The 62,735-nt window shown below is 35.4% G+C and overlaps 1 protein-coding gene and 2 pseudogenes across 2 annotated transcripts; all 3 read right to left on the bottom strand.

Annotated features, from left to right (window-relative positions):
• Positions 1–20,660: 20,660 nt before the first annotated feature.
• On the bottom strand, positions 20,661–22,328 carry LOC113305437 (annotated as a pseudogene).
• A 527-nt stretch (positions 22,329–22,855) lies between these two features.
• Positions 22,856–25,625, bottom strand: LOC113306626 (annotated as a pseudogene).
• A 113-nt stretch (positions 25,626–25,738) lies between these two features.
• Positions 25,739–32,861, bottom strand: LOC113306625 (zinc finger CCCH domain-containing protein 13-like). Of its 2 annotated transcripts, none has more exons than XM_026555545.1 (13): positions 32,758–32,861; positions 32,605–32,655; positions 30,218–31,907; positions 30,097–30,104; positions 29,723–29,898; positions 28,909–28,969; positions 28,701–28,799; positions 28,385–28,479; positions 28,093–28,206; positions 27,142–27,209; positions 26,771–26,881; positions 26,353–26,587; positions 25,739–26,031 (listed from the first exon to the last, which is right to left on the bottom strand). In XM_026555545.1, the coding sequence occupies exons 3-13, from the start codon at positions 31,825–31,827 to the stop codon at positions 25,924–25,926; spliced, it is 2,685 nt and encodes an 894-aa protein (XP_026411330.1). In that variant the 5' UTR covers positions 31,828–31,907; positions 32,605–32,655; positions 32,758–32,861; the 3' UTR covers positions 25,739–25,923. The 2 variants fall into 2 exon arrangements, with proteins under 2 accessions (XP_026411330.1, XP_026411331.1); XM_026555546.1 differs by having other exon boundaries at positions 32,750–32,844.
• Positions 32,862–62,735: the final 29,874 nt, after the last annotated feature.

Below are 62,735 nucleotides of genomic sequence, written 5' to 3'. Positions count from 1 at the left end.
AAAAAAGGATGTGGATAAAGTGAAGGGGGAGACAAAGAGAGAAGGAGAATATCAACGATATATGATTCCAATATGTATGGTCTATGAATAATCTCATACAAAGGCAGTGTAATAAAGCATCAATATGGATTCGGCCATAATCATAATTAATCATTAAATGAATCCGGTTCATAGGAAAAATAAATACAAATAAAAGAGAGCTTCGAGTCAATAAAGACTGAGTAGATTGACTCAGAAACAACAAATTGAATTTGGAGCTCCGTTGCAGAGTTCAGGCCTAGCCATTAACCAAGAAGTGATGGGAACGACGGAACCTATGTCTGCAGAAGATTCCATTGAAAACGAATCCTAATGATTCATTAGGTGGGATGGCAGAAAGAACCAAGAACCTATTCATTTTTTTCTGAGAGGTCAAGGACTGACCCTACGAATTAAACAAATATTCAAAGAGTCAATATTCGCCCGCGAAGGCCTTATTGAATTGCTAATTTTTTTGGATTCAAAAAAGGTCAAAATAAAGATTCGTAAAAAAATTCTATATTCTAGAGGTATATTTCCAGTTGTAGATAAAACCCAAGATATATAAATTTTTACGTGACAGATTAGATCTCAAAAAATCCTATGATTCAGTCTATTATAAAATCAATACATATTCGTAATATTATGGAATCATTTCATTCGCGAGGAGCTAGATGAGAAGAAACTCTCATGTCCGGTTCTGCAGTAGAGATGGAATTGAGAATAACAAACAACCATCAACTATAACCCCAAAAGAACCAAATTCCATAAACAACATAGAGGAAGAATGAAGGGAATATCCTACCGATGCAATCATATTAGTTTCGGTAGATATGCTCTTCAGGCACTTGAACCCGCCTGGATCACATCTAAACAAATAGAAGCAGGGCGACGAGCAATGACACGATATGCGCTTCGTGGTGGAAAAATATGGGTACGTATATTTCCAGACAAACCTGTTACATTGAGACCTACGGAAACGCGTATGGGCTCGGGGAAGGGATCTCCCGAATATTGGGTATCTGTCGTTAAACCGGGTCGAATACTTTATGAAATGGGTGGAGTATCAGAAATTGTAGCCAGAGAAGCTATTTCAATCGTTGCGTCCAAAATGCCTATACGAACTCAATTCCTTATTGCATAATAGGGATGTGCAACCAAAGGAAAGGAGTCTTTGTGATAAAAAAACAAAAAACCGCAGGCCTTTTTTTCTGGACAAAAAATATTTCTTTCTTCTTTTTCCCTTTCTTTTCATTGAAATAAACGATAAAAAATAATGATATGATTCAACCTCAAACCCTTTTAAATGTAGCGGACAACAGTGGGGCTCGAAAATTGATGTGTATTCGAATCATAGGAGCGAGTAATCGTCGATATGCTCATATTGGTGACGTTATTGTTGCTGTAATCAAAGAAGCAGTGCCCAATATGCCTCTAGAAAGATCAGAGGTGATCAGAGCTGTAATTGTACGTACATGTAAAGAACTTAAACGTGACAACGGTATGATAATACGATATGATGACAATGCCGCAGTTGTCATTGATCAAGAAGGAAATCCAAAAGGAACTCGGGTTTTTGGTGCGATCGCTCGGGAATTGAGACAGTTGAATTTTACTAAAATAGTCTCATTAGCTCCTGAGGTATTATAAATACTATATAGAATAAAGACTAATAGACAAGCCCGTGATATGATAGAGTAGGGTCTTGGGAATGGATTAAATTAATTTAGTAGATTATGTATCACGTATATCCCTTAACTTTATAATTAATAAAAAAAACGAGCATGTTGATTATATTAAAACTCGGAGGCACCAATAATTATAGTTCATCATGGGTAGGGACACAATTGCTGACATAATAACTTCTATACGAAATGCTGACATGGATAAAAAAGGAACGGTTCGAATAGCATCTACTAATATTACCGAAAACATTGTGAAAATACTTCTACGAGAAGGCTTTATCGAAAACGTGAGAAAACATCGAGAAAGCAACAAAAATTTCTTGGTTTTAACCCTTCGACATAGAAGGAATAGGAAAGGGCCATATAGAACTATTTTAAAACGTATCAGCCGGCCTGGTCTACGAATCTATTCCAACTCTCAACGAATTCCTAGGATTTTAGGAGGAATGGGTATTGTTATTCTTTCTACTTCTCGAGGTATAATGACAGACCGAGAAGCTCGGCTAGAAGGAATCGGAGGAGAAATTTTGTGTTATATATGGTGATCTTTCTGATATCTGAATTGAATTGGTAACTTCCTATATTGTGAAAAAAAGAAAAAGAGGAAGGACTGGTTGCCTAATATCACTCCTCCTCCATTAGTTGATACTTCAAGGGGGTTACCTGAAATGAAAGAACAAAAATGGATTCATGAAGGTTTAATTACTGAATCACTTCCCAATGGCATGTTCCGGGTTCGCTTAGATAATGAAGATCTGATTCTAGGTTATGTTTCAGGAAGGATCCGACGTAGTTTTATACGGATACTACCAGGAGATAAAGTCAAAATCGAAGTAAGTCGTTATGATTCAACAAGGGGACGTATAATTTATAGACTCCGCAATAAAGATTCGAACGATTAGGTGTTTTTTTCGACATTATTTTTGTGGGGATACAACTCGAGGTTAAAAATTCCAAGAGACTTATTTTCTTCCAAGGAGTAGATTCGGAATTAAGATAAGGAATTACAAATATGAAAATAAGAGCCTCTGTTCGTAAAATTTGTGAAAAATGTCGACTGATTCGCCGACGGGGACGAATTATAGTAATTTGTTCCAACCCGAGACATAAACAGAGACAAGGATAATCCTTCGAAAAAAGGACCCAATGTACAAATAAAATGAAGGATCTGTTTTAACCTGAAATGGATATATCCGTATATCTCTGACTCATATTGATGAGATGATAAAAGATGGCAAAACCTATACCAAGAGTTGGTTCACGTAGGAATGGACGTATTAGTTCACGTAAGACTGGACGTAGAATACCAAAAGGAGTTATTCATGTTCAAGCAAGTTTCAACAATACCATTGTAACGGTTACAGATGTACGGGGTCGGGTGGTTTCTTGGTCCTCCGCCGGTACTTGTGGATTCAGGGGCACAAGAAGAGGGACACCGTTTGCTGCCCAAACCGCAGCAGGAAACGCTATTCGTACAGTAGTCGATCAGGGTATGCAACGAGCAGAAGTCATGATAAAAGGTCCTGGTCTCGGAAGAGATGCAGCATTACGAGCCATTCGTAGAAGTGGTATACTATTAAGTTTCGTACGGGATGTAACCCCTATGCCACATAATGGATGTAGACCTCCTAAAAAAAGACGTGTGTAGAAAAAAGAATGGAACTGATTTCAAGAGAAAAAAATGATTCAATAATCTGATCAAAAAAATTACTATGCTTCGAGAGGAAGTAGCAGTATCTACTCGGACACTACAATGGAAGTGTGTTGAATCTAGAGCAGACAGTAAGCGTCTTTATTATGGCCGTTTTATTTTGTCTCCGCTTCTGAAGGGTCAAGCCGATACAATAGGCATCGCGATGCGAAGGGCTTTGCTTGGAGAAATAGAAGGAACATGTATCACACGTGCAAAATCTGACAAAATACCACATGAGTATTCTACTATAGTAGGTATTGAAGAATCCGTACATGAAATTTTAATGAATTTGAAAGAAATTGTATTAAGAAGTAATCTATATGGAACTCGCGACGCATCCATTTGCGTCAGGGGTCCTGGATACGTAACTGCTCAAGACATCATCTCACCGCCTTCTGTGGAAATTGTTGATACTACACAGCATATAGCTAGCCTAACGGAACCCATGGATTTGTGTATTGGACTACAAATCGAGAGGAATCGTGGATATCGTAAAAACACCAAATAATGCACAAGATGGAAGTTTTACTATGGATGCAGTATTCATGCCTGTTCGAAATGCGAATCATAGTATTCATTCTTATGGGAATGGAAATGAAAAACAAGAAATACTTTTTCTAGAAATATGGACGAATGGAAGTTTAACTCCTAAAGAAGCACTTCACGAGGCTTCCCGTAATTTGATCGATTTATTTATACCCTTTCTACATGCGGAAGAACGTGACACAAATTTAGAGGACAATCAAAACATAGTTACTATACCCTTTTTTACCTTTCAGAATAAATTGGATAAACTAAGCAAAAGCAAAAAAGATATAGCATTGAAATGTATTTTTATTGACCAATCAGAATTGTCTCCCAGGATCTATAATTGTCTCAAAAGGTCCAATATATATACATTATTAGACCTCTTGAATAAGAGTCAAGAAGATCTTATGAAAATAGATCATTTTCGCATAGAAGATGTAAAACAGATATTAGATATTCTACAAAAGCGTTTCGCAATTGATTTACCAAAGAACAAGTTTTCTTTTTTGAATCCATTGGAATGATTTCATCCTTTTTAAAAAGAAAAAATAAAAAAGGTTTTGAATCCATTTCTGAGATTCATAGAGAACCAGAGAGTCTCCACGCCTTCGTAAGCACTTCGTTCAAGATGGACAAATTGTAATCTCTTCCTGAGTTGAACTTAAGTACTAGACTTTTGTTGTACCTATATATAGTTTATTTGACCCGTCTCCTGAACATCTGCATAGACAAGGGTTTGAGTTTCTTCTATTACGTTAGCAGCTTCATAGATCAACCCCCCTTTTTCATCGTTTACATTAGAACTTGGAGCCATGGAAGCAAAAATAAAAACATCAAAAGCTAAAACAACTGAAAGCACCAGGAAAAAGGGAAGGAAAGAGAAAAATAAAGAAGAGATTAAGAAACAACACACTATAGGATAGTGTTAGAAATAGCATCCAGAAATGGGAGATAATCACATCCAGATAGGAAGAGATAAACACAACCAGGGAGAAAGAGATAGAATCTCGACAAAAGCAAGAGAGCGACAGCCAAAATTGACCGCAAAGAGAGAAACTAAAAAGATTTGGTTATTGGACAACTCTTGATGCTTACTAATTTTTTTCCAATCTTTTTAATCAAATTGCACATTTACGTTTAGGTATATTTTACAAAAAGGTAGCCGTAAAGGGACTCCCTCCCTTCGGGCCCTCTGGACGATCGGTCCAATGATGGTACTACCATTTTGTTTATTATTTTCCAGTTGTTTTTAAATCAGCGAGAACTAAAAAACATACGGATTCTTTTATTTTAACTAAAATTAAATTTTACGTTTTATCATCAAAAATATTGGGATGTACATACAATTTACTTCTACAAAATCAAGTTTCTAGGTAATAAGATTGGATTTTGAGCAATCTACCATGAGCCGAGGGAATTCAACGAAAAGCGAAGCAATATTCAACAAATATTAGCATACTATGCTAGTGAAGAACATTTAATCAAACAATATAGTTGAACAAGAAATCCAATCAGGCCAAACATGTTAATCTAGTTGCAAGAATGGATTTTAGAAGTATCCAACAAGGTGATGGTGCACAATAATCTCTTCAAAGTAAATGGCCTTGGATGATTTTTGTTCATTTACATAATTGGTTAGGTTCAACCAGAACACCAAATTTCAGACAAGCAATGGTCATGCTTAAAATGAATAACACATATGGATCATTCGTTCAAAGCTGTGGTCCAAGACGATAAATGTAGGAAGTAAACATTTTGCCTGATCAATGTCTGTGTTTGGGCGATAAAGTAATCAACCTGAATATTGCAAATAAAATATGACAGAAACAAAAGGAAATAACTAGCCTAAAGATACTCAAACTCTTGAAACTTTTGAAAGATCCCAAATTTTTTGAAAGATTAATAAACTAAAATCAGTCCACAACTCAAATAATATAAAGATAGATTAATAATAAATTAATATAAATTAACCTCCTCTGACCTTGTTTCTCTGCATTAATAATAACTGATATACCTAATAGGAATGCTTGTAATGATTAAGATAGTGGTCATTGAATTTAGTTAGAAAGTCATTAAAGACAGACCGTATTCAATGTGTTTGAATTGAGTCTGTCTATATCAATTTTATCATCTCTGAAAATACTAAATTCCTCTTCTTTCATCTTTGTTTTACTTTCTTGCTTTCTTATTTATTATGAGATTATCAATTCTCATGGTATCAGATTAAGTAACGATCATGTTTTTGTTTCATCATCAAAGCGTAACAATTTGGTCAATAATTTTTAGCTTCTGGGTAATACAGATTCAACAATTTTTCCCAAACTGTTTTTAGGCTTCATTTTGATACTTTTATGGTCACTACAAGAAGAAGTACTTACAACAAAAATCGTTATAACAAGAACAGTCGAGGTAACAACATCAACAAAACAAATTCAACAAACACCAACAATCTTAGTCATGTTCATAATATTGATTCTCAAGCTATTTTGAATAATATTTCTTCATCAACAACAATGTCGTCTTCCGCTGGATCTCGTATTTCTTCTTCTCTCCCATTCACAAATATATCAAATTTTGTTTCTATGAAATTGGATGGGTCAAATTACTTACTATGGCGTGATCAATTTGAGGGTATTTTGATTTCTACTGATCTTTTTGGTTATGTAAATGGTGAATTGCAAGAACCATCACAGAAAATCATTGCTAATGGAATTGAAACAGTGAATCCAGAATGGGTTTCTTGGAGAAAGTTAAATCGATTTGTGTTTACATGTCTTAAGGCTACTTTCACTGAAACCGTAAGTGGTGATGTTCTTGGTCTCGCAACAGCTAAGGATATTTGGGATTACCTTGCTACTAGCTTTAGAACTCAATTTCTTGCTAGGAAAAATATGTTTAGAAATCAATTACATGGAATTAAGAAAGGAAATCAATCTATTGTGGTTTATCTTCAAAAGATCAAATCTATTGCTGATTCTTTGGCTGTAATTGGAGAAAAACTTAATGATGGAGATTTACTAATGTTTATTCTAAATGGGTTAAGTAGTGATTATGATGTGTTTGTCATATCTTTACAAAATAGAGAAACACCATATACTTTTGGTAAATTGAAGGCAAATTTGCTTTCTCATGAACAAATTCTTTCTGATAGACAACATCAAGCTACAAATGTTTATGATGAGCAGAATTCATCTGCTTTATATACAAGGAATGCTTCTAATGGATATAATCATAATAACAGAAGGAATGATGGTAATAATAAGAATGGTAATGGTGGAAATTGTAAGAACATTCAATATCGGTATGGGTCAAGTTCAAATACTTCTAATGGCTCAGGTACAAATGGTGGCTCAAGTGCAAATGGTGATAGGAGACCTTATATTGACTATTCCAAAAATGTACTGTCAAATTTGTAAGAACGAATGGTCATATTGCCACTAGGTGCTTTTTTAGATATCATCCACCTCCAACTGGTACTTCTAATAGTGGTAATTCATCTGGATATAGGGATCAAGCACATTTTTCTACTTCTGATAATCAAGTTCATGATCCAAGTACTTCTTCTGTGACTACTCAACATTCTTACACCAACTCGAATGTTAATGATGATCCATCTTCCTCAAATACAATATGGTTATCTGATAGTGGTGCTTCCACACATATGATTGGAGACAGATCTTTATTGCAGAATACTTCTAACTACAAAGGCAAAGATGTTGTTATTATTGGAAATGGTAAGACTCTGCCTATCTCTCTTGTCGGTAATGCTCAGATTTACACACCAAAAACAAGCTTTAGATTAGACAATGTTTTACATGTACCAGCCATGAAACATAATTTATTATCAGTTGCCAAGTCTACAAAGGACAATGCATGCTATATTACTTTTGATCCATTAAGTAATGAGATAAGAGATTTGCATAGTCATGCTTTGTTAGCACAGGGTAAAATGGTCAATAATTTGTTCCCATATCCACTCCTATGTTGCAATATGCTTTTTCATCTCTTCTTGCTTCTTCTACAGTTTGGCATAGCAGATTAGGTCATCCTTCTTCTAAGATACTTCAACTCATAAAAATATCATTGTCAAGTCTATTAATTCTCAGAGTATTTGTCATCCCTGTCAATTGGAAAAAAGTAAAAGACTTCCTTTTTCTTTATCTAACTCTCATGCTTCATCTCCACTTGCACTAATTCGTTATGATGAGTGGGGTCCTTCCCCTGTTACCTCATTAGCAAGTTATAGGTACTATATCCTTTTTGTTGATGATTTCAACAGATTTCACTGGATTTATCCAGTGCAATTTAAACCTGAGGCTTTAAATTGTTTTCAACATTTCAAGAGTTTAACTGAAAAAAAATTTAACACAAAAATTATAGCTTTTCAAACAGATGGTGCTAGTAAGCAGTCAAAGGTAGTTTTAAAGGTTTTCTAGATTTATCTGGTATTCAACTGAGAATTTCTTGTCCAAACACACTAGAACAGAATGGTCTTGCTGAGAGGAAGCATAGACACATTACTGAGATGGGAAATACTTTACTATTTAATGATTCTTGTCCCAAAGAATACTGGTATGATGCTTTTCTTGCTGCTACTTATCTTATAGATAGAACTCCAACTCATATTTTTCTTGATAAATCTTTATTTCAATTTTTATATAATGATGTACCAGATTACTCTTTTTTGAGAGTTTTTTGTTGTGTTTTCTATCCTTTCTTAGGACATTCTAGAGATGACAAATTGTTCCCAAAATCTGTAAAATGTATATTTATTGGCTATATGAAAAAGAGGGGTCTAAAAACACTACCCAATATTACGCTTAACAATCTGTATGGACTAACTCCGAAATACTTTCTAGAGAATCAACTAGACAGTCAAACTCAATCTAGGTAAAAGTATCTCAAGAAGTAAATATCTCTCTCTTGTTTTGATTTACTCGAGCCAATAGAAATCAACGAGTCTTTAATCAAACACAAGGAATAACTTGGATGGTACCAAATACCAATATCCAAGGATCAATCAATGACAATCAACAACCAAAGGTTGGATTACTCTAATTGATGATCTAACGCACGACCTGTATTATTTCAATTATAAAGATAAAACAATATAATGCGGAAATTGAAATAACACAGACACCAGAAATTTTTTTAACGAGGAAACCGCAAATGCAGAAAAACCCCGGGACCTAGTCCAGATTGAACACACATTGTATTAAACCACTATAGGCACTAGCCTACTCCAAGCTAACTTCGTAGTGGACTGTAGTTGAACCCCAATCAGTCTCCCACTGATCCAAGGTACAGTTGTACTCCCCACGCCTCTGATCCCAGCAGGATACTGCGTACTTGATTCCCTTAGATTATCTCACCCACAACTAAGAGTTTCTATGACCCAAAATCGCATGCTTTGACAATAAACAAATCTGTCTCCCACAGACAAGTCTATCAAAGGATCAATCTGTCTCCCACAGATAAACCCTAAAGGTTTTGTTTCGTCTTTTGATAATAATCAAGGTGAACAGGAACCAATTGATAATCCGGTCTTATATTCCCGAAGAAAAACCTAGATAAATCAATCACCTCACAACAATCTTAATCATATGGTAGCGAAACAAGATGTTGCAGAATCACAAACAATGAGACGAAGATGTTTGTGATTACTTTTTATATCTTGCCTATCGGAGATATCAATCTCAAGCCAATCAATATGATTGTACTCGTACGATAGAAGATGCAAGATCATATCACACAACTACGATAAAATTAGTATCGGTCTGGCTTCACAATCCCAATGAAGTCTTTAAGTCGTTAACCTGGTTTTAGAAGAAGAAAACCAAAGGTTAAAGGAGAACCGACTCTAGCACGCAAACTAGTATCACACATAAAGTGTGGGGATTAGTTTTGCAGAGTTGCTAGATGTCCCCTTATATAATCTTTTAAATCAGGGTTTCGCCTTGGTCACAAAGCAAACAATATCCACCGTTAGATGAAAACCTGATTTAGATTCAAGCTAATATTTCTCAACCGTTGGATCGAAAACATAGCTTGTTATAAACAAATGAAATGCACACTTCTAGGTTTGTTAACCGTACCCAAACGTGTACATTGTTGGTTCAGAAATAGTTAACCAAAAGGTTAGCCATATGAGCATTTCATACCAATCATATTCTTCTTCACCATAACTAGTTCAAATGACTCAAATGAACTAGTTAAAGAGTTGTTCAATTACAAGGAAATCTTATGTACTACACAAGACACAATTGAAGCAAGGATAATTTGATTCACTCGAATCGGTTCATGAACTTTATAGCCATGGTTTGCAAATTTTATTCCTTAGTCTTTATAAGTTTAAGTTCAGAAATCATCTTCAGATATATATAACCTTCTTAAGTTCGCACACTAGGTTCGCGGACTTAAGCAACCGGACAGCGTTTACAAACTCTAACAGAAAATCTCGGCAAAGACTTTCCGCCGGTTTGCAAACTGGGTTTGCGGACTGGTACTCACGCAACTAGTTTTTCAACTCCAGCAGAATTTCTCGGGATGAGAAGTTCGGTAGTTCGCGGACTTGGCAACAAGCCATTCTTCCGGTTTCTCTTGATCAACAAAGTTCGCAAACTTTGGTTCAAGGGATAGGACTTATGCACATATGTGTTTCCACAACAATACTTATGTCCATCATTGGTTATGTAATATAAACTCTCATTCCAATCATTGAAACATTCTTAGAGGACGTTATATAGTTGTTACACCATTTCTCGTCAAAGCAATTTTCAAAGTGATTGAAACATATCATGACTTTCGTCACTAGGTAAAGATAAACATGGTCGAAGCAAAAAGCTTACCAACATATATTTCGAGATATAGATAGGAGAGGTATACTCGGCTCGAAATACCAAATGTGTATAATCCAAGTCTATATATATAGCATACGACTTCTTGTCTCAAAGAGTAGGAGATAGAATATATAGACTTTTGAGTGACAGATAAGTTCAAGTCTTCACATACCTTTTTGTCGAGAAGTTCCACCGGTTCCTTGAGTAGTTCTTCTACTTGTATGATGAATCGCCATGAAGTCCTTGAGCTCAATTACACTTTCTATCCTAGTCCGAGACTTAGCTATAATAGACTAGAAATCAAGACTTATAGTTTTTATTACTAACATTGACAAACATGCTTGATATAGCAACGTGATAGGTGCCAGATATTGCATTATTTCTTATCATTTTATTGGCACTTATCCCATTTTGCATACCATTAATTAGCCTTTTACAATGAATTCTGTATTTTACTCTCCTCAAGGATAAATACTTAATATTGCTTAATTTTGCATTTTTAGGTACCAAATAAAGGCTAGATGAGTTGCGGAGCCAAAAGAGCAAAGACACGGGAAAAAGCCGGCAGAAACTCTAGCGGAAAAGAAGTGCAGAATGTGGTATGGAAGACTCAAGGATAGAAGTGGGCTTAAAAAGGAAGAAATTGTTCTTAAAGAAGAAGTGGGCTCAAGATTGTATAAGCCCAAACCCATTTCCTAAAGCCTAAAATCCAAACCCAAACCCGTTTTTCCCTTCAGCCGTCAGATTGGATCCCCTCCATCATCCAACGGTCGCTTCATCAGAGTGCATCGAGCTTTGATGTTACTGTCTAACATCATAGCACCTAACTCCATCTTGGACCGTCAGTTTTGATGTACCTCACATCCAACGGTCGCTCCACACCCATTTCTATCGCGCTGTTGGATCACTCCATCACCTTTTCATCCTACGGATTCCCCTCAGCAATCATCAAAACTTGATGTCTCGTCTAACACCTAAGCACCTAATACCTATACCCCCAAACAAACAACCCCTAGCCAAACCTAATCGAGTTCTTCTTCCACCTTTTCCCCTCTCCACTGCTACACCCATGTCCGCCACCAACTCCGTCGCTTCCACCACCATAACTCCCACCAAAAGCCATCATAGCTTCCAACAACCAAAACCCATCACCCATATCACGTTCTATATCTTTCTCAACGACTAATTTCGCCTATTTTCACAACGCATGCGAGTTTAACCGAGCAATGCTCTAACAATCTCCCCCTTTGTCAATTTTAGTGACAAGACTATCAATACATATGGAATACAAAAAAGATAAAGAAACTTTAGTATCTCATATTCCACATGTCTAATCTTCAACATTCCTCGAAATCTTCGTCACTTCCAAGTACTCTAATGATCCCAAAGGTTGTAAGTTTAGCATCACCACTGTTGAAGATCCGTAGCTAGAACAATGATAAAGCATCGGTCTCGATCATTGTTATACATTATCGTAGTAGTATTACACAGTGTCAAAGTCCAATTGTATCACAACTTCAATAATAATACTACGGTGATATGTATCACTCCCCCTTAGTCAATACTCCATCTCACATGGAAACCACTCCCCCTTACACAATGATCCGAAAACCATATGTATTTGTAGTGTGAACTACATATTAATTCTCCCCCTTTTTGTCAATTAAATTGGCAAAGGTACAAGAACGGGATCATAATAAAATTTCCATAAGAGACATTTCATGACTAAAATAAAAAAATACATACCATCTAATTTATATGCAATCATATAGACGAAGCTAATAGCATTCATCAATGAGTTTAAAGATACAAGATAACCCCTCTAAAATTCCACAGCCGCACACCCCTCAAGATATGACCATTAAGCACAATTTCAAAAGAACTCTCCCCCATTTGATGTCATTCCCAAGGGAACAACAAGAGCGACCTTAATTTCAAGAGAAAATAAGGATTTTTATTGGACACCAAAAACCATGAGAATGATATTCTGTATCCAAAAACTCAATCAAATTAGTCACAAGTAAACCCATGATTAATTTAATCGGAATACGCAACCAATTAAACACAAAAGTGATCAACTTAATTGATTATGCTCGACATAAGAGAACTTACGGAGCATACGACTAACATAACCATTAGAAAATGATTAGGATAGTCGTTCATATACTCAACATAAGAGGAATCTTATGGAGTATAAGAATACTCAACTAGATTAATTACAAGAGAACCCATAATTATTCTAATTGGAATACACGACCAAACTAATTACAAAAGTAATCAATTTAATTGTCATTTGTTTTGCTCGACATAAAAGGACTTATGGAGCAATAACTAAATAACCAAACAAGATGATTAATTTAGTTCAAAAATCCTCAACATAAATTACCTTACGGAACAACCAACAAAGCTAATCAAAAATTAATCAACTTTGTTGTATCGTGCTCAACATAAGACACATTACGGAGCCTCACAATATTACATAAAATATGGATCAGTGAAGATCAATACTGTGGAATACACAAGGATTCATTCTATCTTCCATCACTATTTACATAACGACAATAATAGACATAATCCTTGAAAACAAAAGATTTTAACCTCTCTTCCATCAAATAATTGACAATATAGGCTTAACTTTTGTATTTGTCAAAAGTCCATTCATTCTTTTACCAGTACGTGAATACCTAACACGAACGAATTTAATTTTGACAAAATATAGGACAACATAATTCACGGACGTAAACACCAATATCCCATAACAAGTTGCAATATAACAAATCATGAAGATTAAATACTGCAAAACATCATCCTCCAAATAGTTTTAGAATTTAAAACCAATAAACCTAAAAAAGAACAAGAGGATGAAAATAATAGTTATGTGTAGTCACAATCATTGCTATTCCAAGCACTAGTTATTCTTCCAACTGAACAAAAAAGAAGACATACTAGGCAACATGAAGCTTTCCCAAGGCCTCTTCAGAGAATTCATTCTCGTTATTGAAAAACCCATTGATAATGGGATCATTCAATTCCTCCAACTCTTTGCAAATAACTGACATCCGTTCATGGTGAATTAGTTTTCCAAAGACGAAGCGATTTGAGATTTTAAATCGTTTCTTTTGACGATGCATTCTTTTACCAGGTTCCTGAAGTTAACATCACTTTGATAAAAGAACAAGAACCAGTTTGAGGAAGGACCTTTACCATTAATTGTAGCCTTCACTTTCTTCACCCCTGTGGAGGAAATTCATGTACACCGACGTACGTTATCTGCTTCACCTGCATCCCTGCTTGTGCTGCCTCTAGTTACAGGAGCCATAAAACATGATTCTTTTTGAGAATAACACAACGTTTACGAACGACTAAAAACCCTAGACAACAAGACTTTTGTAGTTCATTATTTATATACTTTTAAACAAAACTTTTTAACCAAGAAAATACTACTTGAGCCGAAAATACGCAAAACCCCATTTTCTCAAGTTAAAGATGAGGATGCGAACGTCTATGGAGTTAGATAGAGACGTTGTGAGCCAAAAGCTCCCCTTGTTTATCACATCGTGAATTTTCAAGGTTTGTTGCGTGAGCATAAACCCTCCTCCTTTTGTTTCTGGAAATACTCGTCTCATAGGTCCTATGGCGATTATCCATTCGAAACAGCTTGTCCTTAGGAAAACAAGCACGAGCTAACAAAAGTATAGTGGACTCGGGGCATCCTACCGGAACAGGGTTTCATCAAACTCAAATTCTTCAATCCGTGAATATCCTTGAGTGACAAGTCTGGCTTTGTTTCTGACGATTATGCCTAATTTATCAGACTTATTCTTGAATACCCATTTAGAAACAATAATATTGGAAAGACATGGTACAAAATCCCACACGTCTTGTCTTTGAAATTGATTTAACTCTTCAAGCATTGCATTCACCCAAAGGGGATCGTTCCGAGTTTCATCAGAATTTTCTGGTTCTACTCGTGAAAGATAACAACCAAACTTGCACATATTTTGAAGTTGTCCTTTTGTATTGGCTGTAGAATCTCTTCCACCTTCATAGTCGATAGATGACACACACCATGGAGAATCACCTATCATATGTAATAAATAACTACATTTACTGTCAAGAAACCGTTGAAAGGGAGATGTAGGACTTAAAGCAAAGGAACTCATACTATCAGTACTTTTCTGTTTAGAATTTTCTGATAGTCTTGTATGTCTTTTTAAAGTAACAAAAAGTTGTTTAGCTTTCTTACAAGGATTACTCGCAACATTCAGACTCTTTTCAAAAGACATATGAACTTGTTGAATGTGATCGAAGGGGTCACAACACCAACACGGGCCAATACTTTGCAGTTTGTCTGAGCGGTTCCTAGTCATATCAGTTTTCACAACATTTGATCGTTGTTTACCATCTGATTTGCGACTATTCTTTAAATACGAACAACTGGAGTTTATCAGATTCACCAAGGGACTATTACCAGATATCAAATCCTTAAGAATTGCAATTTTTGCAACAAGACCAGAGTTGATCCGAATTTGTTCATCTAACCCTTTTTGAAGAGTAACCAGTTTATCAGACTTTTTCTTACGATTGGTTTTTAAACCTGGTGAGGCGTCAATTGAGAATTTTTGGTCCATATAGTCAGATCGCTACAAACACATACTTTTTAGGTCTTGAACGTATTTGCCTGCTCTGATACCAATTGAAAAAGCGGGGGTCTAACAACACCACCCAATATTTCGCTTAGCAATCTGTATGGACTAACTCCGAAATACTTTCTAGATAATCAACTAGAAGGTCTGACTCAATCTAGGTAAAAGTATCTCAAGAATTTAATATCTCTCTTGTTTTGATGTACTCGAGCTAATAGAAATCAGCGAGTCTTTAATCAAACACAAGGAATAACTTGGATAGTACCAAAGACCAATATCCAAGGATCAATCAATGACAATCAACAACCAAAGGTTGGATTACTCTAATTAATGATCTAACGCACAACCTGTATTATTTCAATTATAAAGATAAAAAAACATAATGCGGAATTTGAAATAACACAGCCACCACAAATTTTGTTAACGAGGAAACCGCAAATGCAGAAAAACCCCGGGACCTAGTCCAGATTGAACACACACTGTATTAAGCCGCTACAGACATTATCCTACTCCAAGCTAACTTCGGACTGGACTGTAGTTCAACCCCAATCAGTCTCCCACTGATCCAAGGTACAGTTGTACTCCCTACGCCTCTGATCCCAGCAAGATACTGCGCACTTGATTCCCTTAGCTGATCTCACCCACAACTAAGAGTTGTTACGACCCAAAATCACAGGCTTTGACAATAAACAAATCTGTCTCCCACAGACAAGTCTATCAAAGGATCAATCTGTCTCCCACAGATATACCCTAAAGGTTTTGTTCTGTCTTTTGATAATAATCAAGGTGAACATGAACCAATTGATAATCCAGTCTTATATTCCCGAAGAACAGCCTAGATAAATCAATCACCTCACAAAAATCTTCATCGTATGGTAGCGAAATAAGATTTTGCGGAATTACAAACAATGAGACGAAGATGTTTGTGATTAATTTTTATATTTTTCCTATCGGAGATATCAATATCAACCCAATCAATCTGATTGTACTCGTATGATAGAAGATGCAAGATCAGATCACACAACTACGGTAAAAGTATTATCGGTCTGGCTTCACAATCCCAATGAAGTCTTTAAGTCGTTAACCTGTTTTTAGAAGAAGAAAACCAAAGGTTAAAGGAGAACCGACTCTAGAACGCAAACTAGTATCACAGTAAGGTGTGGGGATTAGTTTTGCAGAGTTTTTAGATGTCCCCTTATATAGTCTTTCAAATCAGGGTTTTGCCTTGGTCACAGCAAACAATGTACACCGTTAGATGAAAACCTGATTTAGATTCAAGCTAATATTTCTCAACCGTTAGATCGAAAACATAGCTTGTTATACACAAATGAAATGCACGCTTCTAGGTTTGTTAACCGTACCCAAACACGTACATTGTTGGTTCAGCAATAGTTAACCAAAAGGTTAGCCATAACCAACCATATTCTTATTCACCATAACTAGTTCAAATGACTCAAATGAAATAGTTAGAGAATTGCAAGGAAATCTTATGTACTACACAAGACACAATTGAAACAAAGATGATTTGATTCACTCGAATCGGTTCATGAAATTTATAGCCACGGTTTCCAAATTTCATTCCTTAGTCTTTATAAGTTTAGGTTCAGAAATTATCTTCAGATATATAACCTTCTTAAGTTCGCACACTAGGTTCGCGGACTTAAGCAACCGGACAGAGTTTACAAACTCCAGCAGAAAATCTCGACAAAGACTTTCCGCCGATTCGCGGACTGGTACTCACGCAACTAGTTTGTCAACTCCAACATAATTTCTGGGGATGAGAAGTTCGACAGTTCACGGACTTGGTAACAACCCATTCTTCCGGTTTCTCTTGATCAACAAAGTTCACAAACTTTGGTTCAAGGGATAAGAATTATGCACATATGTGTTTCCACAACAATACTTATGTCCATCATTGGATATGTAATTTATACTCTCATTCCAATCATTGAAACATTCTTAGAGGACGTTATATAGTTGTTACACCATTTCTCGTCAAAGAAATTTTCAAAGTGATTGAAACATATCATGACTTTCGTCACTAGGTAAAGATAAACATGGTTGAAGCGAAAAGCTTACCAACACATATTTCGAGATATAGATAGGCGAGGTATACTCAGATCGAAATACCAAATGTGTATAATCCAAGTCTATATATATAGCATACGACTTCTTGTCTCAAAGATCAGGATATAGAATAGATAGATTTCTGAGTGACAGATAAGTTCAAGTCTTCACATACCTTTTTGTCGAGAAGTTTCACCGGTTCCTTGAGTAATTCTTCTACTTGTATGATGAATCTCCATGAAGTCCTTGAGCTCAACTACACTTTCTATCCTAGTTTGAGACTTAGCTATAATAGACTAGAAATCAAGACTTATAGTTTTGATTACTAACATTGACAAACATGCTTGATATAGCAACGCATGCGAGTTTGACCGAGCAATGCTCTAACACTATTGTATTTTGCATAAAGGATATAAGTGTTATAATCCTATTTCTAAAAGAACTTACATTCCAAGACATGTTATTTTCTCTGAAAATGAGTTATATTACTCTTCACCCACTGATTCTATTTTTCAGGCTTTAGTTGATTCAAATAATTTTTCTTCATCTTCTAATTCTCATGTTATAGAAGATAATTTCTCAGTTTCATTAGTTCCATCTCCTTCTTCAAAAATTGTCACAAGGTCTCAAAAAGGTATTACAAAATCAAAGCTTTTCCTGATCATGTTTCTTATGCTTATGTCAAATATCCACTTCTATCTGCTTTTGCTTCTTTTCTTAATATTCCATCTGAACCAAAAAGATTTAAAGAAGCAATTCAAATACTTGACTGGCAAGTTTCTATGAAAGATAAAAATGATGCTTTGCAAAGAAATGGTACATGGGACTTAGTGAATCCAGAACCGAGGTAAATAATTCACCAGAGATAAAAGATGAGGATCTCGAACAAGGTTTGTCTAATCCTTTACATAATTTAATATCTATTGATCCTTTCCATCCAATTGAAGTAACTTCTCAAAGAGTTGTTAACCCAGCTTTTAGGAAAATACCTCACTTAGGATTGGGGTTGTGTGCTTCCAAAGTTTTAACGGATTATTTTGCTTCTAAGTATCCACCACTTGATGTGTTTGATTCTAGTATTGTGCAGGTTCACCAAGCTGAAGAACCTTTTGAAGTTCCTGAATTCTATGTTCTCTATACACTTCCGAGTGTAGAAAGGACTAAGTGTGGGGGAAACTTCAATAAAGTGATAGCTTCTATATTTATATTTTGTGCTAATATTTTTGTGAAGTTGTTGTTAGAATTGCAGATTGTTTTCTGGGCAGACTACCAGATTTTCAGATTGTTGGTGTATGGACGATAACGAGAAGGTCAGGCTGAGGACGTTAAACTAAGCGATGCATGGGAGGAAACCCATAGGTTTTGTATTTTCTATCATTTTGTTTTTAGTTTTCTTCTTTTGCATATCATATTAGGATTTCCCACCTTGACTTTACTTAGGACGAGTCAATTACATTGAGGACAATGTAGAGTTTAAGTGTGGGGGAGTGTTTGGATATTTTGCACATAGAGTTTTTAGCCTTTTTGAGTCAATTTTTCAAAATTTGCATAAAAAAACCTCCAACTTGTAGAGATTTTAGAGTCACTACCATACTTCTAGGTATCTTTACATAGAGATCTGACCGACATAATTGAACTTGGAAGTGTTAGGGAACTACGTTGGATTTCTTGCTTGTTATAGTGTTAAATAATGGATTTAATCATGTCGGTGATGCAAATGAGGAGAAGGGATAAATGCATTATTAGAGTTGCTGATCAATCATTAGTGGAGACTACCTATTTTCATATCAACTGAGGCACCAGACCAGATTTCTCATATGAATGTTTTGGGATGTAAATGGGTTTATAGAGTAAAGTTGAAATCAGATGGTACCGTGGATAGATGTAAATCTGGATTGGTTGCTCAGGGATATAATCAACAAGACGGAATAAACTATGGTGAGACTTTTAGTCCTGTTGTTAAGTCTACCACAATTAGAGTTGTTTTGTGCATTGCTGTTTCTAGAGGATGGTCTATAGTTGGTGTGTTGCAGTATCTGTGTTTAACAAGACCATATGTATGTTTGTCAGTTAACTATGTAAGTCAATTTATGCATGTTCCCACATATGTTCATCTGTTATTGGTAAAGAGAATTCTTAGATATCTGAAGGGAACTATTGGTAATGGTATTACTTTAAGGAAAGGAGATATTCATGAGTTAACTGCTTACACCGACTCTGATTGGGGAAGTTGTCCAGAGACAGCTAGATCTACTTGTGGTTATGCAATATTTTTTGGGGGTTCTCTGATTTCATGGTCTAGCAAAAAGCAGTCTAATGTGTCATGATCTACTGCAGAGGCTGAGTATAAAAGTTTATCAGTTGCAACAACAGAATTAGAATGGATTTCTTCTTTATTATCTGAGCTTCACATTACTTTAAAATTACCTATTACACTTTACTGTGATAATACAAGTGCAATTTACTTGTCTGCTAACCCTGTACCTCATTCCAGGGCCAAACATATAAAGATACACTATCATGTGGTCAGAGAACTGGTAACTAGTGGTTTCTTGAATGTCCAGCATATTCCTTCAGATCAACAGTTAGCAGACTTGTTTACCAAAGGGTTGTATGCTCCAGCTTTTACTTCTCTTCTGCAACAATTACTTGGTTCTTCTGCTGCAAGTACTTCTGTTACTTCTTCTGCTTTATGTCAGTCTCCACACATTGATTCTACAGGCAATTGTCAGTTAACTGTGTCAGAGAATGCTTGTAATGATTGAGTTGCTTAGATTGCTTTTAATGATTGAGTTTCATCTTGTAATGATTGAGATATTGGTCATTGACCTTAGTCTTGTTAATTAGTTCTTTTCAAACTGATTCTTGTACCAATTATCAGTTTGAGGGGGCTAATAGGAATGCTTGTAATGATTGAGATATTGGTCTTTGACTTTAGTAAGAAAGTCATTGAAAAGGGATAGTATTTAATGTGTTTGAATTGAGTCTGTCTGTATCAATTTTATCATCCCTGAAAATAATAAACTTCTCTTCTTTCATCTTTGTTATACTTTCTTGCTTTCTTGTTTATCATGAGATTATCAATTCTCAATACCTATATTTATAGACAACTCAAATTTGTTAACTGTGCGCGATAAGATCTAAAGATATGATCCTCAAATGTACTACGTTTTTCGTTATTTTGTCAATGCTGTCTTTTCGGCTGGCAGGGGTCACCTGACATATTGTAAACAATAGTGTCCGCTGAACTAGTGACATTCCAGAGGTAACACTCATCGGAACCATTAAGGTAGTATACTTGTTGAATTCTTCCTAATGCACCTGTTACCGAGCTCCCACTGTAATTCAGCACACCCTGTCCTTGTGAATTGTTTAGAACGCTGGACACCCAAGGAGACGAACTTGAACCAGCCAAACGCTTCTCGTTAAATCCCAAGGAGATATATGAAAGTGCAGTGTGGCTGTCATGGCCTAGAGGTACATTTTCAGCATGAAAAGACAGTGGAAAGTTTTGATATCTTTCAAACGTGTACATATAAGAAGATGGAGACGGAACAATGGCATAAACACGGCTACTTGCATCTATTGTCTGATTTACTGTATGCGAACTTCCATGCATTGTCATTCTGTTGGTGAAACTGAAGTCCTGAAATGAGTTAGTAGTGATATTCCCATGAGAGGATTTAACCCAACCAGACACAGAAAAAGACCTGATTGCGCTAGTAATGTAAGAACCCTTTTTCTTCGAAACCAAAGAGATTTTAGAAGGTGGAGTTATATTTCTAATCAACTCTCCTGTAGTTGCGTCACTTTCATGATCCAACCAAATATGTAAATTTGCATCTCTATACCATTCATTCAAAGCATTTGTAACACCAAACCCAAACTCATGCTGTTTCCCATCCAAAATCTTCCCTAAAAAGGGCGTAATTTCGATATCATAAGAAGGGAGATCAAACGATCCAATGGCAGTAACGGGTCTCCAAATCAAAGGATTCAACCCACCAGTGAACACCACAGTAAAAGGCCAAACTGCACCAATTTCATCACCATTTAATCTAACAACAACTTCTCTAAAAGGTCCATTTCCAGGCGTACCAGTAAGATTATATGCATTTATATACTCATTTGGAGGATGCGCATACCAAAACTTATCCTTAGAATGAAATGACACATACACTTCAAGCACCGCCCTATAAGAATTCCGAGGTATTGTGAATTTTTTGGACTGAGTATCTGTGGAATTCTCAACCAAGAACCATAACCCATCATTCAAAGAAAGATTTCTTGAAATGCGCATGATCAAATCGGCTGGATCTTCAAAAATTGATGGTGATTTATGATGAAGAGGGTAAAAATGAAATGTTAAGTTGGCATGGTAAGTAGCAGTATAAGTAGAATCAACAATATTACCAAGATAAAACTTGGGGTTTTACAAGGAGAGAAGTATACCTTGTAATATCTTTCTGGATAATCCAAATAATACCTGACGGTGTTGGTTCAGCAGTACAACTTCTAAATATTTCAACACCACTTAACCAAACACCAAAGATTCTATCAAATTGAAATCCTTCAGCAGTTGATTCCCATTCAATGGAGAAATGTTTTGATGGGCAATTTCTAGGAGGTTTGTAATTGACAAGTGCTGGAGATTTCCCATATGTATAACCAAAATCATGTTGAAGAAGTAGAAGAGAAGCACATGGTTTTGCTTTAGGAGGTATTTTTATGGGTTTCGTTACTTCGAAATATTTTGTTAATGGGGTTTCAGATTTCCATGGGAAGAAGAGAAAGAATTGGTGAGCAGACACAGGATGAAAAGAACGGCAGCTGCAGCAGAAGAAGAAACCATGATGCTAATAAGAGCTGCATATGTTAAAGAGTGTTTCAGACTTGCTACTGGAAACTCGATTTTCTACTCATCTGCTGCTTTAATGATATCCACTCTGTAATCCTAACTTTAGTTTCTTTCTTTCTACTAAAATTGTTCATGGCATTAACAGGGCCACTTTACTGACTTTATCTAGTTTCGCAAATTTGGCTGAAGGACGGAACCTTATTCTGTCAGTATAGAGCATTATTATTTAGCAGCAATCCAATTATGGTAACCATGATAAATAATCTAGTTGGGAGGATGGATTTTCAAAGTAAAAATATTTATCTAACCAGACAAGGAATGCACATGCTCAAAATGAATAACACGGCTATTTGGAGCTTTACTCCAAGACAATAAATGTCCTAGGAAGTAAACAGGTTGCCTCATCTAGGTCTGTGTTGGGCAATAAAGGTCATTCATGTCAGACACAAACAATAGTGGGACTGCCAATTCTTCTCCTGAGCATGGTATCACACTAATATTCGGGATATGTGGATGCCAGAACCAAAGGATTTAATTGCACTCAAATTCAGCACTTTATATCATGAAAGATGTTTCAGTTAAGGATTGTATTTAAGAGTTAAGACAAACAAACAACGGTGTACTATAGTGACACCTTTGAACCTCCCAAACAATATCTACAGTGACGATAATAAATGACCCAGTTACTTCTAGATATGCTGAACATTTCGGAGCAAGATAACAAGGATCAATTTTGAAGTGTTACAGGAGTTAGGTATTCATCAAAAACTTACATGCTAAGTTCACATCCCTGTGGCGTAGAAACATTGATTGATCCCTCTCTCTCAAGCGAGTTCCCAGTAATCATCCAAGTAGATGCTCTCCAAGCATGTAACGGAACATTTTCCCATTTTTAAAGCCTGAGTTAAACCGTCTTTTCTGCTGGCAGGGGTCACCTGATATGTTGTAAAGAATAGTGTAGTTTGAACTACTTACATTCCAAAAATAACATTCAGCAGAACCATCAAGGTGGTATACTTGTTGAGCACTTCCTAATCCACCTGTTACCAAGTTCCCACTGAAATTTAGCACACCCTGTCCTTGTTGTGAATTGTTTAGACCGCTGGACACCCAAGGAGACGAACTTGAACCAGCTAAACACTTCTCGTTAAATCCCAAGGAGACATATGAAAGTGAAGTGCGGTTTCCATGGCCTGGAGGAACATCTTCAGTATGAAAATACAATGGAAAGTTTTGGTATCTTTCAGCCGTGTATATATGAGAAAATAAAGATGGAATGATGGCATAAACCCGGCTACTTGCATCTATTGTCTGATTTACTGTATGCGAACTTCCATGCATTGTCATTCTGTTGGTGAAACTGAAGTCCTGAAATGAGTTAGTAGTGATATTCCCATGAGAGGATTTAACCCAACCAGACACAGAAAAAGACCTGATTGCGCTAGTAATGTAAGAACCCTTTTTCTTCGAAACCAAAGAGATTTTAGAAGGTGGAGTTATATTTCTAATCAACTCTCCTGTAGTTGCGTCACTTTCATGATCCAACCAAATATGTAAATTTGCATCTCTATACCATTCATTCAAAGCATTTGTAACACCAAACCCAAACTCATGCTGTTTCCCATCCAAAATCTTCCCTAAAAAGGGCGTAATTTCGATATCATAAGAAGGGAGATCAAATGATCCGATGGCAGTAATGGGTCTCCAAGTGAGAGGATTAAACCCACCAGTGAAAACCACAGTAAAAGGCCAAAGTGCACCAATTTCATCGCCATTTAATCTAACAATAACTTCACTAAAAGGTCCATTTCCAGGTTTATCAGTAAGATTATATGCATTTATATACTCATTTGGAGGATTTCCATACCAATTCTCATCATCAAAATGAAATGACACATACACTTCAAGCACTGCCCTATGAGAATTCTGAGGTATTGTGAATTTTTGGACTGAATATCTGTGGAATTCTGAACCAAGAACCATAACCCATCATTCAAAGGAAGGGTTCTTGAAATGGGTATGATCAAATCAGCTGGATTTTCAACAATTGATGGTGATTTATGATGAATAGGGTAAAAATGAATTGTTAAATTGACATGGTACATAGCAGTATAAGTATCATCAACAATATTACCAAGATAAACAGCCAAAACTTGGGGTTTTATAAGGAGAGAAGTATACCTTGTAATATCTTTCTGGACAGTCCAAATAATACCTGATGGTGTTGGTTCAGCAGTACAACTTCTGAATATTTCAACACCACTTAACCAAATACCAAAGATTCTATCAAACTGTCTTCCTTTAGCCGTTGATTTCCATTCAAGTACAATTCTTGAGAAACCCTTTTGTGATGATGGGCAATTTGATGGTGGTTTGTAATTGACAAGTACTGGTGATTTCCCATATGTGTATCCAAAATCTGTTGAAGAACAAGAAGAGAAGCACATGGTTTTGCTTTAGGGGGTAGTTTTATGGGTTTTGTTACTTCGAAATAACTTGTTAATGGGGTTTGAGATGATGAGAACTGTGATGAACTGAATAATAAGTGATTGTTTTTTTGGAGATTTGTTTGAGAAGAGACAGAATTTGTGAGTAGGCAGAGGATGAAAAGAACAGCAGCAGCAGCAGAAGAAGAAGAATAATCCATGATGCTAATGAGAGCTGCCTAGATTAAAGAGTGTGTTAGACTTGTTACTGGAAAGTCAACTCTCAAATTTCTTTCTGAATCTAATCATCTACTTTTTCTCTTAAATAGTCTTAACATCCATTCTTCTGTGAGCTGAACTATTTCTCCATTTAAAGTCAACAAGAACAAAAAGCATATGGATTTTTTATTTTTCTTTCTACTGAAGTGGTTGACGACACATCAAACGGAGCACTTCACATACTTATCTGCTTCAGCAGATTACATTACCCACAAGTATAGGGAAGTCGACCATGCAGCTGGTTTTGACTGGGGGAGTAGATTTCTGTTCCACTCCTACTACCCCCGTTCTATGAGGCTCTGCGCTAGTGTTTTATGTTGTTTTCAGAGTACCCGAAAGAAAGAAAGAAAAGAAAAGATGCCAATGAATTGAACAAAAAACCAGAAGCAATCATTATTGTAACCGGTGATAATCTTGCAAGACTGGATTTTGTAAGTAAAAGTAGTATCCATATCATGATACAATCAACAACAGTCTCTTCCAAATAAACTTCTTTTGTTGTTCATTTACATGTTGTAACCTTAAATATTGATTGATAATCAACAAGGAGACAAAATTTCATGCTCAAAATGAACAACCCGGCTATTTGAGCTCTGTTCTAAGACCATAAATGTCGACAGGTTGCCTCGTCTAGGTCTGTGTTTGGGCGTTTCATTCATATATCATGCTTAACATTGTAAATAAAATGACAAAAGGGAATTGAAGCAACAAGCCTAAAGATTGAAGCTTCTGAAATTGAAGGATTAATATGAATTAACACGAGTCCAGAAACCTAATCTGACCTTGTTTCTCTGCATTAATAATAACATACACTACATTTAATTAACAACGATATATTATATTATAACAGTTCTAGGACACAATCAATAGCGGGACTGTCAATTCTATAAGGAGAGAAAATGAACCCTAGCAAGTGTGTATTCTTTTCCTGCTATCCAAACACCGGTCTGTGACCATTGCACATCCTCCCAGTCAAGACTCTCCTCCAATACCTGCACAAGGATAGTCCATATCAGAAGCCTATACAGCACAACTAATTAGTAGTAACGTCATGTTGTTAATAGGGGAATCCAGTATATCAAACTAGAAGGCAGAAAAGAAAATCTAAGCAGACAAGTTGTTTCCCTTGTACCCGGAATAAAGACTTATTGCCAGTCAATTTTAGTTAAATACAACTCAAATTTGTTAGCAATGCGCGAGAAGATCTGAGTTTTTTGAATCGAAATATTATTGTGATCCTCGATGTTCTACGTGTTTCATTATTTTGTCAACACTATTCCTAGCAGGTTAAAATACAAGTTGAAAACACATACCTCCAAGTGTTCAATGGGCAACGGGATCCCAATTGAACGCATAACCCTCTGGGGCAGGATCTTCTTACAACGAGACCATCGGAATCCATCAATAACTACGGTTTCACGTTCCGCCACATTTCTCTCACCATTTGAAGCGTGAGAATTATGGTGGCTTTGATGTTTTTCCTTGTCACTTTCTGGTATATGAGAGATTGCGCTAACTGTTTTCTCTCCATTGAAACAGAGCTCGTACCTATCGAGAAACACAAAGATGTATAAGTACCACCATAAATGAAGATGGCAGCTGCTTAATAGCTACAAAACTTTAGCTTATCCAAAGTCACAGACACACAAGTACAACTATGCAAATATATAGACTACATGGTATGTTCATGGCTATATACACACATATATCCCGATAAAGATGATTATATACCTGTCTTTAGGTGTTTCCAAATATAAAACTTCTCCCTTCTTCAAACGAGCAGATGTATAAAGAGGCTTCTTCAGTCCCTTGTCAGCAACTATGCTTATGCTATATTTAATCCTAAAGTTATTGTCAAGCAAGGGAAAGATTAGTTCATGAAATTCTAAAAGCATTAGCAAAGCTAGATGAAAAAAAGACATCAAATCCATTGGGAAGGCAAATGCAGTTATTATCCTAGTCTCCAGTCTAGTGTTTCATTTTTCCGAATAACTTCGCAGCTCCAGTTTAGTGTTTCATTTTTCCGAATAACTTCTCAGGAGTTCATAGTTAAAGCTAGATTGATAAAGAAGATAAAGTTTCAAATAGTACAGAAGTTATACCAAGGTTCATTGCAGTGATTGTATTGAATTGTGACTTCTCGAACGAATCTTTGTTGCCGCATTGCATTCTACGAAAGATTAAATGACCACAGTTAATATTCAATCAATGAAAAGGGCTTGAAAACAATAGTGTAATAACAATAATAATTGGAAGATGAAAACTATCAGACTCCAAACTGTTGAATGACAACTGCTAATTACATCCTATCTATTAGCAAAATGGTAAGCTTATTCAAAATCACAACAAAAAAAAAAAAAAAAAAGAGAGAGAGAGAGAGAGAGAGAAAGAAAGAAAACCATAACAACTCCCAGAACATAATAATTCTGCAGTAAGATCAGAAGAATGCATTTCAGAAATGGAAGCAATGCCTGTGAAACTTAATAGATGAATGCACTGTGAGGAGGTGTGTTAGTTAGAAAGGATTTGATAGTGACAATTATCGAGGAGGCAACTCGAGGTAGGTGATAGGAAAACCTGAGTGGGGTTAGAAAAGGCTACACACCTTGGTAAACATGTACACTTACGTCAATACTCATCATAAACCACTATCCATGAATGTCCAGAATCTTGTGATAACTAAATTGCTTAGCTCAAGATACTTTTAGCAAAGACAATTAAGAAGCACTCTGAGTATCCAAGTGTTAACACTTCAATAAGAACCTACGGTCTTTTGACTGCCTAAAAGCTAAGGCTCTCTTTGTTCTGCCTTTCACCTGGATATCTAACAGGTCTATTCTTATTCTTAAGATTACTATCAAACTTTGACGTCAATTTACCGACTGTTTATTTATCATATAGAATAAGGGAATGTAAAGTATGAACCCCTATTCAGCATAATTTGGTCAAACAGAAGAACAACATTTACACACTAGGTAGATTTTGTTTAGCAGGTGCACAACAAAAATATATACAACATAGTCAGAACAAAAAGAAGCAGAAAAATATGTTACCGAAGCTGCTGATCTGGTAGTTATCGAGCGTTCAACTGCCACTGGAGCAAGAGTAGGCTCCACTGTTGATGTATGTGTCAGACAAGGGTCAAGATCAATGCTTCCCCCACCCTTCTGCATTTAATTTTGACATTGGAGAAAACAGAGTGAGAAACTAAGGTAGCTATTGATGAAATTTCAAGTACAAACTTCTACCTCCAATGAAAAGCAGGCAGGTGAGTATTGACTTTCAACTTTATACCCCAAGGAATTGGATACTAAAGGAAAACTTAATAAAAACAAAATTAGTAACCTTTACAATGGAGCATCTTTCAACACGGTAACTACAACCAGTAGCAGCTCCCCAAGCACGGGAACGGACATTATTTCTCAACGTCGACAAGTAACCTACAAAAAATGTAAATGGTTACCATAAATAAATATAAGAGATATAACTACAACATAAAACACCTAGACTTGCACCATAAAGCATTAAACATCAATGCACTAAAATTTTTAACAAAATTTTCTTCAGTAAAAGCATAACAGTATAACTTTAGTAACAGAAGTTAAAGATGATTCAAAATAGAGAAATATGCCAAGGTTCGGAGTTTAATCTGTGAGCTTACAAGATTGTGGAGGCAACACTCGTATAGTTGCACATAGTTCTTGGATAGCAGGTGGAGGAGGAGACGCTGTTAGGCGGCAGTAACCAGTGTGCATGAGAACTGCCAAACAAAATTCATTGTAAATACTAGCCCCAAAAGTAAAATAGTACATTAGGTAAAATATATATTCGACCCAGTTCACGTGGTTAACAACAAATAAGTTACATACCAGCAACAAGGTCAGAATCATCAGTGTAGATATCCGTCCCCCATAACTGGCCACTTTTGACCTGCCCATGAAATTTGAATTAAGAAATAGGCAGGAAAGAAAATGTTCAGAAGATTAGATACAGAAGGTACTTATACGGCTAGATATGTAGCTAATTAGCTGTCTTCTCAGACATAAATGAGAACATGAGATAGTTAATATTCATTTATAACCACGAAAAAAATGGTAACTACAATCGAATATGCAACCTGCCCTGTTCATATATACAGGATCAAAGCACCTTCATCTTTTGGGGTCAGTAACACAAAGCAGAATATGTTATTTTTTCCTCCTTTCACTACCCTTCCAAGATATTCAAGGGCGTCCTTGTTAACCAAGAGAAAGCCGAACCCATAGATCAACACTAAACATTTCAAAAACGGTATTCAAGGGTCTGCCTACCAATCACAAAGTCTCCTCAAAAAGAATCTCATAAAGCCAAATTATTATCTTGCTCGACCTTCGGATTTATGTGATTTTAAGTTTTTAGGTTATGTTTTGGAACCTCTCTAATGAGCAGTGAGAATATTTGCTTACATTTATAAGGCTATAGTGAACTCTTAATCCACAATTACGGTCGGGAAACTAAGGAAAAAAAAAGTAATTTAAGGAAGGCTGATTTCTAATGATAACAATCAAGTCTAATGACACTTGGATACAACGAGATATCCAAGTGTATAACGTAAAAATGAAAACGGGTTAAGAACCAAAAAAAAAAAAAAGATTAAAAAATACAAGAATGAATAAGCTTTTATATCACATGCTCATTGCTTACCTGACGATTTGTAGCAGTAACACAGTCGGTAGGTATCCGAATTTCCAGAGTTGGGCCATTAAGAGAGGAGTCATCTTTACTGTTCTCTTGAGAGGATTCAAATTCCTTCCACGATTTTATCAACTCTTGCATGCAATCACCAATTTTATAAACCACACTAGTTACTTCTGGTTTTCCTGAAACAGAGATATAACAACCAACATGCAGGGTAAATTCAGAAAACGACATAAGCAGGTTCAGTAAAGTTCGGAAAAATTAAACGGACTCCTGAAAGAAGGATGCAGCTTTCTTTGCATAAAGAAACATGTACTCGGAGGTTCTAACTTGCAAAACATATATCAGCCTCAATTAAATTTCATAAGATGGTTGCTAACCTTGAGATCTGCCAAAGAAAACAGACAACAAAAACTTTAGTACGTATTCCAGAGATAATTAAAGAACAGTAACCAAAACATAAATGTGCCTCATTTTTTTAATATATAAAGTAAACCTTACCCTTCGATATCCCGGGAGCGAGATCGAAACCGAGGCTCCCTGTTACCCACTTGAGGAGATCCCCTAGGTCGAAGCATCCTCCTACGCTGCTGATTGCTATATCCAAAAACTTCTCTTTCTCTTTCTGAACCTCCATCACCCTCTGTGCAGCCGTCATCTGACTCCTTATCAAAACACATGCGTTTTCCTTGTCTATCTCCTTCAATATCAGCATCCTTTTCTTGCCTCTTTTCCTTAGCATCTTTGTCCTGGTTTTTCATGTTCTCACAATCTTTGAGCCTGTTTTGCTCTAAAGCTTGATTTTCCTGGTCTGCCATTTTGGTAGATCCATCCACCAATTCTTTCTCATCATTAAGAACCTCCTTCTCAGTCCCACTAACTGCCTCCCTCTTTACATGGTCATTTTCCCTCTCCTTCAGTCGCTCTTCTTTATGAAGGTCCTTTCTCTCCTTCTCCCACTTATCCGACTTTCTTTCTTCCTTTGTTGAATCCCTGCGTTCAATATTGTTATAACCTGGTTGTGTGATATTTCGACGGTCATTTCTGTCCTTTTCCTTGTCTCCCCAATCCTTTGGTTTCTCTTCTTTCTTTTTCCTGTCCTTCTCTTTCATTCTATCATCCCCTCTTGTACCGGCCTTATTGTCGCCCAAAGATTCGTGTGTACCTAAGCGACTTGGATCTTCAATAACTGAAGATTTATTTCCACTCTCAGTTGCACCTTGGAAATTAGTTTGCGGTGATGACCAAGGACCCATTGAGGTTTCTGGATGTCTACCTCCTCTGTGATGTTCCTTAGGCTCTTTTCGGCTCAATTGGGTATTTCCTGCAGCATGTCCATCCCTCTCACTCTTCAACTCTAAATGGGGCTCCTTATCACGTTTCATTTCTTTATCATCGCTACCTCTACTTTCTTTATCAATATGTACATCTTTCTCGCCGCGGGGAAATTGAGAACTAATCCTTGCTTCAGTTGTTGAATGTTCATTTCCAGTCTCATTCCCTCCTTGAACGTTATTTTGGGGCAAAATCCTTGCAGTTGAACTTCCATCTGGTGTATCAGAATATCTATTTCCTCTGTGGTGTTCTTTTGATTCTTTCTGGGTTGAAACAGTACTATTACCTGAGTTGAAAATACTCTTTTCTGTCCTAGCACCGCTCTTCAAATCTATATTAGGCTCCCTGTCGTGTTTCGTTTCATTTTTGTTCTCATCCACCTTATTTTCTTTCCTCATATCATTCTCAACTCTAGGACCAAGTACATCCATCCTTTGAGGAGTGGGTTCAGTGTCCAACCTGGTTTCTGAAGAATGTGTGACATTGCGATCTCTGTTGTTCTTCGCATCTTTCAAGTTCAACTCCAACCTGCCTTCTGAAGGAACCGGGTGATATGTTGAAAGCATAGGTGATCTTTTGTCAGCATCACGAGATTCAATCCGAGGAACTTTTGCCAACCGACCATCTGGCCCCTGCTGTTCAGGAGGAAGAGGGTGGTATTCGTTAGAAACTGGATGAGAAGCTTTTCCTGAACCCTTACTGGTATCTTCAAGTGTCTGTTTGGAAGTCAAAGGATGGCTTCCCTCTTCATGTGGTCTTTTCGGAGCACCACTCATGATCAAGTCTCACAGAAGTAACTGAAAAAAACAACTGTATTCTTGTATCTTCACTAGCGAAAACATCTGCTAAACACCACCTGTGAATCAAAGCCCATATGCCAAACTTTAGCAAACTGAAAGACTTTAACAAGGAGAATCACAAGATACTGTAAGAAATAGCATGAAAAAATGAACGAACCATACGATAAACAAACACATCCATCTATCAGGTCAATCTTTGACCTCAACATTGCAGTGCAAGAGAAAAACCCAATGATAGAAGAACGAAACCTAAACTTTCTTCATCACACATATTTTTAAAAAAAAATCACAAAAAAAAAGCCGAAACTTTTCTTCTTTTCTATCCAAAAACACCAAAGTAAGACGAAAAAAACAAGCCCAATATCACCCAAATGCAAATACCCTAACATTCCAGATCCTCACAACAATAAAAAATACCCACACCAAATTTCTTCCCTAATACTTTCTCAATAACAAAAAAAGAGAGACACTGTCAAATACTTGATAATATGTAACTCCATATTCAACCTATCTAACTATCTCTTTCAAAATACCATCTCAATCAAACCAAAAACAAAAAACAAAAAAAGATACTTCCTTTTCCCATTATTCTACCATTATAATCTCAATAACAACACAAATTTTCATCCTCTCTTCAAAAAAATCCAATAACTTAAAAAACCACTCAACTCAACCATGAAAAGCACAAAATTTCATCAAAATTAACAAATTCTACCATGTATTACAAAGATGAAACACAGATTAAGCAATTACCGTTATGATAATCTTGTTTTTGGATCTATTTGTGGTTGAAATTAGGGTTCACTGAAACCAAGAAAAACAAATGTAGACATTAGAAGTTAAAATTAAACCTTAAAATGGGGATTATCAAGAAGAGTGTGAAGAGAAAACCACATACACTTTTACCTGCGGCTCTCCGAACTGAAGCTCCGTTAAAAAAAAAAGAAAAGACCTGATAAAATTTATCAAACCTGGCTTCTTGTAAAATTTTCCATTTGCTTCTTTTATTTCATATACTGAGTTTTATATGTGACTGAAATGCCCTTAAGCTGTTCTAAAGAAAGGTTTTTGACGTTGACACCATTGGTATTCCATGGGGCCGTCTACTTGATTCGGGTCCATGTGGGGGCTTTTAGTTGGTCTTGGTGCTAGCCCTTCTCAGTATGAGCCGCACGAGCACTAGTTCGTTTTTGGATATGTACTGTGTTGGATAATTGTGGATTTATATAGAAACAATACTTAGCCGGGCTAAATTTATTGTTCTTTAAGTTCAACATATTGTACATTGTGTTCGATATTTGTGGCTATTTATATAGGAGGGATGATCCATGGACATTCTTAGATGGACAAGGTTGATAAAATTTGTGTCATTTTTTTCGGAAAACTCAAACGATAATGAATTTAAGTGTAATATTTTGATGATATGTTCCTATTATAAAACTCCACATTCCTACAAAAAATGAACACAATTCGAGATGTATAAAACGACGATCTACCCCTTTGAATATCAGTCGTTCAAATTTAACGGTTAAAATTAAGATTGATAGATGGTGAGGTTTGTTATCTCGAATTGCGTTTAATTTTTTGTAGGAATGTGGAGTCTTATAAGAGGAACATATCATCAAAATATTACACTTACATTCATTGTTGTTTAGGGTTTTGCGGAGAAAATGGCGCAAATCTTGGCTGACCTTGTCCATCTAAGAGTGTCCATGGATCCTACCTCTATAGAGTGTGCATAGCCAGGTTAAGTTTATTGTTCTCTAAGTTCAACATTCAAGTTTGTAAAACCTTGTTAAAAGTTCAAATTCAAGTTGTGAATCAAGCAAGTATTTGAATGCAAAGTCGAATAAAGTTTTTTGTATCAAACCATATGGTGCAGAGAAACTACACTATTGGCTCAATCATTGAACGCAAAAAAATCCGAGCCATTATTGTTCTTGCATAATATGATAAGATTTTAGAATAGTTTTCTATAAGCCTTTACTTTATGATTTTGAATCACTAGAAAGAATTTATTGCACTACATCATCCTTAAACTTTGGTTGCACAAATCTCCTTCTTAATGCATATTTCTCCCTAGAATACCTTCAAATCCATTATGACTTCAAAAGCTTACTTGTACACTTTAATTGTTTTACATAGAGACCACATAGTTTTTTAGGTTTCCAAATCTTGATCCCAGATATCAAGCACATTTTTCTCTTGCATTCACTGGAATCCCACAAAAAATTCCTCATTATTTTTGTCAACTTGAGCTCTACATCAGCTGGCATACAAATAAGTAACATATATGGTTAAGTTGGACAAGCAATTTTTAATAAGAACTAACCTAGCTACCTGCTTTATTAAGAAATTTTCTCTTCCAAGTAGTAAGCGTAACCCACATTCTTTTGGATAATGTAATCCCAAACAATAGTGGTCCTTGAAGTAGCTCCCACAAGCAAACCTAAGTATTTAAATGACAATTTCTTTACTCGATAACCTAATTCCATAGCCAGGAAATCAATGACAAAATCAAGCTCAATATTAATCGTTGATCTCTTCGCTAATTTCAACTTCGTACATGTTAACAGCTCAGATGTGGAGCAAAAGAGATAGTGAATCCCCCTGTCTTAACCCTTAAGAAGGTTCGAGACCATAATGCATCACAAAATCTTCCACTTTACATTATCAAAAGCCTATTCTATGTCTATTTGCACGAAATACCTAATTTACCTACCTCATCCAAGATATTTTGTAGGCGTATTAATATGGCTTATTATAAAAGGAATAAGCTAAAAGTCATCATATAACTGATCCAAATTACTTTAATCACAATTGATTTTGTGCATATTTTCTACACAATTGATTTTTATAACTATTAAACAATTCCAAATGACTTCCATGAGTGCATAACTACTGCAAAGTGAAACATGATTTATGTTTGTGTATAAATATTGCACCTATTGTATTTGCAGTAGTTTTATATTTTTTAAAATCTATAATTCTATAAGTGCATGCAGGTATTATCCATACAGATACGTTTTTGTGCAACTACTATGATAGTTTTTTATGGTGTTTTTATACACAAAATTTTCATTTGAAACATGGCATAGTTTCATGTGAGAAATGTGCAAATTGATTATGGTTTTTAGAGAATTTTGAATGTGAGGAGGCACTAACAATCAAGATACGAAAGAAGAAAGTAAATTCAGTATACAAGTTGCTTACATCGATCAACTACTCCTAAAGAAAGTTGAAAACCGTCGTGGAAATCTTTTTTACCCTTGGAGTCATTTAATACAAAATGTATTAAAATATTCGGCACAACATACTCTATAAAGATTGGTTGAAATTCTCTTTATTGACTTTTGTCCATCGTCTGGTTTGCAAGTGCATCCACTGCCTGATTGGTCTCCCTGTAGTTGTATTGCAGTTTATGGCATGGGATTGATCGTAGTCTTCTTTTAATTTCCCCGATCATTTCATTTAGGCACCATGGTGGTTCCGTCTGATTATTGATAAACTGTACTAGAGTCTATGAGTCTGATTCCTAGTACACTTGTAGGCTATTGATGTACGGGTGTCATTCTGAGTGCCATGAGCATGGTCCATGTTTCTACTGGCAACGTTGTTGTGATTCCTAAAGTTTGTGTCATTTCCACGAGCACCATCATTGCTGAGTCTTTACATACAAATTCTCCACCTGCTGGTCCCGGGTATCCGCGTGCAGCTTTATCACTGTTAACCCTAATCCATTGTGGTTCTGGTGTACCCAACTAATAATAATCATTGTAGCCGCTCTATGGTTCAGGTTACCGTTCAGCATCGGTACCATTCCGTCATAGGTGGATGCAGAACTGAATTTGCATACGAGAATACATTGTGTAAGTACTTTGCGACTTTGAAAGCAAAAAGATATTTTTCCAATCACACGTCGGTAGATCTGTAAAAGTTGCTAGAGAGTGGTTGACTGGGTAAGAGGGTTTGTGTTGGAGCACTGCTCGGTCGAACTCGCAAGCGCTGCTATCTCAAGCTTGTTTGTCAAGTTTAGGTGATCAAAACTATAAGTCTACTTATAGTTATGTCTCGGATTAAGATATAATGTGTAGTTGAGCTTTAGACTTCGCGGCGTTCATCCACTGAAGACGAAGATATAATAAGGAGAGCTTGGAGGAACTTCATCAACAAAAGGTATATAGAGACTAAAAATTATCTATCACTCAGAAGTATATTTTATTATATCTTCTAATTAATGAGACTAAGTCGTATAGTTATATAGACTTTTACATTATACACATTTCGAGCTGAGTATAACTCGGTTATATATTTCTCGAAATATGTGCTGGAAGCTTTTAGATTTATCTATGTTCATCATTATTCTTGACGAGTTTAGTTGGAAACAATTTATTTGTGGGAAACTAAATTATAAGTCAAAAGATAATCATGTGATAATTGCCTTGAAACATCTTAATGATTTGTGTGAGGCAGTCATTTGATGTCGACTCGAAATGCTTCGTATTGATCATTCGATCACGTGAAAATTACTTATAAGCTAATAGTTTGTGCGAGGCGGCTATTGTCGTCTTCTAAGGGTGTTTCAATGATTTAAATGGGAATTTAGAACAATTAACATTTGTCTGGATATAGCACAGTATGCATACCAGTATGCAAATGGTTGTAGTATGATTCAGGTCCGGAAACCAAGTTTGCATACCAGTATGCGAACTTTTTTAACTGTTAAAGACTGGGAACCAAGTATATATACCAGTATGCGAACGGTTCTACCTGAGTTAGGTCCGGGATGATAGTATGCATACCGGTTTGTGAACTGTCAGACAAGACCAAATTTCGGAACTTAAGTTTGCGTACCCGTTTGCAAACTAAGTGGTTAAAGTTCTAAAATCGGATTAATATGATTTCATACTCATGAACAAATACATTGATAAATTAAGGAATGCAATCTTTGCAAACTGTGGCTTAATGTTCATGAATTGATTCTTGAATAAGTAATTTGTACAATCATGAATCAAATCCGATTTTTCTTCAATCGTGTCTTGTATACTTATATGAGAATATAGACAATTGAAAAACTCTATGAGTAACACATTTAGATTCATTTGATTATCATTTGATCTAGAAGCGTTAGATGAATGTGATTAATACAAAAGTGTTCATATGGCTAACTTCGGTTAACTGTTATTGAGCGAACTCAATATACACGTTTAGGTATGGTTACCCATATCTAAATGAAGATATATTTCATTTGTGTGTAACAAGCTAAGGCTATCTAACGGTGGAGAGATATTTCTTTGGTTTTAAGCAAATTAATTAGATTGAATCTTAAATCAGGTTTTCATCTAACGATGAATATTGATTGCTTTGTTTTTAAGCTATCAAACCTTGATTTGAAAACTATATAAGGGAGAACTCTAGCAACTGGAAAACCTAATCCCCACACTTATGTGTGATCCTAGTTGCGTCTAGAGTTAATATTCCTTTAACCTATGTTTTTACTAAAACCATTATATGTTAACGACTTAAAGACTTCATTGGGATTCTGAAGCCAGGCCCAACTATTTTCTCTAGAGTTGCATGTTCAGATCTTACTTTTTACATCGTATTGAGTACTATATTCTCTAAGATTTGCTCGAGATTTATCTCCGATAGGTAAGGTATAAAAAGTAATTACAAAGCTCTTCGTCTCATTCTTTGTGATTCCAAAATAACTTGTTCTACTACCGTATAGTTAAGTTATTGTGAGGTGATTGATATTTCTAGGTTGTTCTTCTGGAATATAAGACTGGATTATCAATTGGTTCTTGTTCACCTTGATTTATCAAAAAAAGAAACAAAACTTCATAGGTACTTCTGTGGGAGACAGATTTATCTATCAGAATAGACTTATATGTGTGAGACAGATTTGTTTATAAAGTCTTCGACTTTGGGTCGCAGCAACTCTTAGTTGTGGGTGAGATCATCTAAGGGAATCAAGTGCGTAGAGTCCTGCTGGGATTCAGAGATGTAAGGAACGCGATTGTACCTTAATCGGTGTGAGACTTGGTTAGGGCTCAACTACATTCCAGTCCGAAGTTAACTTGTAGTAGGCTAGTGTCTGTAGCGGCCTAATACAGCGTGGTGTTCAAATCTGAACTATGTCCCGGGGGTTTTCTGCATTTGCGGTTTGCTCGTTAACAAAATTTCTGGTATTTGTGTTATTTTTTTCGGCATTATATTTGTTTATATAATTGAAATATCACAGGTTGTGCATAGTTCAATCAATTGGTGAATCCAACCTTTGGTTGTTGATTGAAAATTGATTGACACTTGGAACATTGGTCTTTGGTATCGTTCAAGTTATTTTCATACCAGTAAGTTCACGGATTCCATCGTGTTGATTTTTTAATTGATTTGAGAAAGATATATAACTCTTGGATATCTTTCCTTGATTGAGTCTGACTGTCTAGTTGATTCTCTTGAAATTATATTGGAGTTAGTCCATACAGATTACCGAGCAAATATTGGGTGTGGTTGTTAGACCCTCGATTTTTTAATTGGTATCAGAGAAGGAAAATACGCTAAGAACTCATAAGTCTGTGTTTGTAACAATCTGAATCTATGGAAAGTAACGCTTCACCAGGTTTAGATCTACTCAACTCCGACTGTGTACTAGAAACCGTCGATGATGTTGAGTATCTTGATCTAGAACAAAACCATTAAAAATCTTTGTCGTGAAAAACGGAGATTGATAAGGAAAAATGATGGTATTCATTGCGAAACTTATGTTAAAAACTCTAATCTTCGAGAACATTTTTTAGAGGTAGTTTCTCTCCGGAAGAAGTTTGATGAACAATTACGGATCAGTTCAAATCTTGTTGCAGAAATTGCAAAATATAAGGATTAGAAGTTTGTCAAAGTATCTTAAATGGATTTGAGAAACTCCTTTAATTCTTCCCTGAAGAATTGTCGTATAAGTCAGGAGATAAGCGAGGTTTGGGCTTTGTGAAACCTGATGTGACTCATAATTTCTCAGTTGAGTTTAAAGATGTTGGTACATGTATGTTTTGTGGTTCTCGTGATCATTTTCATCATACATGTACACCTTTCAAGAAAAGTTTAAAGGTTGCTAGTGAACTTCATAAAAAAGCTGAACAATTGTTTACTGCTCTACAAAAGTGTACAAATCTAACAAGAAACCCAAACGGGATAGTAATGTTAGTATGGGAGCTTTTGCTCTAAAATCAATATCACCCTTTCAATGGTTCCTTTATAGTGGATGTAGCCGACATATGACTGGAGATCTTTCGTGGTTTGTGAATTCAAGCGATTTTGAAGGAGGTCCAGTAACATTCGGAGATGGGAGTTGTTGCTACATAAGCAAGAAGGGGACGATCAAACTACATGGCGTTCCTGAAATCCATGATGTCGTATACGTAAAAGGTATGACTGCTAATCTCCTTTTTGTTAGTCAAATTTGTGACAAAGGCCAAAAGTTGTCTTCAATGCGGATGGATGTGACATTGTAGACAATACTGGAAAAGTAATTTTTCAGGGAACTCGTGGTGAATAACTGTTATCTCTTAGATACTCGATTTATTAATTGTTGTAATTTGACTAAGGTGGAATCTACACATCTTTGGCATGAACGTTTTGGTCACATCAATTATCTTCTCTTTACTAAGATCATCGACAAAGAACTTGTCAGAGGTGTTCCCAAAATCAGTGCTAAGATTGATGGTGTCTCTGGTGCCTTTCAAAAGGGTAAACAAACAAAAGTTCAATATAAATCATCTCGAGATATTCTCACTAAATATCCACTTGATTTAATTCATATAGATCTCTTCGGTCCTATTCAACAACCTACTGTTACTGGGAAGAAGTATGCTTTAGTTATGGTATATGATTACACCAGATTCACTTTGTTAGAGCATATATCGCATGAACCCACCAAGCGTTGGTATGTCAAGATTGGTTGTCATATTTTAGTGAACCAAAACTCATTTAAAGAGTCGCTTGGTTATATATTATAGTCAACTTCGTATAGGTTAGCTTGAGAGTATTAGGATATGAGACATTACAAGTATTACCTGAAGACTTGAAGAATGTGAAGAAGTAAGGAGCTACAACGACGATATCATCATTCCACTTGAGGTTAGTAATATTTTACTTGAATTATTTCATTCCCTAACGTATCTATCAAGTCGTGCATATTGAAAACATAACTGCGAAGCTGTGAATATTATACTCTAGTTAGACATAGTATTAAGGAATTACAATACGAAGTATAACGTGTATCTTTTGAAGTTCGTACATAAGACATCGACATAATCATATGAATGCCATTGTGATTATGTATGAGTATGGGTGAAGATTTCGTCCTAGGAAACAATGTTTTACATTCTCTTAAAGGAAGTAAATTCATAAACTTGTTTTGTGAATCGAAAGGGAAATCGCTATGCTTATTGGTGATGTTATTCATTGCAAACCTTTTGAATTACCAATATGTGTGTTTAGTATAACCGCTCCTAACTTGTTTATGTATCTTGGTAAAACTATTCAAAAGGCCTGACTTTTGTATTGGTATGACTTTTATTAGTGAAACCGATCTTAAGTAATCACCTAAGATGGTAAGATCGATATCTTGAATTTGGTGTGACTAAATACTAGTCATTGGGCAACCGATCCTAGTAAGAGGTGTGATCGATCACAAGAGAGGGTTTAATCGATCCTTGTAAGATGTTTAACAAGTTTTAGTAAGTTGGTGTAACATATCTTATAACTTGGTCAACCGATCACAAGTTTTACCATAAGAAGTGGTAACTGATCCTAGTACTTAGTTAGCCATTTTATGGTAACTAGTGTAACCGATCCTAGTACCCACTTGGAGGTAGAACCGAAATTTTATGTTGAGGTAGAACCGTGAAACCCATTAATGGTGATTTGATAGGATAATCAATCACATAGTTATTGGAAGTCAAATGAACTAATTCTAAACTTGTTTGGAAGTGTGGAAAATCGGTTCCAAGATTGTGAATATGGAAAAGGATTTACAAAGTAAAGATGTCGACATAATTTGAACATGTTTAGTAACTCTTATCTTTTATTATTCAAAGATATTCCTTAATAGCTAAAGGAAAATCCCGGACCGAAATAAATTGAGAATCTTTTAATTAAGGTTTTTAGTTTTATATGCTTTTAATTTCCAACAATTAAAATGCATATCTTTAGAAAATAAAAATTAGTAATGTGCACTAGTTGGATATTTTCTAGTGAGATTTCGGTCAATATTTGGACAAAGCGTTTCCAGGAATTATAAAAATTGTTTTTTCCCTTATTACGTATCTTTGAGAATATTCGGTTTTGGAAATTCCTTGGTGTCCAAACTTCCTTGTCTATAGATATTGAAGTTTGCATTTCTAGCAAACTAATCCTCAGAGCCAACAAAACTACCTTGTTGTGTTGTTACCGGTGGAGCCGTCTATTCGGAGAGGGAAGTAACCTAATTAGGAGAAATCTCTTACGACCGCTCGTTTTAAAGACTTCTTTGGGATTGGGAAGCTCTACGAGTATCATTGGTGGGAAACTAGATAATTGCAGTTTATTATTAGTTTTCGATTGATTTGATTGACTAATGATTGTTGAATTTTGATTGCACTTAGTTTGTTTATGCTTGAGAATCTTCTCTTCTGACATAAAATTCACTCAAACTAGATCGAAGTTTCGACTGGGATCTTTAGAACTGTTTGTAGATATAAAGACGTCTTGTGATAATACATTGTTAACAGACTCCGTTCTGTGTGTCATTGATCACAGGAGATTCAAGTTGATTGTGTGCAGGTGTTTATTGAAGATCTAAGAAGATTTGAAGACGAAGAGGATTTCTGATTTGGGTTCATAATATTTGTTGTGCACAAAACTTGATCGGATGGGGATCCAACTATGATCAGTTTATCTTTTGATAGATTGGATTGATTAGTTGTGTAGATCAACATCAATATGTTTCTTTGTTATTCGAAGTATTGATTGCATAGTCTTAACAATTACTTTGGTAGTTGTTGAAAAGATAGATCTTGAAGCCCGACAAAGGAGTTTATTATGATAAACGAAAGAGCCTTTTGTCAAACTCATATCACGTTGTTTGAAAAGAGTTGTTATCGAACAGATCTGTTGTTCCTTTACTGTTTGGAATACGAACCAAAGGAATTATTCCAAGTGCGTGACTTATTGAAAGTTGGAGGCGCAAGGATACAGACGGAACTAGGTTAACTATAGGTTTAGTTGCTTGGTCTCAACTATACGAAGTTGGTTTAAATTTTGTATAAAGGCTTAATCCTGGGAGCATTCAATTCTTGACAAGGTCCCGGGGTTTTTCTGTATTTGTGGTTTCCTCGTTAACAAAATCTTGTTGTGTATTTTACTTTTATATTTCCGCAATTATAATTGTTTTATTCTAATTAGAAGTAAAATACACAAAACTTTAATTCATATTTACTTGATAGCAATCCTATTGTGTTTGGTTAAGTCTGAACCTATTATCAAGTAAACATACTTCGTTGTTGTATTGTCTCGATCTTGTATCCATAGTCAATCACACAAGTTATCCTGTCGTATTGTCTCGATCTCGTATCCATAGACGATCACACGAAGTGTGAACCGATTAGTTGTATTGTCTCGACTCAGTCCATTGACAATCAGTTTCGGAGAAAGGACTTATAGGTGGAAAAGTTTTAGATTGAGGTATATTTGGGTACCCTCGTATTTACAATTGGTATCAGAGCAGACAAACACGAAAAGATCTAACAAACTGTGTTTGGTGTGATCCAACCTATAAGAAATTGAATCTATGTCTGATTCAGTTAACGTTTTGCAGGAGTATGAATACTCAAAAGTTGAAGATGTTACCACTTCATTGACTCATGATCCAAGAGTTTCGAAAACATCTGTGTCTATATCTGATGGAAAAGAATATACTGATAAAGAGTTGGTAAAACTCCTAAAGCCTATAAAATCTATGTCTACAAAGCTGCTAATATTAAAGACAGAGTCAAACCTTCTTAAGATTGAGATCAGAGAAAAATATAGTCAACTAAATGCTCTATCCAAAGAGAATATGGATCTCACTGTCAAACTATAAGCTCTTGGTAAATCTCTTACTTTAGATAAAGAGACACGTCCTATGACTCTGACTAATGATGTTGTTGTGATTTCTTCTGATAATGAGGAAACTAAAATCCCTTGCTCGACTTTTACAGATTATGATAAAACCGGTTTAGTCACGTCTGAAACAGATCAAGATGATGGTAGCTTGCCTAACTACATCAAGTCAGAAGAGGATGAGAAACCATTTTTTAGATCTACTGATCAAACAAAATCTTGTGCAAATGAAACTTTGAAACGATTCCGTGATGATGATCTTAAGGAATACAACTTTAAGTCACTTGACAGGAAACTTATACTTCTTCAAAATACAATGGTAAAATTTTTGAAGGAAGTCTTTTGTCTTAAAAAACTGAAAGATCATTCCTCAGTAGAAAGACAAATTATACCACAACCCTACAAGGTAAACTCAAAAGAATCAGAATTAAGATTTGATAATCGCTTCTGGAAAAAGGTTCCTCCTCACCCATATCAAAATAATTCTTGTTTTGATGAAGAACGACTCCAGAAGAAAGGAAAAGAGAGAATCTCTGCCAAAAGAAATAATCAGGAATTTCAGATAATCATACTGATGTGCGTAATAAGTAAGTCCTTAGAATGAGAAAATCTTATGAAAATATCATTGGAAGAATTAAGAGATATTTATCCATCTCTGAAAATTCTCACATTAGTACATCTTTCCACATGATCATATCTCTAGAGCTAGAAAAGATCATTATCCTGAGAGAAAATACTTTGGGCAGAAATTCTCAAAGAGAAACATGAACTATGTTTCTGATACTCGCTGTAAGCTAGAAAAAGCTTAATCCGGTGCAACTTAGTTGTATCGAAATTGTGCACCCTCATCCTCCTTCGTGCTTCTAATTACGGATGAGAAAAGCACAATAAAACGAGAGCACGGTTCTTTTTGTGGTTGCTTATCAGAAAAATCTGTGACATTTTATGGATGACTGCGAATCCATGTCTGTCTAAAAATTGTTTATGTTTAACCCGATCTTCCAAAAATAGATTTTATTTAGAATTTTCGAATTTTAATAAACTTCCATCTTGAGAAGTTCGGACAAAGGAAACATAATATATTCTTGTAATATTTTCGGTTTCTCCTGATATTTTCGGTCCGAAAGTTGTCTCTTCTTAAGGAGAAACTATTTCTTGCTTGTATTCTGAAACCCTGATCAATCCCTACTTAAATAACCGAGCATGCCTCCAATAACTCGCAGTGTCTCAAAGGCTAATAAGGAGAAAGCTCAAAAGGTTAAGGATTGTTAAGGAATCAATACAAAGAGGAATGAGAAAAACATATCAAAAAATCATGTCTGATTATGATTCTGATTCTGATAGTTCCGTTGGATAACAAGATGAGTCATGTGTGTTGGCTTACAATTCACAAAATCCAACCGAAACCAAGTGGATCAGATCTGATAGTATGATTCACTATATCCAAGGTTTTGAAGATTTGAGAATCAATCTTGTAATGACATCTCAACATCAGGATTGGCTCAAAGAAAGAATTGTAGGAACAAGAGGTGTTCTTGCTGAACTCAAGGTTCTAACTGAAGAACTTGAAAAACAAGAATTGGTTGCAGACAAGTCTCATGAGACATGCTTCAAAAGTTTGAACACTAAAGAAACCTCAGTGAACAATAAGAGCACCACTAGAGGTTAAGTCATATGCTTAATCAAGGAAAATAGACATCAGTTTTTGATTTCTTTCAATAATTGTATAAGGTCTATTTTTGAATAAAACTATCTTATTTATGAATAAAATTATTAGTTTATAATTTTTCTTGTGATAGTTTTCGATTATATAGCATGTGCTTAAATGCTTTATCTTATTGATATGTATGTTTATGGGATGTTTGATTTCGATTTTCTAACCTTGATATTCGATCTCATATGGTGTGTACCCTTATGGTTTGGGTGACTTTTTGATTTAGCGGGATTGAGTTCTTGCTATCAAAGTATCATGAGAGGTTCTGATTGAAACTCATGTGTGAAAAAGTCATAATATGTTGAATCGTTTTTGGTTTAGCATAAAAGAAAATGTGTTTCTGGGTTTTCAACTTTTGCTATACATTAGTTAAAACCGGTTTTCAACCTTCTTTTGGTAAAGGTTGGTTGTTGTTGTTCTTTTGTCTTGCAAGAGGATGACAACATAAGGATAGTTCTTCCCGGAAAGATGCGAAGAATTGGAGAAGAGGATGCGGAACTTGAGGTAACAAATTTGTTAGTTAATCGTTTTCCTGTTTAAGAAAAGCATGATTTTATTGCATTACAAAATTTCGGTACAATTGATGTTTATTCCATTGTTTGTGTATGGATATGTGTGTGATTCAATTGTTTGCGTTTAAGAAAAACTATTGTTATCTTGCTTTATGTTTGGTATCAATTGTTTAGGCTTACGAAATTTCGGTGCTTTAATGTCTATGATTGTTTCAATTGCTTACGGTTGAGATAAATAATTATGCAAGTTGATTTATTTGGTTTGTATGAATTGTTTATGGCTTAACAAAAGAAAAGGTTTTCGGGATGAATTGTTTAGTCTAATTCGATTCCGGATAAGAGAAACTAAGTTAATTCTAATCTTAGTTAGACTTATCAAAGTGTAAGATTCGGTTATTCAAGTCTAATCGAATGCCTTAACAAGAAATGCTAGTTAACTAACCTATTACTTGTCTTGTTTAAAAGTGAAAGGTCTAAGTTATTATTTGAATAATTAGAATCTGATGAGAAAAATAGAGTTAATTATGATCTTTATTTTGGTCTTATCGAACAAGCGATTGTATTTGTGCAATCGGTTTAGCAAAGGAACTAAGGTGCTTAGTCGATTTTTGATTTGCTAAACTATTAGGGAAAATTTCTCCGGGCAATTGTTTCCTTGGAATCTTATAAAAACAAAATTACCTTGTAGTTTCGGTTTTGATATTAGTTATCTAAAATGGTGTGTGGAACCCTCGTGCTTAACTCTTATAGGTTTGCAAGTCTCTTGTAAGATTTTTGTAAGATCCTTTCAGTTTATCCTTTATTTGCTCGTACCTTTGTCATTTTGTGACAAAAAGGGGGAGAAATATATGGAGTAAACAAGTGACATTAGTATTGATTTATATTGATTTGGTATCACTAAGGAAAGGACAATGGTGCTTTAACATTTTATCTAACAAAAAGAATAAAGCATAGACTAAAGGGGAGTAGCATATCATATTGATCATCGAAATAACAAAGACGTGCGGATTGAAAATCTACCTATCTTACCTTTAGGGGGAGTATTAGCTTTGCTATTATAATGTCAACAACGACATTTAAAGGATTGAATGTATACAAGTTATTATGTTGTTGAGTTTGGGAATCAAGCGTATGTGTAATGAATTCACGTAATTTGTTTATCCATATGATGTAAGAGTTTTGTCACTAAAATTGACAAAGGGGGAGATTGTTAGAGAATAGCTCGGTTAAACCCACCAAGTGTTGGTATGTCAAGATTGGTTGTCATATTTTAGTGAACCAAAACTCATTTAAAGAGTCACTTGATTATATACTAGAGTCAACTTCGTATAGGTTAGCTTGAAAGTATTAGGATATGAGACATTACAAGTATTACGTGAAGACTTGAAAAATGTGAAGAAGTAAGGAGGTACAACGACGACATCATCCTTCCACTTGAGGTTAGTAATATTTGACTTGAACTGTTTCATTCCCTAACATATCTTTCAAGTCGTGCATATTGAAAACATAACTGCGAAGCTGTGAATATTATACTCTAGTTAGACATAGTATTAAGGAATTACAATACGAAGTATAACGTCTATCTTTTGAACTTCGTATATAAGACATTGACATAATCATATGAATGCTATTGTGATTATATATGGGTATGAGTGAAGATTTCGTCCTAGGAAACAATGTTTTACATTCTTTTAAAGGAAGTAAATTCATAAACTTGTTTTGTGAATCGAAAGGGAAATCGTTATGCCTATTGGTATTGTTATTCATTGCAAATCTTTTGAATTACCAATATGTGTGTTTATTATAACCGCTCATAACTTATTTATGTATCTTGGTAAAACTATTCACAAGGCCTGACTTTTGTATTGGTATGACTTTTATTAGTGAAACCGATCTTAAGTAATCACCTAAGATGGTAAGATCGATATCTTGAATTTGGTGTGACTAAATACTAGTCATTGGGCAATCGATCCTAGTAAGAGGTGTGATCGATCACAAGATAGTGTGTAATCGATCCTTGTAAGAGGTTTAACAATTTTTAGTGAGTTGGTGTAACCGATTCTATAACTTGGTCAACCGATCACAAGTTTTACCATAAGAAGTGGTAACCGATCCTAGTACTTAGTTCTCCATTTTATGGTAACTAGTGTAACCCATCCTAGTACCCACTTGGAGGTAGAACCAAAATTTTATGCTGAGGTAGAACCGTGAAACCCATTAATGGTGATTTGATAGGATAATCAATCGCGTAGTTATTGGAAGTCAGATGAACTAATTCTAAACTTGTTTGGAAGTGTTGCAAATCGGTTCCAAGATTGTAAATATGAAAAAGGATTTACAAAGTAAAGATGTCGAAATACTTTGAACATGTGTATTAACTCTTATATTTTATTGTTCAAAGATATTCCTTAATAGCTAAAGAAAATCCCGGATCAAAATAAATTGAGAATCTTTTAATTAAGGTTTTTAGTTTTACATGATTTTAATTTCCAGCAATTAAAATGCATATCTTTAGAAAATAAAAATTAGTAATGTACATTTACTAGTTGGAGATTTTATACTGAGATTTTGGTCAATATTTGGACAAAGCATTTCCAGGAATTATGAAAACCGTTTTTGCCCTTATTGCATATCTTTGAGAATATTCGGTTTTGGAAATTCCTTGGTGTCCAAACTTCCTTGTCTATAAATACTGAAGTTTGTATTTCTAGAAAACTAATCCTCAGAACCAGCAAAACTACCTTGTTGTGATGTTACTGGTGGAGCCGTCTATTCGGAGTGGAAAGTAACCTAATTAGGAAAAATCTCTTACGACCGCTCGTTTTAGAGACTTCTTTGGGATTGTGAAGCTCTACGAGTACCGTTGGTGAGAAACTAGATAATTGCATTTTATTATTAGTTTTCAATTGATTTGATTGACTAACGGTTGTTGAATTTTGATTGTACCTAACTTGTTTATGCTTGAGAATCTTCTCTTCTGATATAAGATTCACTCAAACTAGATCGAAGTTTCGACGGGGATCTTGAGAAATGTTTGTAGATATAAAGACGTCTTGTGATAATCCATTGTTAACAGACTCCGTTCTGTGTGTGATTGATCACAATAGATTCAAGTTGAAGATCTAAGAAGATTTGAAGACGAAGAATATTTCTGATTTGGGTTCATAATCTTTGGTGTGCACAAAACTTTATCGGCTGGAGATCCAACTATAATCGTTTTATCTTTTGATAGATTGGATTGATTAGTTGTGTAGATCAACATCAATATGTTTCTTTGTTATTCGAAGTATTGATTGCATAGTCTTAACAATTACATTGGTAGTTGTTGAAAAGATAAATCTTGAAACCAGACAAAGGAGTTTATTGGGATAAACGGAAGAGCCTTTTTTGAAACTCATATCACGTTGTGTGAAAAGAGTTGTTACCGAACAGATTTGTTGTTCCTTTACTGTTTGGAATACGAACCAAAGGAGTTGTTCCAAGTGCGTGACTTATTGAAAGTTGGAGGCTCAGGGATACATACGAAACTAGGTTAATTATAGGTTAAGTTACTTGGTCTCAACTATACGAAGTTGGTTTTGATTTTTTATAGCGGCTTAATCCTGAGAGTATTCAATTCTGGACATGGTCCCGGGGTTTTTCTGCATTTACGGTTTCTTCGTTAACAAAATCTTGTTGTGTCTTTTACTTTTCTATTTCCCTAATTATAATTGTTTTATTATAATAGAAGTAAAATACACAAACGTTAATTCATATTTAATTGATAGTAATCATATTGTGTTTGTTTAAGTCCGAACCCATTATCAAGTAAACATACTACGTTGTTGTATTGTCTCGATCTTGTATCCATAGTCAATCACACAAGTTATCTTGTTGTCGTATCGTCTCGATCTCGTATCTATAGACGAACACACGAAGTAGCATTTTTAGCTCATAAGAATGAAACCCTTGGTGAATTCAAGATTATTGTTAAAAGAATCTAGAACGAACAGGGTCGCAAGCTAAAGAAAATTAGAAGCGGCCGTGGAACTGAATTCGAGGACACTAAGGTGTTTGAATTTTGTGATAAACTGAGGATTATTAAACCATACTCACCACCCATTACTCCACAAGCTAATGGAGTTGCAGAAAGGAAGAATATGAACATTCAGAAAATGGCAAGGGTAATGCTCCATAACAAAAAATTACGGTTAAAGTTTTGGGGAGAAGCTGTTTTTACAGCATGCTACTTGATCAACCATGTTTATTTTCGGTAAAAGACCCTAAATACTCCTTATGATATGTGGTATGGTAAGAATACCAACTTACATTATCTCAAAATGTTTGGAAGTAAGTGTTACATTCTAAAAGATCGAGAACAAAAAGGGAAATTTGATTCGAAAAGCGATGAAGGTATTTTTCTTGGCTATGCATCAATCGTGGTTTTCGAGTATATAATCTCAGAACCCAAGTTATGATGGAATCATCAAATGTTATCATTGATGATCTGAGTAATTTTCGTCATGATGACCCTCCTACTGAATTTCCTCCAACAGAGACAATTGAGAAAGTCAAAGAAATCCCAGAATCAGTAGAATTTGTTTCAACAGTTGATGATCCTTACGTTTCTAGTGACGAGGATAGAAGCCCTAGCCATGCCATTCCTATAGAACATGAACGTCCTCCTCCACGGCACCTCTAGGTTCAAAGGAATCATGATACTAACGGTATTATTGGAGGTAAAGATTCTACAGCTAAGACGAGAGGACAACTTCAAAATATTTGCAATTTTTTATGTTATTTATTGCAAGTAGAACCAAAGAATATTGATGAATCTCTTAGTGATCCCTTCTAGGTGAATGCAATGCATGGAGAGTTAAATCAATTTCAAAGACAAGATGTATGGGAGCTCGTACCTTGTCCCTCCAATATAAATATTGTTGGTACCAAATGGATATTCAAGAACAAGTCAGACGAATTTGGCACCATTGTCAGAAACAAAGCCAGACTTGTCGCTCAGGTATATTCGCAGATTGAAGGTATCGATTTTGACGAAACCTTTTCTCCTGTGGAACTCTTTGAGCCCATTTGATTGTTATTAGCTCATGCTTGTTTTCTCAAGATTAAGTTATTTCAAATGAACGTAAAATCCGCATTCCTAAACGGAAGTCTGAAGGAAGAGGTCTATGTTGCTCAACCTAAAGGATTTGAATGTCCAGATTTTCCAGATCATGTCTTTAAGCTCAAAAAGGAATTATATGGATTAAAACAAGCACCTCGTGCCTGGTTCGAAAAACTAACTATTCTCTTCTTAGGAAAGGTTTTTCTAGAGGTGGAGCTAATAAAACATTTTGCAGGCTACTGTGCTAGATTTCAGGCTATTCCAAAGGAATCTCATCTTGCAGATGCAAAAAGGTTCATGCGACACATTTGAAACACTATCGGGTATGGTCTATCTTATACTTTTGATACTAATACTGATCTTACTTCCTATTTAGATGTTGATTGGGCAAGATGTGTAGAAGACAGAAAGAGTACAACTGGGGGTTTCTACTATGTAGGGTTGAATCTTGTGGCTTGGCATAACAAGAAACAAAACTCACAATTCCTTTCAACATGTGAAGCAGAATATATTGCTGCAGGTTCGTTTTGTACTCAACTTCTATGGATGAAACAAATGCTTGATGATTACGGAATCGACACTGGGATAATGAAGATATTTTGTGATAACTCAAGTGTTATTCGCATCACTGAGAATCATGTTGAGCATTCAAAAACTAAGCACATCGACATCAGGTATCATTTTATTAGAGATATCTATGAAAATGGTATCATTAACATGGAATTTGGATGATATTCTCACAAAACCTTTAGATACTGTTATGTTTCAATACTTACGGCAGTCTATTGGTGTTGTTTTGGTTCATTAGACTTCTAGCTTTTTCTTTCCCCTGGATCGATCTATATCTTTTGGGTAATAAAAGCTTGAAGTTTCAGTGAAGTGTTGTTTAAATTCCACATTTGTTTCTAGTAGTTGTAGTTTTGTTTCTGTAAGGTATCAAAATAAATCCTTCTTTTCTTGTAAAAGTAAGGTCGCTCTTGTAGTTCTCTCGAGAATGACATTTTATGGGAGAGAGTTCTTAACTGAACTTATGCTTAATTACCAAATCTTTGTGGGGAGTATGGCTGTGGAATATTGTAGGAGTTATCTTGTATCTTTTTAAACTCCTTGATGAATACACTAAGTTTCGACTATGTGAAATCATCGAAACCAAGTTGATATGTTCTCTTTTAGTCATGCATAATCTCTTTGAGAATTGCATTATGATCCCGTTAATTTTCGTACCTTTGCCAATTTATATTGACAAAAAGGGGGTGAATTATTTTGTAGTTCACACTATATACATATGGTTTACGGATCATTATATAAGGGGGAGTGGTTTTCATTATGAGATGAAGTATTGACTAAGGGAGAGTGGTACATATCACCATAGTATTATTGTCAAAGTTGTGATACAATTGAACTTTGATGTTGTGAAATAATACTATGATACTGTATAACAATAATTGAGAACGATTTTTTTCTTATTGTTATGGATACGGATCTTCAACAACAATGATGCTGAGTTGAACACATTCAGAATCACTGAAGTACCTCGAGTGACGAAGAATTTAAGGAATATTGAAGAACCAAGGAAATCAAGCATGTTGGATGAGAAGCTACAAATTTTATTTATTTTGTAATCCATATATATTGATAGTTTTAACACTAAAATTGACGAATGGGGAGATTGTTAGAGCACTGCTCGGTCGAACTCGCAAGCGTTGCCATCTTAAGCTTATTTGTCAAGTTTAGGTGTAAACTATAAGTTTTGATTTCTAGTCTACTTATATCTATATCTCGGATTTGGATATAATGTGTAGTTGAGCTTTAAACTTCACGGCGTTCATCGATTGAAGACGAAGATCTATTGAGGAGGGCCTGGAGAAACTTCATCAACAAAAGGTATGTGAAGACTAAAACTTATCTATCACTAAGAAGTTTATTCTATTCTATCTCCTAATGAGACTAAGTATAGATATATAGACTTTTACATTATACACATTTGATATTTCGAGCTGAGTTTAACTCGGTTATATATTTCTCGAAATATGTGTTGGAAGCTTTTTGCTTTAGCTACGTTCATCATTATTCTTGACGAGTTTAGTTGGAAACAATTTATTTGTTGGAAACTAAATAATGAGTCAAAAGATGATCATGTGAAAATTTCCTTGAAACATCTTACATGATTTGTGTGAGACGGTTATTTGATGTCGACTCGGAATGTTTCGTATTGATCATTCGATCGTTTGAAAATTACTTATAAGCTAATAGTTGTGTGAGACAACTATTGTCGTCTTCTAAGAATGTTTCAATGATTGAAATGGGAGTTTAGAACAAATAACCTTTGTCTGGATATAGCACAGTATGCATACCAATATGCAAACTGTTGTAGTATGATCCAGGCCCGGAAACCAAGTTTGCATACCAGTAAGCGAACGGTTTTAACTTTTAAAGTCCATGAACCAAGTATGTGTACCAGTATGCGAACGGTTCTACCTGAGTTAGATCCGGGACGACAGTATGCATACCAGTTTGCGAACTGTCGGACAAGACCAAAGTCCGGAACTTAAGTTTGCGTACGCGTTTGCAAACTAAGTGGTTAAAGTTCTAAAATCGGTTTAGTATGATTTCATGCTCATGAAAAAATACATTAATAAATTAAGGAATGCAATCTTTGCAAACCGTGGCCTAATGTTCATGAATTGATACTTGAATAAGTACTTCGTACAATCATGAATCAAATCCGATTTTGCTTCAATTGTGTCTTGTATACTTCTATGATAATATAAACAATTGAACAACTTTATGAGTAACACAATTAGATTTATTTGATTATTATTTTATCTATTAGTGTTAGATGAATGTGGTTAACACAAAAGTGTTCATATGGCTAACTTCGGTTAACTGTTATTGAGACAACTCAATATACACGTTTAGGTACGGTTACCTATATCTAAATGAAGGTATATTTCATTTGTGTGTAATAAGCTAAGACCAACTAACAGTGGATATATATTGCTTTGGTTTGAATCAAACTTAGCTTGAATCTTAAATCAGGTTTTCAATATTGATTGCTTTGTTTTTAAGCTATCAAACCCTGATTTGAAGACTATATAAGGGAGAACTCTAGCAACTGGAAAACTTAATCCCCACACTTCTCTGTGATACTAGTTGTGTCTAGAGTCGATTCTCCTCTAACCTAGGTTTTTAACAAAACCATTATAGGTTAACGACTTAATGACTTCATTGGGATTCTGAAGCCAGACCCAACTATTTTCTCTATAGTTGCATGTTCTGATCTTACGTGTTCTATCGTATTGAGTACTATCTTCTCTAAGATTTTCTCGAGATTTATCTCCGATAGGTAAGGTATAAAAAGTAATCACAAAGATCTTTGTCTCATTCTTTGTTATTCCACAATAACATGTTCTACTACCGTATAGTTAAGTTATTGTGAGGTGATTGATATTTATAGGATGTTCTTCGGGAATATAAGACCGTATTATCAATTGGTTCTTCGGAAAGAACAAAAATTCATAGGTAATTTTGTGGGAGACAAATTTATCTATTAGAAAAGACTTATTTGTGTGAGACAGGTTTGTTTATAAAGTCTTCGACTTTGGGTCGTATCAACTCTTAGTTGAGGGTGAGATCAACTAAGGGAATCAAGTGCGTAGAGTCCTGTTGGGATTCAGAGACGTAAGGAACGCGACTATACCTTAATCGGTGTGAGACTTGGTTAGGGCTCAACTACATTCCAGTCCGAAGTTAACTTGTAGTAGGCTAGTTTTTGTAGCGGCTTAATACAACACGGTGTTCAAATCTGGACTAGGTCCCGGGGTTTTTATGCATTTGTGGTTTCCTCATTAACAAAATTTCTGGTGTCTGTGTTTTTTTTTCACACTATATTTGTTAACATAATTGAAATATCACAGGTTTTGCGTAGTTCAATCAATTTGTGAATCCAACCTTTGGTTGTTAATTGAAATTGATTGACACTAGAACATTGGTCTTTGGTACCGTTCAAGTTATTCTCATACCAATCTGTTCAAGGATTCCATCCTCTTAATTAGCTGATTGATTTGAGAAAGAAATATAAGTCTTGGATATCTTTCCTTGATTGAGTATGACTGTCTAGTTGATTCTATTGGAATTATATTGGAGTTAGTCCATAAAGATTGCCGAAAGAGATATTGGGTGTGGTTGTTAGACCCCCGTTTTTTCAATTGGTATCAGAGAAGGAAAATACGCTAAGACCTCATAAGTCTGTGTTTGTAGCAATTTGAATCTATGGAAAGTAAAGTCTCTCTAAACGCTTCACCAGGTTTAGATCTACTCAACTCCGAGTGTGTTCTAGAAACCGTCGATGACGTTGAGTGTATCGATCTATAAAAAAACCATCAAAAATCTTTATCTTAAAAAACAGAGATTGATAAGGAAAAATGATGGTCTTCATTACGAAATTTATGTTAAAAACTCTGATCTTCGAGAACGTCCTGAAGAGGTAGTTTCTCTCCAGAAGAAGTTGGATAAATAATTACGGATCAATTCAGATCTTGTTGCAAAATATAAGGATTTGAAGTTTGTCAAAGTATCTTCAATGGATTTGAGAAGCTCCTTTAATTCTTCCCTGAAGAATTGTCGTATAAGTCAGGACATAAGCGAGGTTTAGGATTTTTGAAACCTGATGTGACTCATAATTTCTTAGTTGAGTTTAAATATATCGGTACATGTATGTTTTGTGGTTCTCATGATCATTTTCATCACATGTACACCTTTCAACAAAAATTTAAAGGTTGCTAGTGATTTTCACAAGACATCTGAACAACTGTTTACTGCTCTAAAAAGGTGTACAAATCTAACAAGAAAACCCAAACGGGATAGTAGTGTTAGTATTGAGCTTTTGCTTTAAAATAAATATCACCCTTTAAATGGTTCCTTGATAGTGGATGTAGGCGACATATGACTGGAGATCTTTCGTGGTTTGTGAATTCAAGCGATTTTGAAGGAGGTCCAGTAACATTCGGAGATGGGAGTTGTTCCTACATAAGCAAGAAGGGGACAATCAAACTACATGGCGTTCTTGAAATCTATGATGTCGTATACGTAAAAGGTATGAGTGCTAATCTCCTTTTTGTTAGTCCAATTTGTGACAAAGGCCAAAAGTTGTCATCAATGCAGATGGATGTGACATTGTAGACAAGACTGGAAAAATAATTTTTCAGGGAACTCGTGGTAAAAATAATTGTTATCTCTTAGATACTCGGTTTAATAATTGTTATCTCTTAGATACTCGGTTTAATAATTGTTATCTCTTAGATACTCGGTTTAATAATTGTTGTAATTTGACTAAGGTCGAATCTACACATATTTGGCATGAACGTTTTGGTCACATCAATTATCGCCTCCTAACTAAGATCATCAACAAAGAACTTGTTAGAGGTGTTCCCAAAATCAGTGCTAAGATTGATGGTGTCTGTGGTGCCTGTCAAACGGGTAAACAAACAAAAGTTCCACATAAATCATCTCGAGATATTCTCACTAAAGCTCTACTTGATTTGATTCATATGGATCTCTTTGGTCCTATTCAACAACCTACTATTGCTGGAAAAAAGTATGTTTTAGTTAAGGTAGATGATTACACCAGGTTCACTTGGTTATCATTTTTAGCTCATAAGAATGAAACCTTTGGTGAATTCAAGATTATTGTTAAAAGAATCCAGAACGAACAGGGTCTCAAACTAAACAAAATTGGAAGCGACCGTGGAACTGAATTCAAGGACACTAAGTTGTTTGAATTTTGTGATAAACTGGGAATTATTCAACAATACTCACCACCTATTACTCTACAAGCTAATGGAGTTGCAGAAAGGAAGAATAAGAATATTCAGGAAATGGCAAGGGTAATGCTTCATAACAAAAACTTACCTTTAAAGTTTTGAGGAGAAGCTGTTTTTACAACAAGCTACTTGATCAACCGTGTTTATCTGCGGTCAAAGATCCTAAATACTCCTTATGAGTTGTGGTACGGTAAGAAGCCCAACTTACATTATCTCAGAATGTTTGGAAATAAGTGCTACATTCTAAAAGATCGAGAACAAAAAGGGAAATTTGATTCGAAAAGCGATGAAGGTATCTCTTTCTTGGTTATGCATCTGACAGTCGTGTTTTTCGAGTATATAATCTCAGAACCCAAGTTATGATGGAATCATCAAATGTTATCATTGATGATCTGAGCAATTTTCGTCATGAGGACCCTCCTACAGAATTGCCTCCAATGGAGACAATTGAGAAAGTCAAAAAATCCTAGAATCAGTAGAAGTTGTTCCAACAGTTGCTGTTCCTGACGTTTCTAGTGACGAGGAGAGAAGCTCTAGCCAGGTTATTCCTATTGAACATGAATGTGCTCCTCCACGACACCTCTGGGTTCAAAGGAATCATGATACTAACGGTATTATTGGAGGTAAAGATTCTACAGCTAAGACGAGAGGACAACTTCAAAAATATTTATAATATTGGATGTTATTTATCGCAAGTAGAACCAAAGAATATTGATGAAGCTCTTAGTGATCCCTTCTGGGTGAATGAGATGGATGAAGAGTTAAATCAATTTCAAAGACAAGATGTATGGGAGATCGTACCTTGTCCCTCCAATATAAATATTGTTGGTACCAAATGGATATTCAAGAACAAGTCAGACGAATTTGGCACCATTATCAGAAACAAAGCCAGATTTGTCACTCAGGTATATTCGCAAATTGAAGGTATCGATTTTGATGAAACCTTTTCTCCTGTGGCACTCCTTGAGCCCATTCGGTTGTTATTAGCTCATGCTTGTTTTCTCAAGATTAAGATATTACAAATTGACGTAAAATCCCGCATTCCTAAACGGATGTATAAAGGAAGAGGTCTATGTTGCTCAACCTAAAGGATTTGAAATTCCAGATTTTCCAGATCATGTCTTTAAGCTCAAAAAGGAATTATATGGATTAAAAACAAGCACCTCGTGCCTGGTTCGAAAAACTAACTACTTCTCTTCTTAGGAAAGGTTTTTCGAGAGGTGGAGCTTATAAAACATTAATTGTTTACCAAATGGAGTGGGAAAGATGTGGTTATTGCTCAAGTTTATGTAGATGATATCATCTATGGATCAACATCCGAGAAACTTGCAAAAGATTTTCAAGTCTCTCTTGGAAGGGAATTTTAAATGAGCAATGTTGGTGAATTAAAATTCTTTTTAAGATTATAAATTCAACAACACAAAGATGGAATTTACTTATCTCAAGAAAAATATGCTAAGGATCTTGTTACAAGGTTCGGTCTTGATAAGTCAACTCCAAAGCTGACCCATATGTCCACCACTGGTAAACTACATCGAGATGAGAAAGGAGTCAATGTAGATCAAAAACTTTATCGATCTATCATTGGAAGTCTTTTGTATCTTACATCTACTAGACCTGATATTGCTTTTAGTGTTTGCTACTGTGCTAGATTTTAGGCTATTCCAAAGGAATCTCATCTTGAAGATGCAAAAAGGTTCATGCGACACATTCGAAACACTATCGGGTATGGTCTATCTTATACTTTTGATACTAACACTGATCTTACTTCCTATTTAGATGTTGATTGGGCAAGATGTGTAGAAGACAAAAAGAGTACAACTGGGGGTTTCTACTATGTAGGGTTGAATCTTGTGGCTTGGCATAACAAGAAACAAAACTCACAATCCCTTTCAATATGTGAAGCGGAATATATTGCTGCAAGTTCGTGTTGTACTCAACTTCTATGGATGAAACAAATGCTTGCTGATTACGGAATCGACACTGGAATAATGAAGATCTTTTGTGATAACTCAAGTGTTATTCGCATCACTGAGAATCATGTTGAGCACTCAAGAACTAAGCACATCGCTATCATGTATCATTTTATTAGAGATATCTATGAAAATGGTATCATTAACATGGAATTTGTGCCTTCAGAACAACAATTGGATGATATTCTCACCAAACCTCTAGATACTGCTATCTTTCAACACTTACGACAGTCTATTAGTGTTGTTTTGGTTCATTAGACTTCTAGATCTTTCTTTCCCCTGGATCGATCTATATCTTCTGGGCAATTAAAGCTTGAAGTTTCAGTGAAGTGTTGTTTCAATTCCATATTTTTTTCTATTAGTTGTTGTTTTTTTCTGTAAGGTATCAAAATAAATCCTTCTTTTCTTGTAAAAGTAAGGTCGCTCTTGTTGTTCTCTCGGGAATGACATTTTATGGGGGAGAGTTCTTAATTGAACTTGTGCTTAGTTGCCAAATCTTTGTGGGGAGTGCGGTCGTGGAATATTATAGGAGTTATCTTGTATCTTTATAAACTCCTAGATGAATACACTAAGTTTCGACTATGTGAAATCATCGAAACCAAGTTGATATGTTCTCTTTTAGTCATGAATAATCTCTTTGAGAATTGCATTATGATCTCGTTAATTTTGGTATCTTTGCCAATTTATATTGACAAAAAGGGGGAGAATTATTTTGTAGTTCACACCACACACATATGGTTTACGGATCATTATGTAAGGGGGAGTGGTTTTCATTATGAGATGAAGTATTGACTAAGGCGGAGTGATACATATCACCATAGTATTATTGTCAAAGTTGTGATACAATTGAACTTTGATGCTGTGAAATAATACTATGACACTGTATAACAATAATTGAGAACAATTTTTTGCTTATTGTTATGGCTACGGATCCTCAACAACATTGATGCTGAATTGAACACGTTCAGAATCACTGAAGTACTTGGAGTGACGAAGAATTTAAGGAATATTGAAGAACCAAGGAAATCAAGCATGTTGGATGAGAAGATACAAAGTTTATTTATTTTGTAATCCATATGTATTGGTAGTTTTAACACTAACATTGACGAACAGAGAGATTGTTAGAGCACTGCTCGGTCGAACTCGGAAGTGTTGCCATTTCAAGCTTGTTTGTCAAGTTTAGGTGATCAAAATTATAAGTCTTGATTTCTAGTCTACTTATAGCTATGTCTCGGATTAGGATAGAATGTGTAGTTGAGCTTTGGACTTCACGGAGTTCATCGATTGAAGACGGAGATCTACTGAGGAGAGATTGGAGGAACTTCATCAACAAAAGGTATGTAGAGACTAAAACTTATCTATCACTAAGAAGTCTATTATATTCTATCTCCTAATGAGACTAAGTCGTATAGCTATATAGACTTTTACATTATACACATTTGATGTTTCTAGCTGAGTTTAACTCGATTATATATTTCTCGAAATATGTGTTGGAAGTTTTTTTCTTTAGCTACTTTCATCATTATTCTTGACGAGTTTAGTTGGAAACAATTTATTTGTTGGAAACTAAATAATGAGTCAAAAAGATGATCATGTGAAAATTGCCTTGAAACGTTTTAAGTGATTTGGGTGAGACAGTCATTTGATGTCGAATCGGAATATTTTGTATTGATCATTCGATCGCTTGAAAATTACTTATAAGCTAATAGTTTGTGTGAGATAGCTATTGTCGTCTTCTAAGGATGTTTCAATGATTGAAATGGGAGTTTAGAACGAATAACCTGTGTCTGGATATAACACATTATGCATACCAGTATGCAAATTGTTGTAGTATGATTTAGGTCCGGAAACCAAGTTTGCATACCAGTATGCGAATGGTTCTACCTGAGTTAGGTCCGGGACGACAATATGCATACCAGTTTGCGAACTATCAGGCAAGACCAAATTCCGAAACTTAAGTTTGCGTACTCATTTGCAAACTAAGTGGTTAAAGTTCTAAAATCGGTTTAGTATGATTTCATACTCGTGAACAAATACATTAATAAATTAAGGAATGCAATCTTTGCAAACCGTGGCTTAATGTTCATGGATTGATTCTTAAATAAGTACTTTGTACAATCATGAATCAAATCTGATTTTGCTTCAATTATGTCTTGTATACTTCTATGATAATATAAACAATTGAACAACTATACGAGTAACACAATTAGATTCATTTGATTATCATTTTATCTAGAAGTGTTAGATGAATGTGGTTAATATAAAAGTGTTCATATGGCTAACTTCGGTTAACTATTATTGAGCCAACTCAATATACACGTTTAGGTACGGTTACCCATATCTAAATGAAGGTATATTTCATTTGTGTGTAACAAGCTAAGACCATATAATAGTGGAGATATATTGCTTTGGTTTTAAGAAAACTTATCTTGAATCTTAAATCAGGTTTTCATCTAACGGTAAATATTGATTGCTTTGTTTTTAAGCTACCAAACCCTGATTTGAAGACTATATAAGGGAGAACTCTAGCAACTAGAAAACCTAATCCCCACACTTCTGTGTGATACTAGTTGTGGCTAGAGGCGAGTCTCCTTTAACCTAGGTTTTTACTAAAACCATTATATGTTAACGACTTAAAGACTTCAGTGGGATTCTGAAGCCAGACCCAACTATTTTCTTTGTAGTTGCATGTTCTGATCTTACTTGTTCTATCGTATTGAGTACTATCTTCTCTAAGATTTGCTCGAGATTTAACTCCGATAAGGAAGGTATAAGAAATAATCACAAATCTCTTCGTCTCATTCTTTGTGATTCCCCAATAACTTGTTCTACTACTGTATAGTTAAGTTATTGTGAGGTGATTGATATTTCTAGGCTATTCTTCGGGAATATAAGACCGGATTATCAATTGGTTCCGGTTCACCTTGATTTATCAAAAAAAGGAACAAAACTTCATAAGTACTTCCGTGGGAGACAGATTTATCTATCGGAATAGACTTATATGTGTGAGACAAATTTGTTTATAAAGTCTTCGACTTTGGGTCGTAGCAACTCTTAGTTGTGGGTGAGATCATCTTAGGGAATGAAGTGCGTAGAGTCCTGCTGGGATTCAAAGACGTAAGGAATGCGACTGTACCTTAATTGGTGTGAGACTTGGTCAGGGCTCAACTACATTCCAGTCCAAAGTTAACTTGTAGTAGGCTAGTGTCTGTAGCGGCTTAATACAATGTGGTATTCAAATCTGGACTAGGTCCCGGGGTTTTTCTGCATATGCGGTTTCCTCGTTAATAAAATTTATGGTGTCTGTGTTATTTTTTTTCCATATTATATTTGTTTATATAATTGAAATATCACAGGTTGTGCGTAGTTCAATCAATTAGTGAACCTTTGGTTGTTGATTGAAATTGATTGACACTTGAACATTGGTCTTTGGTACCGTTCAAGTTATTCTCACACCAATCAGTTCACGGATTCCATCCTGTTGATTTGCTGATTGATTTGAGAAAGATATATAACTCTTAGATATCTTTCCTTAATTGAGTCTTGTTTTGTTAATGTATTCGCAGTTCATCCAGTTGGCTAGACATGTACTAAGAATGCATCGCTGCTTAATATATATATTGCTTTGGTTTGCTTCATCTACTATTTGTTCCTCGAATTTCTTTGAATTTTATGATGGTTAAAATATTTATAGTGGTAATTGAAAATTTATAAAACATTATAGGTGTCTGCACTCTAAGAACACAGTGGATAATATATGCACATAAGAGAAATTACCACAAACAAACAAACAAAAAACAATGAATAACATTTGTGATAAGAGAGGGTACAAAGTACACCACCAACTTTTTCACCCGACAACCCTTATGGACAAAACCTAATACAATCACAAGTAGGTCAAAGAAAAAACAATTGAATAAGATTGTATATAGTTGTTTGGACCAATCACAAGTAGAATAATCTAAATATATATTTGGTCCAAGTACATTATTAACCTGGTCACCCTGAAATGAGGGGATGGATAAAGGTTAATTATTGGGACAAATACATTTCTAAATGTCTAGATACATAATTCTTATTTAAATAATGATGAACCTGGACGGTATTTGGTCCAGGTGCGTCATCAAAATGAATGCAGACAGGTAATTGACTGGATGCATACCCTCTGTTACCTATAAATAGAGGAGGGATTTCAACAATAAAGTTACACAATTCTAATCCTTTTCTCTCCACTAAAACCTGTTTAGAGCTCCTTACTCATTGGGGCATCGAAGTGTCTTTGCAGGTACCCCCCTCCTTTTCTACATTCATTAAGAGTATTAGAAAGCCAAGAGCATTGAAGAGATGAGGAGGATTTTTCCTATCATCAAGGACGCATCACGAGGAAAAGCTGTGGATCATCTCAACGGTCTACAAATCATCCATCGGGTATTAATCTTACGTCATCCAATGGTTAAGATTATATCATTTCTGTACAAATCTCGAGGAGTGTTGTAAGAACATTTTTTCTACAACATCTTTTGGCGCCCACCGTGGGGCAGAGAAGGATTCTTCAAAAAAACAAACAGATCAAGATTCATGGCAACGTCACAAGAAAATCGAAATGATGGGAATGTCAATATCGAC

This window comes from Papaver somniferum, chromosome 8 (assembly GCF_003573695.1).
Source record: "Papaver somniferum cultivar HN1 chromosome 8, ASM357369v1, whole genome shotgun sequence".
NCBI classification, from domain to species: domain Eukaryota; kingdom Viridiplantae; phylum Streptophyta; class Magnoliopsida; order Ranunculales; family Papaveraceae; genus Papaver; species Papaver somniferum.
Note: the sequence above shows the minus strand (reverse complement) of the source record. Positions and strands in the feature narration are given on the sequence as shown.

Bases quoted from the DNA above. Each gene is read 5' to 3' on its own strand.
- LOC113306625 (XM_026555545.1), bottom strand. From the start codon at position 31,827: ATGAGTGGTGCTCCGAAAAGACCACATGAAGAGGGAAGCCATCCTTTG. The intron at 28,480-28,700 runs GTAAGCTCACAG...CATTTTTTGTAG, and splicing joins AGTGTTGCCTCCACAATCTT to GTTACTTGTCGACGTTGAGA. The intron at 26,588-26,770 runs GTATATAATCAT...GTTTCTCGATAG, and splicing joins TTGGAAACACCTAAAGACAG to GTACGAGCTCTGTTTCAATG.